Here is a 70,614-nt window from a genome sequence, read left to right as displayed (position 1 = left end):
GCGCATTGACGTGCCACGTGACCTAAACAACGTTGCTGTTTTCGGAAATGAATTCAGGAGGATCGTGAGTGTAAAAGGTGATTTCTGCTTTTTATACACGCTATATTCATTTCTGTTGTTTCATACAGAACTTTAATATTTATTTATGAACATACACGTGTAACCGTGGTCAACGTATTAGGTTAAAGTCTTTAAAGGTCATTTATGGGTCACATTACATTTTGACAGCCCACAGATGATGTGCCTTGTTTGGTGAACTGTGGTTATTGTTATGTATGTTTTATTGCGGAGGTGTTAGTAGTGTCATGTCGGTTTCTCTTAAATCGACAATCAAAACACCCCAAAGTGCCATAATTTTAAATAATCGAAATTTTCACTTCCAGTGTAAACAAAGACTTACATGGCTTTGTCATTTCTTTCTCTGTGCTTTTCATTTGTGCTTCTATCGATCTGTAATCAGCAAGAAAATCTTCTTATCTGTTGGAGATTCTTTCTGACCTGGATAACCTTTAAACTATAACCCTCAACCTTTTTTCAATTATTATTATTTTTTTAACTAGGCTCTCAAGCCAACATCTAAGTTTGTCTATGAAACATCTATTAGTTAATGTCAGCCGAACCCCATATCACATAAATTATTTAAATTTGTCATTTTTTTAAACTCCTAGTAATTAAATTAAAATAAATTAATATGTGTTCATTTAATTAAAAGCATCTGCTAAATGAACAGCAGTAGTAAAAATGAATGAAAATCAAAGCTTGCACCTGTTCATTTTGATTTCATTCTGTTTTTAGTAGTCTAGAGAAGAGGAAGAGGGTGAGGAGGAAGATGGAGGATTTCCCCATCCGGACAGTGGAGATGGTGTGCTTGGGTTCAAGTGTGGCTCTCTCTGGTCTGTTTTATTACATCTACAGGAAGAAATGCAAAACTGTGAACAAGCTTAATGTGAGTACATTTGCAAAAATGACAATTTAGACACTATATATGCATGTATATAAATATAACTTGGATACTAGGAAATTATTAGTGCTTGGAATTTGTTCTTTTGATTTAAAGTGTCTGCTACACTTAAGCAGTGAAATAGGAGAAATTAAAAAATAAAAATAAACAAATTGTGTTTTGTTGTTAGGAAGCTCCAGTTTTGCCGGTGGATGAAAAGTTAGTAGATCTTTTGAATGCCACGCCAGGGAAATGTCTGCAGTATGTGGTCATCGAGGGTAACATTCACTTTCCATTATAGTGTCTCAGCTGATCTGTAGAATATAACTCAATCTCTCCTTCACTTTCCACTGACTTGTTTCCACTTTCTCTCGCTGTAGGTACAGTGCAATCTATCGGGGAACCGTTAAGGAGTCAGTTTCAGGATGGCAGTGTTGGTGTAATCCAGAAACTGGTCCTCCGAGAACACAAACTTGTGTGGAACAGTTTAGCTCGCACTTGGTAAGTCCTGGTCCCTTGCTAATATAAATATACATCACCATTCAAAAGGTTGGAGACTTTAATATTTTATCTTTTTTTAGAAGGAAATTAATACTTTTATACAGCAAGGATGCATTATATTAATCAAAAGTGACAGGAAAGACATTTATAATGTTACAAAAGGTTTCCTTTTTAAATAAATGCTGCTCTCTTGAACTTTCTGTTCATTTAAGAATCCTGAAAAAAAGTGTCACTGTTTGTACAAAAATGTTAACCAGCACAACTGTTTTCAACATTAATAATAATAATTAAAATAATATATTAGAAGGATTTCTGAAGGATCACGTGATACTGAAGACTTGAGTAATGAATGCTAAAAATGTAGAGTTACATCACAGGAATAAATTATGTTTTAAAATACATTAACATAGAATGTAGTAATTTTAGATTGTGATACTATTTAAAAATATTAATATTATACTGTATTTTGGATCAAATAAATGCAACCTTGGCGAGCACAAGATACTTAAAAAAAAAAAACATACCGTTTGGATTTTATATATGTCAGTCTAACATGGCATTTCTAAAACATGATTCTCTTTCACATCTTTCAGGACAGACAGCGAGCGTGTGCTTCACCAGCGTGTGAATGCTGTGCCCTTTAACCTGCTGGGTGTGAACAAGGCGTTTGTGCGTGTGCTCTGTCCCCTGGAGGCCACGGGTCCCAATATGGAAATCATCCATGAAAAGTTCCACCAGGCTAGTTATGGCTTCACGGACATGATTGGTCAGTATTTGAGCGGAGAGAAGCCCAAAGGTCAACTGGAAACAGAGGAGATGCTGAAAGTGGGTGCCTCTTTGACCGCAGTGGGCGAGCTCATCCTGGACACGGACCGCCTCCCAAAAATCCGCCCACCCACTGATGGCTCGGAGTACTTCCTTAGCACAGATGACTTTGAAACCCTGCGGCTAGAGCAGGAAGGGCAGGCAGAGGTGTGGAGGGTGCTGGCGTGCATTTGTGCATTGGCAGGTGTGGCCGTGCTGATGTGGGCGGGACGCAGGTACTACCGCCAGCTGAAGCAGCGATGGGAGCAGGAGAACATGAGGAGGGAGTTTGAACTGATGGGTGCAGAAGAGCGAGGAGAGGAGGAGAACGGGATGGAGGTATCGGAGAACCCGTGCGTGATATGCCTGAGTAACCCACGAGGCTGTGTGCTGCTGGACTGCGGACACGTGTGCTGCTGTTTCCGCTGCTATCAGGCCTTGCCGCAACCCATCTGTCCCATCTGCAGACAGAATATCAGACGAGTCGTGCCTTTGTATCAAGCCTGAGAGACTGAAAAGAATCCATTGGTTTCTCTTGAAAAAGGCTTTCAGCACATTTCAACTACTAAACATGGTTTAATCCTATACAAATGAACAGTTGTGCTGGATTTACATTATATACTTGTCAAAACAGCCTTAAACTTTAAAACAATGTTATACTGTGAACAGGACACCTGCGATAGAAGCAACACAGACATTTGTGATACACACTTTAGTTTCACCATTTTAGTTTTAACAAATTCCTATGGAAGCTTATTTCCACCACAGATAAAAAAAAAAAAACATGTAATTGTGACTTTTTATCTCACAATTCTGACTGAATGTAAACTATTTTTCTTATAACACTTTTTCTTGCGGTTGCAAGTTTATATCTGTTGCAATTCAGACTTTTCTTCTCAGAACTGCACATCTCACAATCAAAACAATAATATTTTTCTACTCCGATTAGGACTTTTTTAGAAAAAAAAATCTGACTGTAAAAGAGGACAGTGTTATTGACATTGCAGCAGTATGAGTATAGGGACTTGTCTCTGCACTGGTCTTACACAGGCTACCAGTCGGTGCAGTTGCATTATTACACCAGGAGGTCGCGGCAAGTGACTGTCTTTTCGAGTGAGTCAACTAATAGCCTACATTTAGAAATGCATTGTTCATGGATTAAATTAATTTAACATTGAGTGCCACTATACAGTGCTCAATGGACGATCAGCGCGCTACCCGAGTAATACTGAAATTGCTGTTTTACTTCATAGAGAACAATGCAATTGAATTAATGCAATGAACAGCTCTGACGCAGTTGTGGGAAATCCCATTAAATGCTGAAAGGATGTTATGACAAAGATATCGCTTTCATCCAGTAACAACTTAAGGTGAACCTTTTTTTTATTTTTTTTACATACATATATATATATATATATATATATATATATATATAACTTGCCCTGAAGAAGGACAGACGCAGGTAATAGTGCATGCAAAGATGATCTCTCTTTCTCTTTCTGTCTGTTTAGTGCAATCTACAGAACCCATGTAACGGTACAAATCACAGTGGTACACATGACGTAAAAAGAGCCAGATGGTGTAAAAATATTACTCACTTCACTCTTGTGATTATTAGCAAATTGAACATTCAATACATTTGCATTAAGCGTAAAACAAGAAGGGCATAGCCTCATGAAAATAAAGTGAGCATCGCGTTTGTTGTGCTTCCCACCAGTCAAAAGTTGGCTAGCACCATATTACAATATTGCGGTTATCATGACAGCAAATATATATCTCATAAATGCAAGTTTAAACTCACAATAAGGCTTTATAGTCTTTTTAGAACTGCTAGTTTATATCTCATAATAGCAAGTTATAAACTTGTGAGAAAAAAAGTCTAAATTGTGAGATATAGGCCTAAACTCAGAATTGTAAGGAAAAAAAAATGTCTGAACTGTGAGATTGAGAGAATCGCATTAACTTATTATCTTTTATTTATTGGCAGAATTAAGTTTCCATATGTTCCTGCTGGTCTGCTAGTTAAAAGTGAAAAGTAAAGTTTTTCTGAGCAATGTGTTTGGATATTTTATTGAATATCCTGGTGAACAGATGTCTTTGTGTTTAACTTTCTGTTTATTATTCAAGTGTATCTCATGTTTGGCACTTATCAAATGGTTCAAATTATTATTATTTAATTTTTTTGTTCTTTTTTCATTAATTAAAAAGTATGGTTAAATACTGTATTGAATGGCTGGTATAAATAAACCTCTAATCTAAAAGTAAAATGTTGTTAAGCTTAGTGCCTTGGTTAGTTTGATTTGGTTGAGTTTTCAGTTTCCTTAAAGTCCAAATGTCAAGTTTGTCATGTAAAGCTCTGAACTATCTTCTCTGGTCAATAAACACTGTTGTGTGCTGATCTTCTGTTCCAGCATTGTTTGGAGTTTACACACACAGTTTCTAAATTGCTACAATATTATACTACTATATTAATGCTTTATTAGTGTTTGTGCAATGGAAAGTCAGAATTCTTTAGAGAAAGATATGTGTGTTTGCCATTAAGTGTTTTTATGCAACAGCTGCTGTCATCCTGTTACAAGTAAATAACCCACAACAACCTTCCCCTTTCCTTCAGACTTTTTCCTTTTGAATATAAGCAAATGAGATGCAGATGCATAACTATTTGAAGAAAAAATAAGACTTTTTCGCCAAGGTCGAGCTGAACTTCTGTTGATGCTGTGTTTAGCAATGCTTGTCATTTTACTTTAAACCACTAGAGAGCAAAGGAGGGCCAGACTCTGGAAAAGTGAAGGAAATATATTAGCATGAATCAATGCATCTCTTGCACTAATGATTTTTTTAATAATTTGCTTTATTTATTTATTTTTTTTAATCCTCTGCTTCTTGCCCTTCAACTTAAAAACTTAAGTTCAGTTGCCTTGTATGACTAATGTCTTGTAAAAATAATAGTAATAATAAAAAAAATAACTTGGAAAAAATGAATTTGTAAATAGATTTTGAAGACCTGATCAATTTCACAAGTAAAACATGCAAAGTTTACTGTGAATAAGTACTTGTGACGTCATCACAGTAAAGAGATCAGATAAGAATATGGTACTTTCATGGTATATTGCAGTGTTGTTATTGTTCACTAAAACTAAAACTCTTAAAATATTCTGGATAAATTCAAATATAGATTAAATAAAGTTAGTTTGAAAACTTAAATTTAAATAAATGCTTCTGTGTCAACTAATTCAAATAAAAACAAATGTACAAAGACACTCATCAGCTGGTGCCAATTACACTGCCATCCTGAACTTCTGCACTGGAGCCAACATCTCACATTTGAAACGGCAGAGCCGAAAGCGGCAAAGAAGAAGGTTCTGTGTTCTCACTTTAAAGTTGTTTCTTCAACTTGGCACTGTTATGTCCAATGGATTTGAAGGTTGTTGTTTGTTTGTTTTTTTTTCATCAAAGAGTGACTTGGAAACATTTTCCATCAAATATGTGATGATTTTCAACATGCCTTTTATGTTTTACACTACCATTAAATTTGTATTAAGATTGCTTTTTTTCTCTCTCTTATGTTCACCAAAAAAATAGTAAAAACACTATTATTATGAAGTACCATTAGAATTTCAAATAACTGTTTTCTTGTTATTCTAAAAGCTGAACCCAGTTTTGCTGCCTAGTTATTTTGGTGAAACTGTGATAACACTGGTTTTCCAGTATTCTATGATGAATAAAAATAACATAATATATTTATTTAGCATTTAGTTTACAACATATACTATCATTTTTTATCACTTTAATGCATCCTTACTAAATTAAAGTATTAATTTATTTAAATTAATTAATATTACTGACCCCAAACTTTTGTTTTACCCTTTTTCCAGACCCAGGCATTCAAATAATCATAAAATATTAATACATTTTCTTTTATTAAAGACTAATTAAAATAAGTAAACAAATTAACCAAATGTAATTTTATACATTTATAGCTATGCTTAATATACCACATAACATTTTCACACTGATCTTGATTTTTTGTTTTTCTTTACCCATCACTCATCTTATTTTAGGCACATTCTTCATTCATAGTGTTGTTGCCTTTGTAATAAAGCACACTAACTTCTGGAAAAAAGTTTTGTTAGGGGCAAAATTAATTTTTCTTGCTGACCTTTCAACTGAAAAGAAGGCTCACGTATAAACTGCATCTGCACATTTTATCGCCCACCCCTGAAAACTATGCAATTTTTGCTCATTTCTGTTCTCAGTATTTCATTTGACTCAGGTTTTTGTGATCTGGTGTGTTTTCTAATGCTGGATAGAGAGTGAGTCAGCAATTACAGCGCATGAGTCAGCAGAGGCCAGTGTGACCACAAACACTCTCCCAGAGGACACTTTCACACAGCAAACTTCTGTGACAGAGCACAAAGACACTAGACTGAAAAAGAAAGAAAGAAAGAAAGAAAGAAAGAAAGAAAGAAAGAAAGAAAGAAATAGAAAAAGTGATAGGTTTTTCTTCTCATTAATTTAGGTCTGATTATTTCACTAAAATACATTGCTGTAGTGACAAGAATAACATTGAACTTGAAATTAACTGTTGGCTCAAGACAATGGCTCTGATCAAAGAAAAGGTTCAATTTCGTTTCAGTCCTTAACATTTGTCCAACATTCTAGATTTTTAGCAAAACCTATTTTTGTGAACTAGTCATAGGTTCTTCGCCTGATCAGAACCAAACCAGTGCAGAAAGATTCTCTGGAAAGTGAATATCAAATTTATTTCCTATTCATGTTCATGAAAGGATGTCAAAACATTTAAAGGGAGTGGGGCCACATTTACTAAAACACTTTTTTTTGAAAGGAATGAGCTATTTTCACCAAACTGGGTACTAAATTGGCTAAATCTGAGGTCACAATAAAAAAATCACGTAGTTTGGCCTTTTGATAGTGTGGTAACAGAGGAAAAAATTTGGCTATAACTGTTTGTCACAAACTCAAGTGAGTGTATGAATCGCTGAAATGCTTGAGTTCAGTGACCTCTGGTGTTTTCTATAAATCCCTAAAAATGGTTTATTTCAGAGCCCAGACCACTGTGGTTTTCTAAAGACCTGTCAGGATGGATCAGCCTACTGTCATTCATTCATTTATTCGAGCAGTGAAGCGGCACAGACTATGAAAATCCTTGTACACATGAGGACATTGAAGATATGAAAATGAGCTTGGAAAACTGCAGTCTTCTGAGGATTGTTGCCATACTAACAATCTAATGCTTGAGTTGATTCACATAAAACTCACTAGTTGTAATGCTGCAGGGAATACAGTAGGTTAGATATTTATTTTATATGCTTTTCACTCATATTTTAACAGTAAAATATGCATACTTAATCCAAAAATCGTTGAAAGATCATTTTAGAGCTCTTTTGTGAGCTCTATCCAAGGTGCTGAAGCAGCTTTGTCTCTTACTATATAGAAAGAGATTGAGATAATATTCAAGCCAGCCAGGTGCATCATTACCGTAAACCTCTACTTAGCTTCATTCAAACATAATTCATTCAAAAGAAGTATCGGAAAGACACAGGTGGTTCCACCGTGACGAACAGCTTCCGGCATCTGGAGACCGAGGACAGACGACGCTGAACGTGACGCACGCCTATGACGTCTGCACAGCTGAACTGGCGTGTTACGGTGACATTTCCCCGGTACACCGGTGAGTGAATCTAATCGGACAAAGCGAATCACAACAACTGATAGTTACAAAGCCTTTTCCCCATTCTTATTAACCTCCACTTATCGGGAACCGGAAGACAATGGTCATTATAATTTCCAACATAAAATTTGGTTTATTCAAGTTAGCCTACACTTTGCAGCCATGGTGCGCAAAATGAAGACAAAACTATGTTAGGTAAAAACTGCTTTGGATGGTTTGTTTATTAATTTTACCAACTAGTAGACAATTAACAAGTTGAAAATCATAGCTACTTTATTAAACATTTATGGAATAAAATGTAGACAGGCTACATTTTCATTAACTTAGGCTATTTGTCTCGCCAAAGCTAAATGTTCAGTTCGAGACGGATAGCGTCCTAACGGACAATAACGCTGTGTTTATTACAAGCTTTTTCATAGCTGTGGTGTGGATTTCCCTGTTCTCTTAGAATTAGAATGATTACTGAAACTTTATAGTTATAGTTATCGTCGTTTAACGGGCCTTAATTTCAAAGTAGTTTATGACACTCAAATAACTATAAACTATAATGATTTTCTTTTGTCATGTTCTTCACTGATACTGTTGTTATACGTTTGCAAAGCCTTTATCTAGGGGCAAAATAATTTATTATGCTGGAAATAAAATTCAAACCATTTTCACTAAATTAGCCTAATATTGAAATTATTAATGTTTGTTTTACTTTTTTAAAATAATAATACAAAAATAAATAGGAAAAAAATCACTAGCTTTAATGTGAGCTTTATTTATTTATTATTATTTTTTTAAACATATTTTAACCTATCCGTTTAAATGCACGTTAAACGCAGGGAGAATTTTTGAAGTTAGGGCAGATAAAAAAAAAATACCCAAAATATTATATATTAATTAAAAACAACTTCCAGGACAACGAAAAAAAAGAGCCCAATGTTGAGCAAATGACAGAATTTTAATTTACGGTAAGTGAATTATCAATTTAAATGCATGCTAAAAGACTGGAGTATTTTTTACGTCATGGCAGATAAAAATGTAATCTACAAAATATTATATTTTAATAAAAATTTACCTCAGGACAAAAAAAGTGCCCAAATCTTAACAAATATCCACATAGCAATGCATGCAGCAAATGTAACGTTAGGCCGGTGACACACTGGCTGCGTGGCGTGAGCGCCGCGTGTCTGAAGCGTCCCAGAAGCGTCCCAGAAGCGTGGCGGATTCTGTGTCTTTACACACCAGAAGCGTGCCTGTATGGGGTGTGGTTTATGCATTTGATTTGCAAACTAAGCAATCATCGTGTCGATCGTCGCGTACCTTGCCGTGACCAAAGACGTGTGATAAGAAGCGCGACACTTTCGTCGCCCCCCTTCTCGCGTGAGAAGCTACGTGACGTCAAGCGCCTTGTCATTTTTAATATCTTTTTTTTTCCATTTGTGTGTGTGATTTTGTCAAATGTCTTAAGTGCTGTAGTTAAGTTTTTTTTTTCGTTTGTTTTTTGTTCGGAGCAAAAAGAAAGAAAAACCTGCATGTTATAACAATTAGCTCCTCCAAATCCCCAAATATTTCATAATCTTCAGAATGCTGACGAAAATATGATGAGTGAAATTAAAATTACACTGCAGTATATCTAATCAATGAACTTACAATGTTATTTAGAAGTGCACATGTAAAACAACAACCAGGAACAACCAATTCACAGCTTTCTTGTAAGCATCATATATAACTAATGGCACCAAGATAAGGACAGTATAAACCAAAAAGACAACATTTGTGTAAGTTTAAGTGTTTTGTCCACCAGAAAATATAAATAGAAAAATGGCTTAATGCATTAATAGTTAAATCCAAAGGCCAAATTCGAAATTAACAATGGACCATGGGCCACGAGTAAACACTTCAATCATGTAATGTTTTAATAATTTAGTAGTTTAGAAATTACAATATTCTATAATATTCATATATAAATCATATATACACACATTACAATTTTTTAATGATTTCTCCAAAATCTCATTCATAAAACACAAACACATCAAATAGTTAACTCTATTGTAACAGTGTGAACTCAAATAACACACAATTATCCATAAGCAAGCATTCAGTAGCATCTCAGGAAATTATGCACAAGAGCACTGGTGACTGCTTTAAAAATGCATCCTAGCACTGGAGAGAGAGCTGAAAGAATCACACAGTGTAGTACAGTATAGTAACAGTACTTTATTACAATTACAGTGTTTTGAATTTATCTCACTAGTGTGCACTGGGCAGGGAGGTTGTCTGCACTGTAAATTATAATGAGTAAACCTTATTTTAAAAAAAGAATGCAAACCTTTAAAAAAAAAAAAGTTACCATTACTCTAGTAACTTAAATACTTCAAAAATCTATTACAAATTCATGACACGGCAATGAGTTGGCCACACAAGTTGCCAATGTTTTTTTTTCTGTCCCAAGTCAAGCATCATATTGTAGGTGCTCTTCACAGTATCAGGGTAACCCACATGTAGTGATGCAAGCGTAGCACATGGTGGTCGGGAAGCAAATGTTGGAGGCAGACCCTGGAGACTATCCTTTGCAGTACTACCCTGAACAATGATGGCAGAAGACACTGGGTCAAGATTTGGAGAAGTACTTCATCGTCAGTGATAGTCAGCAAGCCAACAGATACTAGTGCCCAGATTGCATCAGCATCAGACACCTGTATAAAACCAAATAAAAACAATATTAGCATGGAAATGTGGATGATCAGTTTTCAGTGTTTTCTGTCTTGCCTACACTGCCATAACATTGGGTTAGTTCACCCAAACTTTAAATTCACATCATCATTTACTCACCCATGACTTTAAGTTATTTTCAGAACACAAATAAAGACATTTTCAGTGAAATAAATTTCTGTCCTTTAACTGAATGTCTATTTACCCAAAATATTAGACACTTGATCATATAGCAATTACGTCTCTTTCAAAGATTTGAGCCTCTTTTCCACTGTCAGGCCAAACCATTCTTAATTCTCAATGCTTAACCATTCCATTCTGTGCTAATACGGATATGGTTTAATTTTTCACTGTTGGGCTGTCAACAGAGCTCTTATAAATACATAAATGTGTCAGTCGCTGCCTTAGTAATGCAATAGTTAAGATATCAAACCTGATGTAAATAGCACCCACGTTACGAAAGATTAAATATTACTTTTAATTTTAATATTACCTAATTATCTTAACTCAAATAGCATGTTGCCCAGCTGCAGAGAAACTGGTGGCTAGGCAAAAACAAATGACCAACCCTGAGCAGTGACTACCATCTAGGCTTTCTACAGCACGTTCAGTGTGTTCAGCTAAGAGTTCTGGATCAAGAACAGTTCATCAGACCATGCCTAACAGAGTTCAAGTGGAAATATAACTGAAACTGCTCCTTACAATTCATTGAACAGTTTGGCCCAAAAAGTAGATTAATCGGCTCCATTCATATAGATTGATTTGATGGTTTCTTGGGTGTCAGAGATTTGGGTTAAATGTCTTCATTCGTGTCAGGAAGATGCACAGTTTTTTATGGAATAGATTGACAGGAGGGAGATTAAATGGCACATTTTTCATTTTTGATTGAACTAGGTATGTAATCAACATTAATCTTTATAAAGGTATCTCAGTAATATACCAGCAAATACACAGGCTTTTTTTTCTAAAATGGTGTTACTAACTATGAGAACTTACCAAGCAGGTTAGTTGTAGAAGTATCCGGGGTGATCATGAATTAAAACAGGTAGGCATCAGATGGGTGTGTAGTTCTGTCAAATCTTTTCTAAGTGTCAATAAAGAAGTCATTGAAGTCAATAAGCGCTGTTTATTTTGAATATTATTAATAAATATAATAAAACTATTAAACATTTAAGGTAGCATCAAACATTTTATGGGTTCTAGGATGTGAAGTGTCCTCTTAGATATGTGAAAAGAAACACAGTTACAAATACGGAAATATGGTTACAGGTATTCTGGAACTGCAATAAATTATTTGAAATTGCAAATAAAACATAGCACATGATTGAGTCAAAAACTGCTCTACTGCTGTTGAAATATCTCACCTTTATTATACTGAGACCGGTGATCACAAGACCGCTGCTCAGAGAAGACAGCTGACACAAGCTTTTTTCCTAAATATGAAAAATAATTCTTCATATAAAATCAAGTTCCACTGATGTTGTGAATTGTAGAACAAGGACACATTCATTTCTTGATATTTGCATTTTTAACAATAGAAATAAATTTTCTATACATCTCTATTTGAGGCATCAGTAATAAAACCAATTCAAAGGCAGCATTTCTTCTGTTACAGTACTCGGTGTTTTTAACACAGCAAATAATTAATTACTGCAAAATAACGAGCTCATTCAGTTTAAACCTTTTAGTCTGGTTACGCAATGACTATGATTGTATTAAAATGATGAAAATACATTTGTAAACTGAAAAATGACTTTAACCTAAAAAGTGGCCAAAGCCTCACAGTGTTATAAAATTATAGAGGAAACGATTACTGTTAACAATTAATACTGTAAGTGGCACATAAAGATCATATTGACGACTTCTTGCATGTTCTTGAATTGTTTCTCGGAATTTACATGCTTTCATTTTTAACTAGTAAAACATTTTTCAATTTGAGAAATGAAATAAAAAAAAAGTCTTTAAAAGTTTTTACCTTTACCCAAATGTGCCACAAGTTGTGTATTTCTATAGTTTTTGTTTTAATAGCAGAATAGCAAAGATCGTTGCTCCCTGTTGCTAACAAGGAGCAAATGTTAGTCAGTTCAAATTAGCAGCACACAGAAAGATACATCCACACACTATTTTTTTTTTAACTTACCTTATTATTATTGTGTAGAAGTAATCAATCATTCTTTGTCCAGAGGTGAAATGTAAACAGTCTTTCTACTTTTTAGTTTAAGCAAATTCGACGCAGCTTCAAAACTTTGCTTGCTGCGCATGCTCACCGTCCTTATTTCTTCTTCTGTTGTTTTGTTCCTGTTGCACATTAGCGCACTGCTGCCTCTCACTGGTGAATTAATGTCATCGGTTTTGTTGTAGCTACTTGAATATTTTAAGAAAGAATTACTCATTGCAGCATGTTGTTCTATTCGCCTTAAAATTAGCAAATTGTGTAACTTAATAAAACCTAGTAAGTATAACAACTAAGTAAAGATAACGTATTATATTTAAGGAAGCTAAACTATTGTAGTGTGTGTATTTGTACTGTAGGTTTTGTCATCTGAGGCCAAAGTTTGATATTGATAGATCATGTAAGGGTTTTTGACTGGAGAATTTGATTTTGACATAGAAGTTTGCACAAGTTTGTGGCCTAATGGTTAGAGACTTGGACTACTTACAAGAAGGTATCCGGTTCAAGTCTCGGTGCTGGCAGAAGTTGTAGGTGGGAGTGAGTGAATGAACAGCACTCTCGGCACTGAAACCCCAGTTGCTCCCCAGCGCTGGATCTGTACCAGCTCACTGCTCAGGGTGTGTGTTCACTTCTCACTGCTGTGTGTGTGCACTTGGATAGGTTAAATGCAGAGCACCAGTTCCGAGGATGGGTTACTTGGTAAATGTCAGGACTTTCACTTTCAAAAAGGCCTAATCCATATAATTTGGTGGACAAAATGTATATCACAGCTTTTAGTCTCAGGTTATGTCATCACATAGGGTCTAGGCTTTGATAATAAAATAAACTGCATGACATAGTTTTTTTTTTTTTTTTTTTGCGCTCATTATAAATCACTTTTCAAGCAATATCACCTGAAAATCAATTTTAAATCATGTAAGTCTAATCAGTGACTAACATGGAGTGTCCAAATATATTCACAGTTACATCTTAAATAAAATAATACAATAGTAATTTAGGCTAATTTTAATCTGAGCACATATGAACTGACACATCTCTAAAGAAAAAAAACGATCACTTTACATTAGACCTCATTTCTGAAAACTAGATAATTGTATGATCAGCAGATGTCTATTATTTTACAGTTCAGTTTATGTCATAAAGCGGCTTATTACAAGAGCAGTTTCTTGTAGGCTACTCTACATGTTCAATTAATAGCCTATATATTGATAATTAATTAATACGTTTATATATGCCTATTTGAAATTTTTTTAAACTGTTTTGACACATTTTCATTTTCAAGTATTATGTCTATTAAAATAAGTCAGTACTATATAGTAGCCTACTTTTGTGTTGATGTCTACTGAAGCCTTATGATCACAGGGAGTCTGTCATAGCGAGTCAGTTCCGGACATATATGCAAAAAACTATGTACCAACAATAAACGTCTTTTTTTTACGCTTTTTATGCTTAATTTAGTGAGATAATTCGGTAACTGCATATGAATCAATTATATTTTCCTCTTCAATATTTGCAGCACGAAATAAACATTACTATTTGAATGAATGTTGAAAAAAAACTGGGCTGAGTTTCCCAAAAGCTTCGTAAGCCTAAGAAGTTCGTAAAAACGATCATACAACTGATCTTAATATCACAGTCTGTTTCCCAAAAGCATCGTAACTTAAGTAGCACTTGAAAATCATCGATCTACGGGTGCTCTGGAGTAATGGTTAAGCCCTAAGTGTATTTAAGAAAACAGATTTATGCGGTCACATGCAGGACAATCAGCAGATTACACCTTTAACTTGATTCAAGCGAAATGTGATTATATTTACATTTACATTATTCATTTAGCAGACGCTTTTATCCAAAGCGACTTACAAACGAGGACAGTGGAAGCAATCAAAAACAACAAAAGAGCAATGATAAGTGCTATAACTCATTTAGGTTAACAAAGTATAGCTACGTAGCATAGGTTTTTAAATGATATAATAAATAAAAAGAAGTGTTAGAGGTAGTGTTAGAGGTCTTTATATCTTTATACATACATACATACATATAATTGCATAATACATGAAAAGATAAGATGGAAGAGATGGATTTTAAGACGATTCTTGAAGTTGGCTAAGGACTCAGCTGCTGGGATTGAGTTGAGCAGGTCATTCCACCAGGAGGGGACATTTAATTTAAAAGTCCAATAAAGTGACTTTGTGTTTCTTTGGAATGGCACAATCAAGCGACGTTCACTTGCAGAACGCAAGCTTCTAGAGGCACATAAGTCTGAAGTAATAAATTTAGGTAAATGGGTGCAGAGCCAGTGGTAGTTTTGTAGGCAAACATCAATGCCTTCAATTTTATGTGAGCAGCTATTGGAAGCCAGTGCTAATTGATAAACAGAGGTGTGACGTGTATTCTTTTCGGCTCATTAAAAATTATAATTATAAGGATTTGATTATGCTTTATTGTACACTTTATGACTCGTTTTCTTTCTTTTTTTATACATTTAGAAATTAATTAATTAAAAGGGGGAGGAAAAAATAGAAGCAAGCACATCTAAATTAAATGACTGAAAATAATAATAATAAAAAACGAATAAAATAAATAATGTGGGAAATGCTTCAAAGACTGGGGGGGGGGACTTGCTGAAGTTCATAAAACCAATAACGTCTCTCTCTCTCTCTCTCTATACTGTATATAAAGTACATTATATATGATTATGTAAAGTATAATACACTATAATATAATATAATTGTGTACTGTATTATAATTAATTATAATTATTATATCCAAGTTGTCTGTCTGGAACGCAGCATTAGGTTAACATCAATAAGCAATCGTGTACTACTGTTACGAGCCATTCTAAGGTGAGATTTCAGCACTTGACAAACGGATAGCAACTCCTAAGTAACACTTAAAGCACGGCTACGTGAGATTGCTTTACGTGCATATTTGGGAAATGCACGTGAAACAATAACGAACGATCGTAAAATTACTCGTAGAAAACGCTCTTAAGCGATAAGATCAATCGTTAACGGGAAACCCGGCCCAGAACAGTTTAATGCAAACGAATGTCTCGTGAATCGATCAGAGTTAGTTAAAAAAAAGTTAAAAGAATGATGGAAGCCACAGACTTTTTTTTACTTCACAATATAACATAATTTTATTATCGTAAGCTTGACTTTATTCTTAAATTATGACGTTAATCTTATTTATTCAGTTATTTTTGAACGTGGCACAAAATGCTGCTAGGCTGCTGAATGAAAACACAATTTTGGCACAGCGAAAAAAAAAAACGAAAAATGTAAAACCAGTGGCGATATATTTGTATTATTTATTAATAAAATAATTTCTTCAGAGTCAATGTTGCAAAAATGAATTTGACGAACCTGACTTGCCATCTCCTCATTGTACATGCCTTTATAGAGAAGTGCATCTTTAGAATTACATAATGAAAGAGATTTTGTTTTCGATTTGAATTATTACGTTTTAAAATAGTAATTTAAAACGCAAAAAGCATTATATAGATATATTTATCATGTCGGTGAAGCGCTCCTGCTAAAGACCAAGAAGAAATCGCATTATGTTTGTTTTCCTTATTTTACAAAAGCATAAGGTTTTGTTGATATTGTGAGTGCACACATATACAAGTAGACCCTTTGGAGTTCCAAATGATGTATACTCTTATCTTTATGAGCAAAAATGACGGCGCATTTTTTATTTTTTACTGTCATTAAAACAAAAAAGCAAGCTGGCTCCTCCATGTCCTGCAAAGCGCTCACTCTCCGCACAAACGATTGGATATGCGCCTGTGCTCATTTTCCTAAGTTAAATGTTTAAATTAATAGGCCTACTGTGAAATGCATGAAGTGTAGGCCTATTATGTCTGTTTATTTTAGGCAAGTCTTGTTGGTTTGAGAAGGATAAATTGATCAAACATCTAATGCTCAACTTACTGTCTGAACGAGCTGCAGCTTGCTTGTTCCTTTAAAAATCAAAAACTCGAATTTACCAAACGCAAAATTTTCCAAACATATTTCAAAATTAACTTAATAAAGAAACAAATAGAAATGACAACTTTTCTATTAAAAATCAAAAGTGAACTATTTTAATAGCTGTGTAATAGGGAAGAGAGAGAGAAAAAAGTCACGGTATCCAGTCGACTCGGGCAAAGAATTCACACAAGCTGTTGGATAAAGGCCGGGCCTATTCTCGGCTCTCTATTCGTTCCCTTGTTTTAATTAGAAGTTCTCCCCCAGCTATGTCCCAAAACTGCCAGGGCTCATATGCACCTGCATATCCTGGACCCAGACTATTCCACTGAGGAGACAGATGTGTACTTTAGGTGCTGTTATCATGATTATTACCTTAAAGCCTTACTAAGAGCAAAATAGGACAACGCCAAATTATTATTAATGTACTTATTCACACGTACGTCATCCATGCGTACGTTATCCAGACGCTTATCCAGACGCAAAGTAAAAAAAAATCATTTTTTTGCTACGCCGCCGCCACGCCGCCGCGCAGTTTGAGCGCAGCTCCAACACGTGACCGTGACGTCTGACGTCTCATATCTTACGTCTGACGCCTGAATACTATGGGATTTTGGCCAGACGGCTGGCGAGCGTATACACGTTAGTTCTCCTCTCAGTTTGCTTAGTGAGTAGCAGATTTTGCACAAGATACACCTCATATGCCTGACGCGGCGCTGGCGCGCTGCTGCTGTAGAGGGAGACCGTTGACAGACTCTTGTCTTCATTACAACAATACATACTTTTTTTTACACACCTACACCTACGCCTACTGATAAAGGACACAGTCAAAAGTATTGACGGCGAAATAGATTATGTTTGACAGGTGCAATATTTGAAAATCGATAATTATTATTATTTTCTTTAATTACATTTATATCTGAATTTATGTCAACCTATAGACTTTCAAATATCAAAATATCAGAAATTCATATGTATTTGTGTACAAAATGACATTTAAACACATTTTCCTATTATATTTTGCCTGGAAAAGCTTCCAACACGCGCGCGTGTCGCGGTAAAAATAGGCGTCGATTCTATTTCTAGCAAGCAAGCGTTTGCCGCGCGGCTCGAGCCGCGCCTGAGACGCGCGTCTCACGCAGGCTGTCTGTAAGCTCTAACCTGTTAACATGGGAGCCGAATTAAAAACCGACACGCCACGCGGCTGAGACGCTTGCGCCACGCATCCAGTGTGTCACCGGCCTTACATTACAGGTTGCAGTATTGAGTTGTTTTATTCAAGTGCGCTCCATGAATCAGGTAGGCCTATATTTTCCTTTCTTTTTTTATCTTTCTCTTTTAGCTTCCAAGCCAAGGGCTTCACAAAGACCCCTGCGCACACCGTGCATCACGAAGAAAGAAGCGACTGCAAGGCACTGTTCAGTGTTTCCTCTCGTCGTTTCAGCTTTCGCCTGATGGGGCCACCCTTGCACCTATTGAAGTCCCCATCTTTCTCTTTCTCTTTCTCTTTCTCTCTCGCTCTTTCTCTCTCTCTCTCTCTCTCTCTCTCTCTCTCTCCTAAACACACACGCCCGGATGGATGACTTCACTGTTCCGCCCGGGTTTTCCTTTATGATCGCGGGTTCTCCTGTATCTTACAGCAGACTAACCCGACCGCTGTTGTAGTCGTACACTCAGCCGCGCACTCTCTCTCTTTCTCGCTCGCTCTCTCATACTGCACCGAGCACTCCAGTCCGTGTGGAAGTTGGCGGTGCGAGGGGTCTAACATTTACGCGCTGGGATATCTACGCAAAAACAAAACAAAATAAACAGAAGCGCACTTGTTTTGCGGGGATAATTGCCATATCCACCGTAACTGCCTATCTACATCAGTTCTTTAGCGCCTTCTGAGTCGCGAGCCTGTCCTACACAGTCATGTCCGAGGTTCTGCCATACGGAGAGGGGAAAATGAGCGGATACGGAGCGGACAACGATGTCAGTCAGATGTCCTTCAGCTGCGGGCTGCAGGACACCAACTCGTTCTTCGGAGCGTCGCAGGCGAAAAGACCTCCAAAACTCGGACAGATCGGCAGAGCAAAGAGAGGTGAGGATTTTGTCCTGCTGGAAGATAACTTACTGAAGTTAAAGGAATACTCTTGTTTTCGCTCACTTTTTCTTCTGTGCAACACAATGAGATGTTAGGAAGAATGACAGCCTCTGTCACCATTCACTTTCATTGCACGGTGAAAAAAAATGCAACAAAAAAAAAAAAAAAGTGATGGTGACCGAGCCTGTCAGTTCATAAAATTTCATAAAAGAAACCGATATGGTTTTGGAACAACATAAAGACGAGCAAAAGCCGGAATTTTTATTTTAAAGTGAATTATCGATTTAAATGCATTTTAAACGATTGGATAATATTTTGACATTATGAGTTTAACAACTGTAAAAATGTCAAACTGTCACCGGTCTTCCACAATATGCCGAAAGGCGACCGAGGAATGCCCTTGATTTGGGTGATATTGTTACGCATTTAATGTGCACTTTGATCATTTGAATGCGTTTGTGGTGTATTGGGTCTTGTTGCGCAGTTTCAAAGCGCACAAACCACACATGGTAGATTGCCGAAGTCTTGACATCAGCTGTCTTGTTTTCTTCTTTCCAGTGGTCATCGAGGACGACCGAATAGATGAGGTGCTTAAAGGCATGACCGACAAATCATCACCGGACGTGTAAACCCGTGCGATGCCTTGCAGACATTTCGATTTGTATCACCGATTCGAAGCACTTGTCGGTTGTGCATGTAAAGATGATTGCAAAGAGATGGAGAGACGGTGGCACGACGCTCGAACCACGAGGAGACTAAACTAAAAAGAGAAAAGGAGAATTAAGAAGGGAGAGACGGAATTTCCTTTGGGGTTTGCTGGCAATTCTACAATATAAACGACAACCCGAATGGAAGCTTTGAGGAAGATGTCGGAGATGTTGAGGCTGCGCGCGCTGCGGGTCTGTGAATAAGGGTGGATTGACTTGCCATTATTATTCCACGACCATCATCTTCCAAAAGCGCTGTAAACAACACAAAGTTCAACCGAAGACTGAACCGCATCTTAAGCTCTGTTACTATAGATGTACAGTATCTTAGCTCGAAGACCTTCCCCTTAACACACACACACACATAAATCTGCCTTGAGCGTCAAATTCTATCCGACTGCTGCTTTTAGATGCATTTTAGATTTAACACACACAAAGACTTTAAGCGCTCCCATAATGATAAATGAACTATATATACGGATGGTGCAATGTGAATATTTTCTCTCGCTATTTTGCGTCATATTCTTTTTCAAAAATTGAGAAGTTTATCATACACATGCCCACAGGTGTTAAAGCGTGTAGTCTTTAAAGCGTCGTTTGGTGATCTGTCGTTTTGCTCTTCACTGCAGCTGATTTGCGCATGCACCTGCGCCACGGATTCACATCATCAGTACAAGCACAAAGGAACATTGTGCGTGCCACCTCTTGTAATTAACCCAACACGAATGCATCTCGATTACTTCCAAGCCTACGTTTTTTATTTTTTTTTCCATCAGCTCCTCACATTTCTCTAGTCGTGTCCATCTCTTTGCATGAACTTTCACTCCGGTGCCAACAGAGGTGCCGCCATGAATCTTACCCCGGCACGATTCTTTTAAAAAAAAAGTCATATTTGTATTTTTATATCTAAATATTTGTTATTTAAAATTATGCTAGTATGTAGTCTTAAAGATTTATCAACAATGATGTTTATATTTCAGAGAAAAATCTTTAGACATGGACGAGAGTATAATTCAGTTGGGTTGGAATGTTTTTTTTTTAAAGACTTGATGAATGAATGTTTCTCGGGTTTTTTGCACACACACACATCCGTGTTGAACTACTGTTATATGGAAATCATAGACTGTGACTTGAGCTTTGTTGATGAATTTGTTAGGAAAATGACGATATTAGAAATCTACTGCACTTTTTACGAATATCTTCAAATAACTTGTTATTTGACAGGTTTTTGGACATTACGTTTCTTCTGTTGATTTTGTTTGATCTTTTTTTTTTGCTTTGTTTTGTACCATTATTCTAAAGAAACTGACTATGGTTTGTTGTGCATGAAACCTTAATACTTTTCAATAACGGAACATTGTTTTATTAAGCAAAAAAAGCAACAAAAATGTCATGACATTCTAAGAATGAATCATTGCATATTATAATACCATTTTCACTGTATTTGGTGAACTAATAAATGGTGGAAGAACATATAGATGTGCATTTCTGTTGTCATTTGACTGCATTACAAAGAGGTAAACAAGTCTGATGCAAATATTGATTTTGAGGTCATCACAACACACACACACAGCCTGCTGGTGAATCCATCTAGATTTAGAGACAGGCCTACTCATAAACAAAGCACAAATACTATCCATCAAATGATGAAACAAGTATGGTCACATTTAAAAATATCCCCAGCAGTTTTAAATGCCAGATCAAGCTGTTTTTGTCTAATGAAATATTAATGGTCAGTGTTGTAAATTTCCGCCACCATTTAATCACCCTCATGTTGTGCCAAACCTGTATGACTTTCTTCTGTGAAACACAATAAAAGTGATATTAGTTTGGTCAATGAAAGTTAGTTGGACCCATGCAATCTTCAAAATATCTTGCTTTCCAGAATGAAGCAGGTATTACAGGTTTGGAATGACACGAGGGTGAGTAAATGATAGCAGACTGTTCATTTTAAGGTGAACTTCACCTTTACTATAGGAGATGTGGCACCTTTAAATCATGCTGGCCTGTTAACAGACCAAGTAAAAACACTTTTGATCAAGGTTGTTCATTTAAGCTGAATATTGTTTATACAGAGCTTGGATAAAGCCATATGCTGCTTCCTGTCTACACCGAACATTTGGCAGCAATATTGATGTTTTTCTTCATACACAGTCAGACACACATCGCCGAAACAATGTGTGCATTTCAACCGAAAGAGAATCAGTGGCTTTTATCCGTGATCTGTGCCGTCATTTGCCCATGAGTGGCCTTTGGCTCAGCTGTCTGATGTGTGCAATGAGGCTCAGGATACAACTGGAAACAAGCCGTGCTCACCTAAATCAATTTAAACTCCAATAGTCATCCAATCCTGATAACGTTCCATAACTCCAGTTAACCAAGCTCAAGTTTGGCCACTAAAATTTCCAAATGATTTTCAGATGATCAATCGTAGTTTAACCTCAGTGTTTAACACAGACTCCTGTCATCTGCGCATGTTTATTCTCAAGGCTTGATGAGGTCCTCGCACAGCAGAAAGTCCATCAGACAGTCACTCAAGCGCAGTCAAGGACACTCAGCTTCACCATCTCAGTCTATTAATACACCTTCATGGCTGTTGCAGTGTTCCTGAGCGGCTCCAATGCCCAGGGGAATCCTTACCGCTTCACACAGGCTGCTCAGAGCTGGAGATTACTGATACACTATCTGAACAGACAGGCGGCCCGCGGCAGCTCTGAGCGACACTGTGGCCTGACCCAATATGGAAAGCCCAGCTCTCAGCAGACAATGACAGCGTGATAAAGGAAGAAAGAGGGAGAGCTGACATTCTAAGATTCTCAAAGAATGAACTCTCTGCCGGAAGAAATGAAATGCAAAAAAAGTGACAAAGACATTTTATTTAAATGCATGGTCTTTGATTCATCCCAGATTGTGGCTCTGGGTTGGTGCTACTGACCTCCCTCATTAGAAATAATAAAACATATATAATTTTTTTTTTGTGCAGTAGTCCTCATTTAACACCAATGTGAGTCGAAGTGTAAGTGTCTGAACTGGCTCATACAAAATATGCACAGATTCACATTCAGCCACATAGAAATTGATGTCACTGTCATACAGCAAAACCAAATACTTTGGGCGTTTTTTATTCTTAAAAGGCATTGTAGAGAGACAACTGGAATTGATGAGCAAAATATGATCAAATGGCATCTGGAAATGTTGCAAACCAGATTCATTCTGGATATACATTTTGGTTGGTTGTAGTGCTACAATCTTGTCAACCAATCATGTTTTAGTATTGGGTTTAGAGATTGGCTTGGGACTCAACATTCTTATGATCATCCCATCATTTCGCTTTGTGTTATGGAGTAGCTCATGGAATAGGAATAAGAATGATATTTCAGAATCTGCAGCTCATCATAAAATAACTTTATATGTTGTGCCACTGTGCAATAAAAGAGAAACCTGTGAACATATACCAGGAATTACCTGAAATCCCCACTATCTTGAATATACAGCAATTTAATTTGAATTGAACTGGCCACACCACACAGGAAGCTGAATTGGAAATGACAGAAAGAAAAATGTATTGGATTGAAATTCAAATACAACACAGATAATGCATTGTTGGAGTTCCATGTTGGCATTCACAATACAAGCAAACTACAGATTTATCCATCCAAAACCAATCCCTACATCCAAAATCAATTCATCCATCCACCCAAAACCAGACCCAGAACAACATGTGTAAACCAAAAAACACATTAAAAGCAAACAAGTTGACTTAAACCAAAAACTACCAGTTACAGACTAATATATTTATGATATTAAAATGATGGCACTATTTGAAAATATTTATAATATGTGCCAATTTGTGTCCATATTCTGCATCATCAGAGACTTTTAAACATGCTGTAGTTCACCCTCATATCGGTCCCAAATTTAATTTTGAGAAAATAATGTAAAGTATAATAAAGTTGCAAATATTACATACTGCAAATATGTAAACATTCATGTTGTGTTATCATTAAATCATACATATTAAATTGCATTAAATTGCTTACACAGCTCTCCAGAGATTGGCTTGGGCTACTGAAAAAAACATATCAGTTTTAAACTACATGCCAATTTAATTTAAATTTTTCAACCCATAACATAAAGAATTAAATCAATCAGTAAGGTTTTGAAGTGCTGCCTTCTACATCAAAAATGTCCCTGCTTTAACCGTATGAGCACTAGTCACCAAACACACACACACACACACACACACACACACACAGACCTCTGTCCGTAATGTAGCTTGATGCAATGTTTACCCTAGTGTTGTCAGCGGAGCTGGCTGGCTGTGAGCAGGGGTTTATGTGTCTGCTATCAATACCACAGCCTATGTTGTCGCTGCCGCTGCTGGATGATGATGTAATGGTGTGTCCTGACCCCTCCCCCTGCTGATCAACAGCACGCATTCGTCCCTACAGAAACATGAGCTATGATGAACAGGCAGATCTCAGCCTTCGATAAATGATACTGTAGGATCAAATGATCATTTCTGATTCTTTTCTTGTGTGCACAGTGACTAATGAAAACAGTGTGTCTGTAAGAGGCAGGGATGCACCACAGGGTCAAGATTTGGCAGGTTAACCTGGTCTGGCTAGCCCCTGCTGGTAGATGTCGTAACTATACCATCTGTACCCAAAAAGCTAGTTTTTTCAACCATGACAACCATTCAAAATGAGCTCTGAACAAAATTCTAATCTAATCTATCTATCTACCCATTCATCCATCTGTTCAAGTAAATAAAACTTTAAGGCCTCATTAACATTTTTCAACTTTCAAACAGGGTATAATTGTTGTCAACATAGCAATATAACTGTCCATGACATGCAGAATTAAATTTGCTCTGGACCATACAAGGACTATTCTAGTTCTTCTTCAAGACAAGACACCAGCTCAGAAAATATCTCACAAGTTCACTTCGGAAATTACTCAATTATTCAAAAGTGCATTATTGAATATCATGGTTTTAGAGGTCAATATAAAGTAAAGCTTGCCTGTGTGTTTGCACTGCAAGGGGGTAAATGTCACATAATCGGCCATTAGACTAATCAAGGTCTCCTGTTCTCTGCAGCAGCTTTATGGTGTTTAGGCAGCACTGGGTTCCTGAAGAACCGTTACACAGCATGTCGTGAGGATACGATCACAGAATAAATCTACACCTGATATGTGCGGCTCACCTGACACCAGCATCCATCTGATGCCATCCCTGACCTGACGTCATTGCTTAGTGCTTCAATGAAAGGGAAAGACCTGTGAAACATCATCAGCTTTCACAGATAACATATTCAATCTGGACACGTTCAACTGTGAACTGAACATTTATGAAACTACTGATATATGAATCACTACTAATGTACACTGGTACACTTTTGCATTCAGAATATCTTAGCAACCACCTAGCAACATTCTAAAAAGAACTCATAACACCTTGGCAACCACCCACAATATAGTGTGATTTTAAATGTGTTTTGGTCTCTCCTGGTTCAGGAATAACATTCCTCTATTTACTATTTAAAAAAAATCCCATTTCAATCTATGTTCACACTGGCACACAGGAAGCTATTCTGAAATCCAGGCACCTTCCTCAAGTCTTAAAAATAGACGGTAATTACATTCCAGAGCTAAATTAAAAATAAATGATTTCTGGTTTATTAATGGCCTCCTCCAATTCACTGCAGCCATTCCTCATCCAAAAGAGCGCAGACACGTCTGTCATATTCTGGCACACAGCAGGGCTGTTTGTTTTCTGTCTGTCTGTTTGCTTGTTGTTTGAGAAGCATTTGTGACAGATTTATCTCTGAACAAGTGTGCAGGTGTCAAGCACTCAACCTTGTCCTACCAATCAAGACTATTGAACAGAGAAATAGGCCAGAGAGAGAGAGTGAAAGAGAGAGAGAAAATGCAGAACAGAGTAAATATTCACATCAAGCATCCTAAAAAAATATACTGAAAGACCAAATACTGAAGCAATTCTAAATCAGTATAAAGTAGCATAAAAGTCAAACATGTCATTTCAAAATATTACAGGATCTCAGGAAGTCATAAACTCAGGAAGTCCTCAGAATGCACTTCCTGAAAGTTTACATCGGTGGGTGGAGCCTCCGCTTCCTTGCGCAGTATCCTCTCAAGTGCAGCGTCCTCTGGGCTTAGCTCCTCCCCTTTGGGAAGAACATACATGAAGTAGTGAAAGCTGCTGCAATAGTGATAATACTTGATAGACCAGATGTTCTCTGCTTGAGTGTTGAGTCTCTAACGAACATGAGATGAAATGGCCACCAGGTTTCAAAACATGACAGATAATCTGAATATCATCATTATGAGATCTGATCATATCTAGGATAACTAGTTCCAAATAAATATCACAATTTTCTTTACTTTCTTTTTTGACCAATATAATAGATCCTTGCTGCATAAAATATTAATTTCTTAAAATAAAAAAAATCATGCTGACCCCAAACTTTTGAATAGTGTCTGTACAGTATTCTGTATGTGTCCATGAGCACATTTAAGTGTTTGTGTATGTAAGTGTGTGTGCATGAGTGTGAGTGCATCATGTGCCCCAGCCACCCATTCTTCATCTGCCTGAAGAAATGAATAATTCACTCCTCAAGGTGTCAACATGGAATCCACTGAGAGTGTGAGAGAAGAGAGAATTGAAAGAGAAACTTCCACTGAGAACTCCAACAGGAATGAGAGAGTGGCACTTTCTTTCTATGTTTGATGTTTTCTAGATACCTGATCACAACTTCATCCTAGATTAATGTGCTCAAACTATGAGTTTTAGTTCTTCCAAAAAATTACAAAAAAGTATCATTAAAGCAGTCCATATGTCCAAAACGTGGATAAAGATTCACTTAAAATCTTCCTGCTGTGTCTTACTCAATTCAGATTGAGATGTGTTCAAGATGTGTTGCATGCATCAGGTTTGAAGTCAACTGATCAAATTTGGCTTCACTGACGTCAAACCTCACATAACACGTCACATTTGAATTGAAAGCAAGCAAAGAGGTTTGAAAACTATGGTAAATTATCTTCTAATTAAAGCTTCAGTTTCTGTCTGGCACAAAATGATCCTATGAAAATAGTAGGAAAATGTCACAGGTTTGAAAGGCATTGAGAAAAAACAGAATTTACTTTGACACAAAAAGACATATGAAGGAATGTGCGAAGGACGTGGTTTTCTTCAGTAAAATCTGACCTCACACGCAGCATTACTGTTGTCATTATAATAATTATCTCGCTCCACTGTATAGGATAATGTCAGCATCACACACTTCCCACAATATGGGCCTTACAACAATTACATCTAACCTTCAGATCAAAACACTCTATTTAATGGTGAACTGCTCACTAAATTATGCTCCCATCCAAAGCCATCATCACAGACACTCAAAAGCAGGTCATTTAAACCAATGACTGTTTACGTCTTTGTCTACAGTGATCACTGAATTATTATTTCCACTGCTGTAAAAGACCTGTTTTCTACTTCGTATTAGTTTTATAGCCATCCGTCTGAAACAAGGGCCAAGAATACTGTGGCCTTGATTTAAAACGAATACTGTTATTAATATTAGTTTTATAATCGAAGTTGCTTCTACAAACACCTGATGACAGCCATATAACACCACCTCTAAAACATTTGGGGTCTGTAAGAATTTATTTATTTTATTTATTTTTTGGTATTGAAAATGTATTTTATGCTTACCAAGGCTGCAATTATTTAAAAATAACGTAAACACACTTATACTGTAAAAATTGTATTACAATTTGAACTTTTTATATATTTTAAAATGGAATTCAAGTTGAATTTTCAGCATCATTACTCCAGTCTTCTGATTCAAATAAATATGCTGATTTTGTTTGTAGGGGAAGGTTTGTTGTTTTGAAAGACAAAAATATTTTATATGTGAGAAAGGTTTCTTTAATATCCAAGATACCGTCTATTATAAAGCGTCATATTTAAAAAAAATTCAACCTAACTTTATGTTTCACACACGCACACACAAAAGAAACACAATAAATCAGCGCTACTTAATTTTATCTAACTGTGCACAGAGCCGGGCATGTGAGGTTGCAGAAAAGTGTAATTTTATGACCTAGAATCTTCCTCCTGCTTGTTAGCAGCCAGAAATTACAGTACTTTCACAAACTCCCAGCATCCTCCAGGGACATTAGTAACAGCATGCTCTCGTCTTCATATCGATGTCTGCTCTTTCTCTACTCCGCCGTGAGTGTCTCCTTCAAGGACCCTGAGCTCAAAGCCACCATCTGTCCAGCAGCGAAGGGCATGTATGTGTGTGTGTTTGTGTGTCTATGTGGACAACCGACACAGAATTGTGGACAGACTATAATGATGACACTCAGTAACTGCAGCATTTCTAGTGTGCTAACAGCTGTCATACCAGCACTCAGCCCTCAGGGAATCAAGATCCTTTACGGCCACTGAGAGCTGCCAAATTCTATAGGAGACGCAATTATCAAACTAACAGTCTGTGAAAGCGCACAGGTGATGAGGTCATTTATTCATCCTTCCCCATTAAAGGTGAAGTGTGTTAATTATGCAATGTTAAAATGCTTCCATCTATCCAGTGTGCATCTCGTCAAAGGAATTACTGACGAAAATGCTTCAAAAGGTTTCATCAACAATAACAAAGACGAGCAATGTGCGTCAAGGTGATTATTAAAATGCTTCATTAAAACACTGAAGAAAACAAGAGGAAACAAATAACAGCAATATGCAAGTCTGGGCTCAGTAAAATTTTCTTTTTAAAGAAATGAATATTTTTATTCACCACAAAAGTTTTTCAAGAATCCAGACTAACCCGACACTGCAAAATTAGCTTAACCAATGGTGTGAGTTTGTCCAGCTACTGACAGAAAGATGAAGTGTTTGGGAAACATTCTGATATATAAAATCATTTTGCAACTTACTATGGTGACGTTAGTGGCACAAAAGCTGAATACTTTAGCTTTAAGGACATGATGCAGTCTGTTAAAAATAAGAGACATGCAATCAGCCTTTTCTTGCTTCTCTGCGTATATGATGTGAACTCGTTCACCCTTAAACTCAGAGCTCATAAACAGTTCATCTTAACCAAACGCATAGCTGCAGCAGAAGTCCATGAGTCACTCATTATGGCTAATGCCTCGAGTTAAGACCAGATCACATGTTTGCGCATGTGTGCATATGTTTGTGTTCATTCATGCATTTGTATGTGCTTGCACATCTGTGTGTGTGTGTGTGTGTGTGTGTGTGTGTGTGTATGGTATTTAGTGTAGGCTGGGTCAGAGCTAATGCTTTAGTGCCTTTATGTGTGATTTGTAAATACTGATTGCTAGATTCTGATTAAAGCTGTTCCAGCATATCGATTTCTGCAATTAACTAAATGCACCGGATCGCCTTTGACTACCATGTCAGATCCTGCCAACAAACAAATGAGTGGAGAAGATGATTTATTCTCTCAATCTGTTTCTCAGCACCTGGCCATTACATAACATATCTTTAATTATACAAGCTGAACAGCCTCTCTAATTGGCTGCCAGCAGCCATGGAACCAGACAGACTGGTGCCATTGGCCTTTTGATATGACATACAAGATGCAAAAAGGTTCGAAAATCATTCATCAGTTTCCTGATCATCAGCAATGTCTGGAATCTGTCTGAATCTTATTTGTGTTCTTAAAATCAGAGGCATGGAGGTTTGGGTGGATGTTCTGCTGCCAAGTGGTGGGATGCTTCAAGTTTTTGTCTATTATGAGCTCTTCAAATTACTTGGCTGAAAACATTTTTCCAAATCTCTGGCAATTTCCTACACAAGGTTGCCATGGAAATAAAAGTTTCCACACTGCAAAAAAAAAAAAAAAAAGTAATTCAATTGGGTCAAGATGTAACACTAAAGAAGAGCACACATTGTGTGAAATACTACCTATCTTTTACATGCATATAAGGTGGGCATTTTTGCATGTACATTGTACATAAAATTCAACCTGTATTTTTAGGGTTATTTAAATAAAAGGCATGATAAAAATTTCTATGTGATGTAACTGTCAACAAATCAGCAAAATGTCCACATTCCATCAACACTTCACCCACAATACACAAATTCTCACGAATACATTCTTTAGTGAGAAACTTCTTATCACATGGGCATGTGATTTCCTATTTACTTCTTATGACAGCACCAATTTAACAGTGTTAAAACAGTAAGCAGCCTAGCTAGACAGTAGGCAGCCCTTACTTTTTCTTCTGAACAAATTCAAAGTCAGCATTGTGAATAATTGTGCAGAGAGGCACAAAAAAAAAAACAAGATGATAGATGAGGTCAAGATAAATGTTATAAATACATATACATTTCATTTAATACATAAATATACACTACTGTTAAATAGTTTAGGGACAGTATATGTATATATAAATCACATATTCAAAAACAACACATGACCAAAATTATGTTTTTAAATAATTTCTGGACAATTATCCTTGAATCTCTAGGAAAAATGTGACTATGGAAAACCTGACACTTACAGCTGCTAAAGGCACTAGGTAAATAGGGCAAAAGTAAGTGTGTGAGTGAGAGTGTGTGTGTTTGAGTGGATAGCACTAAATATATGGGGCAGTGTGTCTGGGAGCCCTGAGGACGCCCATGGGATGGCAATCACTAATGTTACCACTGAATCTGCAGCAACAGCACACTTTTGCTTAGAGCAATATGTCGACAACCTATATGATTTTCTTTTGTTTTATGGAACACAAAAAAGAAAAAGGTTTTAGAATGATGGGGTCCAAACAACTTTGGATTCCATTGACTGGATAAATAAAAAATACATTTTTAACATAAATAATGTAAAGAAATGTTTTTTTGAGCACCAAGTCAGCATATTAGTATGATTTCTGAACTATTATGTGACACTAAAGACTAGAGTAATGGCTTCTGACATTTCATATATTTAACAAAATATATTAAAATAGAAAAAAGCTTTTATATATTATTTAAATAATAGCATTTTATACGTTTTTATATTTCACAATCTTCTTTTAAAAACATTCTTACTGATGCCAAGCTTTGGAACTATAAATGATGAGGATATATAGAGACTGTTGGATCCTGGTGAAACAGTCAATCCTCTTTCGAGAGAGAAGGGAAGCTGTGATTGATCTTAAATGTTCTCTGTACAGTCGCATGCACACACACACAAAAAACAAAGACATTCTGTATGGATCTTCCTCAAACACACTACACAGAAACATTTAAGATTATTTATTTTAACACCAAAGCAAAGAAACAGTTGTTTGGTGCACCTCTGACATGGTGGAAAGTTGAAACACGTTTCATTTAGTAACTATTTACACAACTTGTTGACAAACAGCTTTACTATTGATTTACTGGCTAAATAAGTTACAGCAAACGATCCAACACAAATCTGCCAAAACACAAGGTGGTCTCCCTGGAAACTGTTTATCTATAAACCTCAACACAGACGATGCTTGGTTACAACCTGTTTGCTAACACCACTGCAGAGAGAGAGAGAGAGAGAGAGAGAATGTGAACTCCAAGCCATATCTGTATGGAAAACCCTTTCTGGGAACCAAGGTTCCACTTTGAAGCCATGAATAAATATAGCCCGAAACCTCAAGCCAAACACTCTGAATATGGTCTGCCTCTCTCTTCCACACACAATGTTATCAGTAGAGCTTTTCAAAGCTGTGTCATGATAAAAACTAATTAAACAACATGACTATGCGTCTGGAGTCTGGTGACCTGCTTTAATCTGCAAGGGGAACTTCAGACATAACCAAAGGTCTGGGATCAGCATATCTGGCCATGTTATTCAGATGTGAGCATGAGAAACTGTGTAAGGCTGATTGCAGACTGATTTCAGATCAGTCGTGAAACATCAATATCCCTGATTCATGCTAATCAAGGCTGATTTACTATAACCAGACTCATGTTAACAGCTTAGGTATCTATTCTGGGCCGCACAACAGTGTGAATTTACAAACATCAAGCACAATATCCCAATACACACTCTCTCTTTTTGGCTGCACGTCGCAGGAGGGCTTCTGGGTTTCCCCCTGTGTTGTCCTGTGATGGATCGTGGATGGTATTTTCCATTCCAGCAGGTCCCGGTCATGCAAACCCCCTTGCTATCACTTTCTCTCTCTCTCTCTCTCTCTCACACACACACACACACACACACACAAAAAGCTCAGTGACAGAACGTCCTTGGACGCTGACACAGGAGTCAAGTGACCCCGAGATTACCAAGTCAGGCAGACGCACACTGACGTGTGACAGTCACTCAGGAAAATTAATGGTCCTGGAATAAAGCCACAGAAGGGGAGAGAGATAGATTAGGCAAGTGTGGAATAACCCCTGAGCCATAATTTTGACAGCACTGACATCCATACATGGTCTCACAGCTGACTCGTATTATCACATAATATCTCTCTGAACTACCCATGTATGCTGTAACGCTGAGCTGTGATGTAATAATTTTTAGAGAACACTGGCAATATATGTATATATGTATAATTTTTTAATATGTTTTAAATAAACAGTTTTAATAAATCAATAATTATCAAATCAGTTAAACAAATATAGCAGTTGTCACCCATGCTGGATATTTTTTTTTTTAATATAATAGACCGTTCATACCAGTTAAAGATGATCACAGAGGTTTTGTATATGTGGAAGCTGGTTTGTAGCTATATTTCTCTTAACTAACAGTGTTAGATAAAAAATTATTTTGCTTTTCCGGAACAGGGATAAAAAAAGATCATCTGAGGGGTCAAAGGTCATATGCTACTATGACCTAGACCTGAACACCTGCTTGGTTTGATCTTTGCCAACCGATTATCATGATGTCAGCTATGGCACACTGCAGGATTTACAGACGATGAAAACATCTGGACTGCAATCCAAATCCTCTGCTAAATTGCCATTGAATTTACCGAAAAGTGTAATCATAAATTAAGAATCTGACACTTTGATCCTATTACAATGTTGACATTTGTTTTTAGCATTATATTCTAAAAATAAGATTTGCACAGAGGCTTCTCTTGACCTTTGACCTCAGTTAAGACTATACTGACACTTCCCTTGAGCTTTGCCTAATAAGGGGGACAAACAAGTGTTGTATATATATATATATATATATATATATATATATATATATATATAATGTTTCATACGCAACATTACTCATAGAAACCTTAGACCCAGTTAGCATTTGCATACTGCAAATAAAATACAAAGTAGTGCAACTAAAACTGACTATAGGGTTGACAACAGTTATACAGTACATAAAAAATTACATTAACAGGCCTTATTATATCTTACACATTTTATTTGCCTCAAAAATCGCTTATTATTTGCCTTAAAATAATGTTACAGCCTCAGTTTGATTCCACAGCCTCTGCAGACACACAGGAATGAGGATTTGAATGAACATGTACGAACACAGACTTTAAATACCCACAAATAACCAGTTCAGCATAAGGTTGTTGACTCTCTGATCTCCTGATAGTGTGTCCTCTTGAGAAGTGGGAAATCAAACGAGATGAGCTTGTTTTTGCTTATAATTAAGACTTCAGCGCTCACAATCTGGGCACTAATACGAATCAAAGCAGACTGGGAAATCTCAGTGATGGCAGCTGCCAAACACAAAACTAAAATCTGTTTGCCGTGTACACACACACACACACACACAAAATACTCAGCTGTTCCAAAACCAGGATGCTCACAGTTCATTATAATGTGTTTCTGTGTACGAAGCCGAAAGGAACATAAATAAACCATTTGGCTGTGTTTGGATCTTGAACAGCAAAATTGAAAGCAAGTCAGTCATTTCTTCTCTTTCTTTTGCTTTTTCCAAACAAAACCTGACTGAAGCTTAGCACATGCAGTGAGAAAACACAAGTCTAATTTAGGAAACCTTCACTGTTCTCAGATTTAATTAGTCGAAAATCATTTCATATAACAATCTTCAACACAGAGAAACTCTAAAACAAACCACAAATGTCTGCCATAAATAAAAACAAACTGTAAAACCTTATAGAAAAGTACCATGGTACCAAAATAAATGGCATGTCCAAAAACCCATTGTTCATGAATTTCAGTAGCTGATACCATCACTGTATCATCTCAGAGTATGTTTACCATGCTGTATTTTAATGGTAATACCATGGTATTTTTGTCTAAAGTGACTGAAACACAGTCACAGCTGTTAGAACTATATCAGAGTAAACTTTGGTAGCTTTTGGCACGAAGGCTCTTCTAAACCCCCCTCAGCAGGATGAGTCATGCTCGCCCTCCAGCAACCACTGTGATCCAGTTGCTATAGAAACATGTTGCTATGGAAACATCTCTGGCTCAAAAGCCATGCGGGGATGCACAAACACTAGCACAGGTGACTGGGGCAAATCAGACGGGATTTTAATGAGATAATCAAGTCGGGCCCGTTTCTAAAGGTCCCATCACATGAAATGTCAGAACAAACAATTATCTGCATAACGCTGCTTCTTCTGTGAACACTTTCTGGATGTCGCAACATGTTTGCAAAGGGGTTCCAGGTAATTTCAAGGTGCTTGCTTACTATTAATACATAAAGTCGCTATGGTATTCTGGTCTCTGTATGGTATTCTTTCAATTAACTTAAAAAAAAAAATAACTACCATGATACTGGTAAGAGATGTTAAGTTTCTCTGAAGTACACTAACGTTTAAAAGTTTGGGGTCAGAAACTAACATTTTTATTCAGCAGGAATGCATTAAATTCCTCAAAAGTGACAGAAAAAACATTTATGATGTTATTTTTATTTCAAATAAATGCTGCTCTTTTGAATTTACTTCTGCATTCATCAAAAAATACTGGAAAAAAAAATTTCAACACCGATAATAATAATAATAATAATTAATAAATGTTTTTTGTGCAACAAATCAGAATAATGATTTATGAAACATCATGTAACACTGAAAACTGCTGCAATGATTCTGAAAATTCACAGGGAAAAAAAAAATAAATAAATAAATAAATAAATGAATATATATATATATATATATATATATATATATATATATATATATATATATATATATATATATATATATATATATATATATATATATATATATATATATATATATATATATATATATATATATATATATATATATATATATATAAAGCACACAGTAAAATAAAGTGTAACCAAAACTTTTTTCTATGTGCAAGACTAAACTGTCCATAAAGTAATATGGTATAACCACGTTTTACACCATTAATTATAGTGATGCTGTTCTTTTATATTTTGCAAGTACCTTATTTAAATTCCATGGTATATATATCAAAGTGCTTCTTTCTAATACCAGCATTGTGTCATGGTACCACCACAATACTTTTTGTAATGATATATCATTATATATTTTACATGGGATTCAAAAAATACCATGGTATTAACATAGTACATGTCTAAATAAACACTGTTATACACAACACTTTTAGAAAGTGATTTACAGATTTATAAAGAGCTTTTCATGAAAAATCAAGAAGGAGCGCACAGAAGTACAGCTCTAATGTAAAAAGTACACTTATATCAGCTGCCTGTAGAGAGGCAGAGATCAAATCACTGTCCTTCCGTCTTCACCTTGTGCAATGAAAGTGAGGCTCAGTCAACCTTACTTGACATGAAGTCCTCTGGAGAAAGCAGAGAGGCTTTGAGAGGATTCAGACAGCATAGTGTGTACATGTGTTCTTGTCTGAGTGTGTGCGTGGTGTCCTTAAAAATGAAGAGCAAAGAGCCAAAAAAATAAAATAAATCTCATTGAAATTCTGGTCACTGCTGCCAGCTCTTCATACACTAAATATTATGTAACTAGAAAATAATACGGTTGCATCTGCGCCCCCCTCCCCCCATCTCTGCGCTGAGACGGACCGGCTGAGGCAGTTACATAAACTCAGATACCCATACTCACCAACTGTGACTCTGTCTGTCTGTGGAGGCACTAGAGAGTGCAGGTGCAGGTGGTAATGTGAGGCATGAGGCGATTATCAAGAAGTATGCATCATCAGATAATTTTTACCACCTTTTCTTTATATTTTCTTATTATGTGCTTGTGCTTTTTCACCTGGCAGAAAATGAAATCCCATATTCTAAATGAAGAAATTTCTCACGTTGAATTGAAAACAATTTAAAATAGCATTTTTCTAATTATTTTACAATGTTATGTTTAGCTTTTATGACCCCAAATTCATTGAAAGACTTGATTAGAAATATTAATACCACATTTAAAAAATGATAATAATAATAAATATTTTTTTTATTCATGGCAATGGCCCAGGGATTATTCCACACCTCCCTATAAATATTATTATTTTTAAATACAGTAAATACATTTTATAATACATGTGCTTAAAAAAAAAGCTGATTGTTTTTAACCATGTATTTTTTTAAAGAGTCCTGAAAAATCTGTTTCCACAACAATATTAAGCTGCATAACTATTTTTAAAACAGAGTAATAAGAACGGTTTCTTGATCATTAAATCAGCATATTTTAATGATTTCTGAAGGATCATGTGACACTGATGAATGGAATTAAAATACATTAAAACATAGAGCAGTTATTTTAAATTATAATATTACTTTTCATATTTTTCATAAATAAATGCAGCCTTGACAAGCATAACTGACTTCTTCATTTAAAAAATCGTACTGACCCCAAAACTTCAAAAGGCAATGTATATATTAACTTATGTGTCAACTACCCATGAATACTTGTGTTTTTTCCTTGTTTTTCTCCACGAGAGTGTGTAGGCTCAAAATCCCACAGGAGCATCTTTTAAAGAACAATCCTAGGCTTACTCCTGTTCTCTCTCATCGATCAGAGCACTAGAGATGCTCGTCAGGCTTCCTCCCATTCACCTGCATCCCGCAGGCTATCCATCGCCATGGGAACAGCCAAGGTGAATGAGCAGAGGTCATGAACGACTGGTTCAGCCCCATGTGCAGTCAGCTGGGTCTCAGAACAACCCCGCCTGAACGTGGAAAGTTAAAGCTCCCATCTTAGACACAGCATGGAAGGTTATTTTCCACTGCATCATTTGCAAGTCTACAGAGAAAACGTACACACTCTTATTAGCAAGCAAATACACACAACTCACTCAGCATGCAGCTCACCTTTCCCCTGAGAGAAAGAACAAGCGAGTGAGAGAGAGCGAGAGACAGAGCAGGAGAGGATGGTGACCTTGGCCAGGCCTTTAATGAGATGGAAAACTCCAGAAAATCTGTTTCTACTCCACACTCAGCAGTCTCTAAACTACATTACACTCTGTCAGCATGATTCTGATGAGGAGATAGTCTAATGTGTGTGTGTGTGTTATGTGAGAGATTGATAAGCTATCTTTCCACAATAATACAGGTGACTGTCGCTGGCTAAGGGTGTTAAGCATGTGGAACATAGATTAGTGAGCTATCTCTGTATTTGTGTGTGTGTGTGTGTGTGTGAGAGAGAGAGAGAGCGAGAGAGAGAGAGAGAGAGGGAGGACAGTGCTGTATTCCACTCAACAACTTGGAGTAATGGCCCCAGCAGTGGACTGGTGTGGTTTGGTAGGGAGATTGTAAAATCAATTTAATGTCAGACACATTTCTCAAGTGTGAGGTTGTGCACCTTGACACACACTCACACACAAACACAGAGTGCCATCTGGGAAAGCTGCAGGAACACTGTGAAAAATCTACAGAAATAATTAAAGGAACAGTGTGCAATATCTGCACCACTAGTGGCAACAAACATAACTGCAAAAATAACTAGTTGTGTTTGCCTGTTGGCAAAACAAAATAAAAAACAATGTAACAAAATAAAATAAAAACAAACACAAACAACACAAAATCATAAAAACTGAAGAAAAAAAAATATATATATATATACATTTACGTTTACATTTATTCATTTAGCAGATGCTTTTATCCAAAGCAACTTACAAAAAGGACAATAAAAGGAGTCAAACAAAAGAGCAACAATATATAAGTGCAAATGACAAGTCTTGGTTAGCCTGACATTCAGTTTTAGTCATTTTTAAATAATCTAAACCAGGAAGTGTGCATGAGCCAATCAGAAAAAGGCACTGCAGCTATAGGAACAACTTCAATCATTTTAAATTCATATATTTACTAGTGTAACAGATACATGAACATGAACATTTTCCCTTTCTGGTGCAAATAATGTCACAGCTCAGGATAGTTGCTGATGAAAGTTTTGGGACTGTGCATGTTCTTATGATATAATTTCCCAACAGCTCCAGAATGAGTAGTCACATGACCTTTACGGCTCAGCGATTGACTCAAAAGCAACCATGTCAACTGTGTGCAGAGTGCTGGGCAACTTCCATTGAAATGAACAGGAATGCTAATGGACTTTCTCCATGTAGATCTCCTAAAGGATAAACATGACGCTTCATAACACTCTGTTTATATAGGATTAAGTAATATGATATTTTCTGCTTAGCATTCAAATCTAATCTGCTCTGCATACTCAGCAACTCCCTATGCAGAGAGAAAAGAGAGACCAATGCAACTATTTTGATGACACTTGTCTACAAAATTTGATGAGCACTTGGAAAAATACACCCACATCCTTCATAACTAAGTTTACTGTTGATGCCTTCATTCTCAGCTTCAGTGGGCAGAGTCTGTAGTCCTAAAACCCTATTAGACATCATGACTGAACAGAGAAAAACTGTTCAAGTAAAGCATATCAACTATGATAGAGGGAGAGACTCACTGTATGAAACTCACTGCCATCTCTACTGCAGTGCTGTGCTGACGCAATATCAGGAAAGTTCATCTGTGTGCTAATATTCGGCTTTGACTCATAATGTTTACAAAAACAGCCCATAAAAACTAATGACAGCATCAGAAAACCTCAATGAACTACCAAATGACTGCACTAAATACACACACTCATGTCTTTAACCCTCACTGTAATCCTAACCGCTGTCATAAATTAGTATTTGTCTAATAATTTGACGCAAACCTGCTTTGTTTTCTCCACATGGACTTAAGCTGGCATGTTCTGATTGGCTGGAGAGGCTTGACATCACAAAAGGGACAACTGTAATCACAACAACAATGACATCATACTTAAAACCAAGTCCATTTGGCAGATTAGACACGCAGACCTGGTATTGCCCTACAAGATTATAGATGCCACACATACACATACACACACATATGCACTGCTGTATTCTAATATTTTCTTCTCTGGACATGGTATATCTTTGATATATCTCATCAAACTGAAATTATAATACCATGGTAATGTACATTTTAATGTACCACAGTTTTTACTCCATCATACTTCCTAGTCTACCATAGTGATACCATGATAAACTTAAAACATAACTCTGTTTAAATCATTCATTTTTCTTTTTGGCACCTGTTTGTAAGTGAAGTGCAAAAAAGTACCTTGGCTTGGTTATGCACCACGGCTTTTTTGGGAGTATCATGTAAATATTGTATCAGATTTAATTTACTGTATTAAAATATTATCTGCAAGCTATTTTGGTATGTGTATGTTTGCCATATTTATATACAATGGTCTTTCCAAGTGATATACTAACATGATATTAGTTGATATTAGTTTCTAAAAACCATGATATTCCCATGAAATTGTGTCAAAAAACATGGTAATATATTCATATAGGAAATATTTTGAAAGAAGTCTCTTTCCAAGGCTGCAAGGCTGTATTTATTTTGGTTAAAGATGTGAAAAAAATACAGTAAAAATAGTAATCATTTGAAATATTATCACTATTTAAATTAATTAAATTATTCCTGCTGTTCCATTTCTCCAGTCTTCAGTGTCATGAAATCCTTCAGAAATCCTTCAAATATGGTCAAGAAACATTTCTGTTTTTTATCAATGCTAATAACAGTTGTGCTGATTAATATTTTTGTGAGAAAAGTAATAAAGTTTTTTTTTTTTTTTGATAAAAAGAAAGTTCAAAACAGCCTTCATTTGAAATAAAAAATCATAACATCATTAATGATCAATGTAATATGGCCACACACACACTCTCTCTCACACACACACACACACACATGACCCACATTTTTTTAACAGTAAATTAAATATGTCAATGTTTATGGGGGACCATACAAAAGCATTCCAGTAGCAATAAATAAAGAAAAATAAAGAGTATACACTAAAAAATAATGGCTCTACAGTTGGAATAGCATTGAAAGAGCTGTAAGATAGCAAGAGAGATGCTGCTATAATCCATTCGTGCAGAACGCGAGGCAGCACCTCCCTGAAAACTGGACAGAACCTGCTCTGACTGTATACACTGTGCCCAGCTCCAACCTCAAGAGAAACTGTCGTCTTCTCTCTGTCTCTCGTCCTGTCTATCTGTCTCTCGTTGGCTCTAATTAATGGTGGCCCCCTCCCAGTAGGCATCCAGTGTTTCCATAGCAACTTGCTCTGCAGTCAATACTGGCCTCTCGTCTCCATAGTAACAGTGAGTTGGGATGCGAGTGGTTCTGTCTCTGTGATTTGGGCTGCAGTGTGTGGGAGAGGGCTGCATACACACACACGCATGAAAACAAACATCCACAAACACTCCATATCAGCTAAAACAATCCACATGACCTCTACTAACAAATTTGAGAATATAAGTGGCCACAGACAAAAAAACTCACATGCTGAGACATGTAGAGATGCTAATAGACTTTAATTATTTAAAACTATTTCCATTAGAAAAACAAATCATACATTAATCAGTAACTCCAACAGACACCCTGTCTTAAACATTTTAAACTTATCACATTCCATGGCATAACTCTGTAAAAAAAAAAAAAAAAAAAAAAATATATATATATATATATATATATATATATATATATATATATATATATATATATATATATATATATATATATATATATATATATATATATATATATATATCAGAGGTGTCAAGTAACGAAGTACAAATACTTCGTTACTGTACTTAAGTAGAAATTTGGGGTATCCATACTTTACTTGAGTGATTATTTTTCAGCCGACTTTTTACTTCTACTCCTTACATTTTCAGGCAAGTATCTGTACTTTCTACTCCTTACATTTTAAAAATAGCTTTGTTACTGCTATTTAATTTTCGGCTTGTTTTCATTCCGGCTTGTCATCATAAAAAAAAAAAAAAAAAAACCTATCCAGATAAATCGCGCCATCCGGATGTAGTGAATTTGATTGCGCTTAAATTTCACATGAAACCAGGGTCAGACCGTTCTCCTTCCGTCTTTCAGCGCGCTCTTCAATCCACAGAGGCGAAGACCGCGAACGGAGCAGCGCATGCGCACTTAAACAAACAGAGGACACAAGGTATGTGTTTATCGATACACAGTAAATTTGACCGAGTAAAATTTACTCAAATTGAAGAAAATTTTACTCTATGCCAGATAACATTTGGTCCCTCTCTAAAAAGAGTAAAAGTTACTCTTTTGATAGAGTTGTTTTTCCAGAGTTCATTTTGCTCAATTTAGTGTTCATATTTTACTCTTTCATGTTATATTTGACTCTATTTAGTGTTATTTCAAATTAACTCTTGTACTATTTTACTCAGTTCAGTGCTACATGAAATTGACTCTTGCTACTTTTTAACTCTGTTCAGAGGAACTACAAATTTACTCTACCACAATTTACTTCCCCTCCGGAGTTGTTTATCATCAGTTATGTGTGAACTACAAAGAATAAGTAACTCTATCCAGAGTTATTCCTCTGAATTACACCATTCATATTTTACCCTCAAAAAGCCTTAAAATTAATTACTTGCTTTTCAGTATTAAAATAAAACAAAAAACAACAAACAATATACTCATGTCTCAATTTTATTTTTTCAAGCTCCTCCTCTTCAAACAACATTACACTTAAACATAATTCACTTGTCATTGTGAATGTGTCATCATGTTGTAATTGTGAAAAAAAAAAAAAATGATAACAATGGATGAGATGAAAAAGAATTACATGAAACTATATGGTACAATAAACAAATCAGAATCACAACCATAAGACATCAGAATGTCAAACAACTTGTGGTGCAAAATATCCTTAATCTCCAAAACATAAGGTGCTTCTGTGGTATGTGCAACTTTGTAAGCATGGATATGTTCATCTAAACACATTGTTTTCAGTGCAGTTGTTATTAAAAGGATGTGCTCATCTTTAATAACAATATTCTGGATTACATAAAACACAGGCATGTCATTTTGAACTTGAACACAAACTGCCAACCCTGACCGATAAGTGTTTCCACAGCGCTTGACCCACTTCACATTTAGGACCTTAGTCCACACAGGCACATTAAGTTTTCCAGCCATCTCAGCACCAACTTCCATTTCATTCAATGGGACCATTTTCCCGGGACCAAATTTCATGGCATTAGGATCAAATGTTTGCCAAATGTAAGCCATTTGGCACTGGTGTTTCTTTGCTAAAGTTTTCGTTATGTTTTTAAAGCTTTTCAGCTGCTTTTTAAAAACATTATGTTTCGCTTCATAACGCATACACCAACTATGTATCAGTGGTCCAATTTTCTGCATACAACTGGGGTAATGCACCATAAAATGATGCTTTGGCAATAAGTTCTTATCAGGAAACAACTGCTTAAACAAACTGTGGTGTTCTGTAATCAGATGTTTCAAATAAATGGTGATACCAGTGGATATAACTGAAGAAAACACAATACTGACTATCTGAAGCAATAAAATGAACAAATACCAGTGTTGATCATTAGGATGCACAAGATCTCCAAACATGATGGGCAGATAACGCAATAAACACCAGCTCTGAGTGGCATTTAAGCCCAAGTCATTGGAACCCTCTCTTAATTGTATACCAGGAGGTTTGTTGTTTTGTTCCATGAAGCCATAGTTGAAACTCTGAATTCTTCTGTCTACTTCTGCTGATGTGGTGTAATTTTCTATCAGGTGCTGAATTAGTAATTTCATCTCAAATTGAGCAACCCCCTTTAATATGTCGTGCATAATATCGACTGAAAAATTTGAAGTTGTGTGGAAATATTGCAACGAATTTAAAAGGCAAGACTTTTTTACTCCCATTACATAAGGCAGACTGGGATTGCTCTGCATCGTCTGGCAGTGTTCAGCATGAAGTTCTTTAGTTCGCACTGTCATCTTTGGACTATCTTCACTGAACACTGTCTGAAAGTCCTCTTTCTCTAGTAGGCAAAAGCGGCAACAGTACCTGGCACTAAATGATTCCACAAAACCAAACAAGGAATGGACACCAAGGTTGTCACCAGTAACCTGGACAATGGTTCCATAAACTGTCTGATCAAATAAAGGAATCTGAATTCCAATGGTTTCCAGTGTTGAGATATCCTGGACAAGTGGCTCTAGTATTTTATCAAACCCATAGGTTTTGATATCTTGTGCATGAAATAAAGTGACTAAATGTATATTTAGTAAACTCGAATTGTATTTAGGGGAAATATTTCTAAGGGTAAAATAGATAGCTCCTAACTTATGTATTCCTCGTTTTGATCCAAGGGGGTTTGAGCATTCAAATTCATCAAAAAAAAGCTGGATCTGAACTGCATGTCTTTGTTTTGAGAAGAGTGCATGCCTCTTAAAGAATTCTCCATCGTGTATGTCATAAAGACAATTTGGTCTTTGTTGTGAATCTCTCGCCATCATATCTGTAATGCTAGGGTGTCTATAAATGGACTGTAAAGTCTCAAGAATTGGTATATATACAAATTTATCCTTAACAATGGTTTGGGCAAAAGTTCCAGTTGTTCTGTTACGCCGCGTTGCAAATCTTGTTCCAAGAACATATTCAACAGGATCTATTTTCCCCCATTTGTCTGAAAAGTACCGCATTCTCTTGCTTTCAGTGTTTAATGTCGCAAAAGGATTTTGTATTTTTTCAAAAAACTGATCTATTTGAGACTCGACAACACTTTTTATGGGCTCCTCTAAGGATAGGCTGTTTTTCACTGATTCTTGAGTTTCACTATGAATATCTCCAATCACTTCTTCTAGAGCACCAACAACATAGTTAATAGTTGTCTCTGCGACACCAGCAACTTTAAGTTCAGCCACCACTGTTGCACAACTGTTTACTATATTTGTTTTTAAGAGTGCAGACTCACAAGGCGGATTTTGGTTTGATAAAACACCTACATCATCTAATGAAATGGAGTTGGCGGTGGATGAGCTTTCACCAGAATCAATGCGTGAACGGTCAATTGCACAACACTTGCTGAGATGCTTTCGTAATCCAGAAAAACTATGGTAAACATGTGAACAACCTCTTTGAGCACATTTTAACTTGAGACTTTTTCCTGGACAAAGGCCATGAACTAACTTGAAGTGCCTTATAAGGGCATTGGCATTAGCATGCCCCTTTTTACAAATGAAACAAATCATCTGCTCACTGGAGGATTCTAGCTCTCAACTCGGATACTCTGGGATTTACCTTGGTGGTTTCAACATCTATATCATAGACTGCGGTTTGCAGAAAGCTAAACACATTGGTCAATTCCTGACAGTATGAAGTCCCAAAGACAAAGTGAGCTTTGAAAAGCTCATCAACACAGGCCAATGAATTAGAAGCCTTACAGGGTAGAGCATGTTGGTCAATCACAATAAACCAAGAATGGATCCTACTTTTGTTCGGCCCAACAGCGAGTAGATACGGCTGGAGTCTCTCTCCAATACTGTCCAAGTGCCCTTGGATACTGTTACCGGTCTGTGAAAGAATGAAAACACATTAGTGCCAGTGTGACTTAACAGTAAGGGCCCCCCTTTACACTTTACGTTTAGATTGTTAAAATAGGGCCCTTGAAGTAAATATACAGCATTCATAAAGACACAGTGACGCCTTCCACCAAAGTTTCTGTATTACACACTTTCGGGAGATCATTACTAAATATGTGCTAAGTAGAAAAGAATACCACAAGAACAATAATTTGGAGGACAAGTGATCTTTTAGAGAAGTAAGCAAGTCTGAGAAATAAGCAAGTTCAAGTTCACACAGTGACAAAACATTGTAAAACAGTGTAATTTGATCTGTTAAATCAGTAGCTTCACCTTGATGAATTTCACAAGATGATCACATGCTTGTTTGGCTGAGATCTTTCCCGGTCTCTTGCGGCCTTGACTTGAGGGTGGCAAAAGGTGAACCAGCATCAGAATGGAAGACATGTCGCTGTCCCACCCTAGAAACACAGAAGACAAATTAAACATTTTTTAGTATTTAGGCAGAAGGGGTTGAGCATAACCTCCAAATCACTTGAGGTGCTGGTATAAATAAATTAACCACTCCAGTATTTTAGTTAATACTGCACACAGATTCAGTATTAAGAGCACATTCATGGCCTAGTCTCGATGAATACAGATGTGTGGATGAATTTAGGTTAAACCTCCAAATATATTGAACATACAGCTAAACTTTACCTACAAAATATCAAAGATGCTTTTGTTATTCAGACTCCCATATTAAAACCATTTCAAACTATAAATATGCATCTACAAATCCTATGTAATGGATATAGAGTGTAAATTTAAAGCAATTTAAAGTGTAGATCTGAGTAAAGCTATGCTTGTCATGAATGTGTAACTTCCCTTTTAAATAATTTAAAGTGTGCCACAATGTAGATACGGTACCTTCTTCAACTTCAGTGGCTTCAGCATTTTGGATGAGGTCTTGGAGCTCACTAGTCTGTGTGAGGCCACGGCTCTGTGCAATAACCTTTGGTTTTATGTTGGTAGACCACTTCTCCAACAACTTTGCAGAGGTCGCATCACCAAACAAAAGTCCAAAATCTTGATTAATCTGCCAAAGATAATTAAAGTAGGTACCATAGAAGGAACTGACTTTGTTTACCTAACAAATCTCTGTTACTGCAGAACAACAATAGCACTTGATTTCATATTTGTCTGTTTTCATATTTTAAGAATTTAAGTCTCACATACCAAGCCTGGTATATCCAGGAATCGTGAGAAAACTGATAGAATATCAGCAGACTTTTTAGGGTCATGCAGCAGCTTCTGGCGATAGGCCAGCGTTAACTTCATCTTTTCCTTTACCACTGCCTCATCAGCTGTATGCTTCATCAGGGCTATTGCTTCCTGACAATGACGGTCTTCAGTCAAATAGCAGTCTTCTTTGTAGGATTGTCTGTCAGCAGTTGGCCCACCTGAAAGTGTTTAAAACAATATGAAAACCAAATTTGTTTAGTTCCTTATCTTTCCAAAGCACAACACATTAATGCCAAAACTAGATAAATGACACAAAATAACATGTGAAACATGCATATATCCCAGAATGCCATCTGAATTTGCCCAATGTTGATGATTATGCAAAAAATGTTTGCATTAAAAAAAGAACAGAGATGCTATGTAACATGAGACCTCATTCACAATGTGGCTTAATTACAGATGCATAAAAGCATTGACTTAACATAAAATCTCACACCTGTTTGTGGTTGCCGTGGACGCTTCATCCGTCCCTCTGATGCTTCTTTCTGCAGAGTTTTAATTCTCCACGCCAAATATCCACTTCCATCTTCTGCATTGTAATAATGCTCCTATTACCAGAACAATAAACAGACCAAGTAGTTATACATTACCAGATTAAGGCAATAAATGCCATATCAATTATAATGCAGATATTCTTTATTCTGCAATATACATAATGTCTCCTCCTCCGGTACAACAAAAATATTGAGAGACTACTACTACTTACATATCCAAGCTTGCTCCTGGGGTCAGCCAAGCATGGGAAGAGGGAAATGATTCCTTTCGCATATTCTTCCTTCAAACGTCGGGAAGGGCTTGTTCTACACACACACACACACACACACACACACACACACAAACCAAAGCAATTATAATTATAACACATAACATCATAAACAACAATTTACAAACTACTGTATGAACAACTTACCCATGTTCATTTGTTAAATGTGCTACCAAAATTTTCACCATGTCACGTCTTCGGGTATCGGACAGACCTTTGGTGCGGGTATATTCGTTTATAATCTTTTCACCTCCAGGGCTGGTCTTTAGAATCTCTTCAATCATCTGGAGGGGGAATGATGCGATATTGTTCAGGGATTATAAATTAACAACTGACAAGTGTACATAGCTCCAAATATTTTTATTTTTTAAGTCATTCTATATAGATGTAATTCAGAGGCAAGATTGGAGATCCTTACCTTGGCAAGACGATGTTCCTCAGCTAGATTTTTTTCAGGAGGGCTTGTAATCAACATTGCAGTGTCATCAGACTCTGATGTACCTTCATCTCCTAATGAGCTTGAGCTTAAAGAATCTTCAATATAAACCATATCAATGGTCTGATTATCTGTTCATGCTACTGTGGCAGCATACTACACAGCTATTAAGAATTAATCCAATAGCCATATTAGCTTATGCAAATCAGTGAATTGGTGAATATTACTGAATGTCAAACAATTTACCATCAATGTTTGCTGTGCCTGGGATGACAATTTCTAATACACCAAGATCTGGTCGTGTCAGCAGATATACGAATGCTTCCTCATCAACTTCTGTCTTCGAGTCATCAAAGACTTTCACATCCATTGTAGGAAGATCAAATTTATTGGCAACTAAAGGAAGACACACCAATGGAAAATTGACACAGAAGCCAGCAATGCCAAAGGAACTACAACAGTTATTTTTTAATCCCATAATATACATTCATACACTTAATATATTACCTAAAAAATAATAATAAATTTAGACTGAAAGGTATTTATGATGTTAACAATGTTAAAGTTTATCTCTTACCACATTCCAAAAATGATTGAAATGTAAAAGGTTTTGAAGAAAAAATATATCTCTTGCTGTCTTTGAACTTCACTCTGATAACATTGTTGGTCTGCATCCTGAAAGAACCAAAAAGACAAAGTTAAACAAGGCGATAACACTCACAGTCAGAGGAAGAAAAGAACATTCATTAGTGCACTACACAACAGGTATTTTTTATATGTAATAACTGTCCAATAGTTCTGTTAAGGCAAGGTGCTCAATATATCTTTATTCGGATGGTAATTGTTTCTCATGAGAAATAAATCTGCATGCACTTCAGTGATGAATCTCATGCATTCGTGGTGATTTATTCACAGAGGAGGAGTGAGTTTTATGATCCTACAAACCAGGGAACGCGCTGCTCAAGTGTAATAATGTAATAGGCCATTCTTGGAATTTTTAATAAGTACGATTTGATTTAATAAGAAATTAATATCCTATTTGTTGCGTAATTATTTACATCTGTTAAAAACAAAGAAGATACATATAATTGAACTTTCTTTTTAACTCAAAATGATGTATGTCATTTAAAAAAAATGAATTTGTGAACTTATTTACATACGAAAAACAAAGTTGCTTGGTTTACATTTTTAATGTGTAAGGCTATATTATGTTAAAATTTAAAGCCCATTTCTAATGTTTACCCGTTTATTTCCCTCTTTCTCCTTTCAACTGATTAATATTCTGCTTGTAAATACTTCCCAGGATTTCTGTAATAAAAGTGTACATATTACAAATGCATGCAAATACAGTGAAGCAACAGTGCAGTGGTCAAAAGGGATTCAAACAGTGAATTATGAAATGAAACACCAAGATTCTAGATTTAGACGGTAATAAAATCACCAAATATCCCATGTAAATAATGAAAACATCTTACATTCCTATCAGAAACAATTATCGTACAAAGAGGGGTAAGTTAATGCACATAAAAATGGCCTCAGGCAATAACGGTTAACATTAACTCTATACCGAGTCAAGTACATGTGGTGCACGACTCCAGATGCTTGTCACAAAAGATTAGCGGACGAACATTTGATCAACAGATATCGTAAGCTTTTTTTACCTGTGTCAATTAACGTTAACGTTTGTAATCTAACAACATTATATGCTAGCTATTTGCTTTCAATATAACTTAGTTCTCAGTCAACAGGAGAAAGCGATCTTTAATCACTCTCTATAAAAAAACTGCCAAAATGATCTAACGTTAAGCTAAAAACAGAGGCGAATATTATAAAAATGAATACGACTTTACTTACTTTACAATCCAGCAGAAACACACGTTATCTTCTCAAATCGAAGCAGCAGTGGTCAATGGCAATGACTGTAATGGCGGAACGAAACGAAACTTTGGGAAGAGAACAGTTAACGTTAGAGCAGAAACAAATTATTATACTGTGTTCGGCAGTGGACAAAAAGGAGTCAACGGCGAATTCTGAATTGTCACACCCCAAAATTCTAGATTCATACGGTCAAAGATGACAAAATATATTAAAAAAATCTGTAAATGCTGAAAATACCTTACATCCCCACAGTAACCCTCCGAATCGGGATAATAATGCATATCAAAATAGCCTCCCAGCAATGCAAGTTAATTACGGCTAACGTTGACTTTTACTCTATACCGAGTCAAGTACATGTGGTGGCATGTGGCGCACATTTCGATCACTTGTCACAATACTTATGTGGACAAACATTTAACGTTAATAGGCTATAGCGTACTTACTGATGTCAATTAATGTTAGTTATTTTTATATTAACTTAGCTGTTTGCATTAAAGATTACTTAGTCTAATTTATTTCTGACATGGCACAACTTAGTGCTCAAGCTAACATGAGAAAGCGATGTAATATGCAAAAAAAAAAAAAAAAAAATGACGAAATGTCCTGAGCTAATAACGGGTGAATATTATGAAAAATATATGAATAACGTTACCAAGACTTTGAAACTATATTTACTTTACCATCCAGCAGAAAGCAAAGCAGCAGCGGTCGACGGCCGTGACTAATAAGATGGCGGATAAACGAAACTTTGGGAAGAGAACAGTTATGGGAGGAGTCACTGCAGTTACTCTGTGATTTTGCTCCCACTCTACTGATAAATTTGACTCTGTACACTCAAAATAGAGCAAAAACAACTATTTTTGAGGAAAAAAAATGTAACTCTGGAAAAACTACTCAGCCATTTTTCCTGTGTAGATTGTTAGAATATCTGTGCAGTTCTTTGTCATAAATACAGTTTACAAAAGGTCACGAGGTAGCAGTCGGTTTCTCATCTGTAAAGTTTTCGCTCATCACACCACAGCCGTTTTCTCCAGCGAAAATCTAACCCTTAACACATATGAAGGAACACATCCTTTAATTACACTTACTTAAATATACTTAATTTAATCATACGTACTTTATACATACACTACTGTGCAAAAGTCTTAGACACGTTAGTATTTTCACTTAAAAGAATGGTGTTTGGACAGTTATTTATATATTTTGTTGTAGTTTGTCAGTATAAAATATCAGTTTACATTTCCAAACATTCATTTTGCCATTGTCAGACTGCTTGTGCATTCAAAATCGCACTAGATTATTATTAAAATTAATGGCAAATTGATATTTCCTACTGACACACTACAGCAAAAGATATAAATAACTGGCTTAAAACCCTTTTTGGGGAGAAAATACAAATTTTTCCATAAGACTTTTGCACAGTACTGTATTTTAAAAACGACATTGTTGCTACTTTATAAGGAATGACCATACAGTAATTCACAGAACTGATTTAAGACAGTGACAGACAGCACTCATCTTAACTAAATCAGAGTGAGTGGCAGAGATACAGTAGAAACATTATGTGTGGTTTTGTATTAAATAATGACCCAGATTGTGAAATACATTTATTAGCCTTAGATTAAGGGAAGCACAACTTGCACAACAAGCTATGGATTTATTTTAAATATTTGTAATGTTCTTTAAAGTTATCCATAGTTTTTTTGTGGTTCTTTTTTTTAAAGTATCAGTTCAGGCACCGTTTAGGAGCCGGTACCGTTTTAAAAGTATTGAAAAGGCACTGGACCCTACTTAAAACTTATTATTTCTCACTGGCTCATTTACCAAATGAGTGCTTTTTCTTCGTCCTCCACAAATTAAGCTACTGTAGGTAGTTCGGTAGCGAGACGTTTTAATAAATTAGCGTTTTCGATTGACGATGTGATTGACAATGTTGTGATAAGTAAGCTATACCAACTTTGTAACTCGTTCCCCCCCGGACACTGGACATAGCAGACGTATGTACCAAATACAAGAAGCTATCAATCAAGAAAGCATCAGGATTATGATTTCTTTTTCAGTTTTAGTTTTTGATTAATCACAAGTTATTGATGACAAGCCTCTGAAGTTTGACTTTTTGCACCATAACAATACTTATTGGCAACTAGTCATCATATCTCTAGTCCTTTAATGTATTTGCATTGTACTAAAGTGCGTTCATTTTAAATGGGCATATATGCGGCTGATGAAGTCCTGAAGGTCGAAACGTTGCTTGATTAAATTCCTCTGGAGCAGTAGTTTTCAGTGTTCAGACTTCACTTCTTTATTTGTCTATATCATTTAGTTGTCTTGCACCTGCGTCCTAATTGGATGTTTGGGATGTGCACACCATTTTTGTATTTTCATATATGCGGCTGAAACAGGAAGCCTAGTGCATCCCAAATTTTTCAGCATGAACATTTTAATATAACATTATAGTCATTATGGCCTATGGCCTTTAGAAAAATGTTTTTTTTGAGACGGTGGGGTAGTGCACAATAGGCCCCTGTGGTGCGGCCTAAGTTTTGTTCTTAATGGCATTTTTTTCCCCTTACATTACTTTTACTTTTATACTTTAAGTAGTTTTTTAAACCAGTACTTTTACACTTTTACTTGAGTAAAAAGCTTGAGTTGATACTTCAACTTCTACAAAAGTCTTTTTAAACCCTAGTATCTATACTTCTACTTGAGTAATGAATGCCAGTACTTTTGACACCACTGATATATATATATATATATATAGAGAGAGAGAGAGAGAGAGAGAGAGAGAGAGAGAGAGAGAGAGAGAGAGAGAGAGAGAGAGATAGATAGATAGATAGATAGATAGATAGATAGATAGATAGATAAATATATATATAGTATCTGTAAAAAAGATTCAATAAGATACAAGTTTTCAGCTTTTCTACTTCAAAATTTCATGTATAATTCAATTTGTTAAATTATTAGCAGTTTTTGAGTTAAAATTACTTCTACGCCATTTTTTTTCAGCGTGCCAGAAAAACAATACTTCAAAACAGTGGTGATGCCTTTATATTCTTCAAATAAACCTAACTGTCATGTTTTAATATTTTACCTTATGAATATGTTGTTCATACAGTACTGTATATATAAAACCCATACTGTCCATAATATGTCGAAATTGAAAAAATACTAAGGTTCAAAGCTATAATCTCTAATCTAACATAAAAATAATTAAATATTAATTCATAATAAGAATTATTAAAGATAATTCTTGTAATTTTACACTCATATTCACAATAGGAAACATTTGATTATTGGAAAGCAAATCCAGTCTATGTGTGCTAGTTATTTCTTATCACACACAAAGGAAAAGTACAATGAACAGGAAAAAATGAGCTGACATGCCAAGTAATTCTTCCTAATCAGGTGCTGAACGGATGACAGGAGGAAAAATAAGAGAAAAGAAAGGAGGGATTTTGTCATTTCATGAGTGGAGATAAATCCTGAAAGAAGGATTAAAGCAGTAGTGCCACCCAAAAAAGAAAACCAAGAAGAAAGAGGAGAGACAGAGAAGATGGGACAAAAGAGGAAATCAGAGTGATGAGATAAATGAGAATGTGTGTGTATCTAGAAATATAATGAGCACTCGAGCCATTTTACGGGCTAATCACCAATCAAAACACAAGGATCTGCAATGACCATCAAACTAGCCGGGAAATAGAGAAAAAGTGTGTGCAGATGAGCGTGTATGAATAAAACGGTTGTTAATGCACATCCTGATTTGCACATACTTGACTTTTAGGAAGGTGAAGTGTTTGTACAGAGTACATGTGCTAATCAAAACCCAGAGGGAAATTAATTTGCTTTGTGGCACAAAAGTTGCTCTTTCATAGCTCATGAACCTAATGGATTTCTCAGTTATATTTTAAATATAATCTTTTACATGAGAAACAAATTAGAAAATAGCATTGACTTTCAGTAATAAGAAGTTAATGTGACTAGCATAGCCCAGATAATTGGACTTAAAAAAAAAAAAAATGTGATATGTGACATAATTTACAAGCCACTGATTTCTTTCAGTGGTTAAAACACTGATTGATCGATTATATATGATGCTGAATTTTCAGTAGATCACTATATGAGACACAAACACATAAGCATTTGTGAGTAAACTATATATTAATTTCACATTATGTATATTGTTGGTCCTACTTAGTTTAACTACTGGGTGAACTATCCCTTTAAAGCTGCAGTAGGTAACTTTTGTAAAAATATACTTTTTACATATTTGTTAAACCTGTCATTATGTCCTGACAGTAGAATATGAGACAGATAATCTGTGAAAAAAATCAAGCTCCTCTGGCTCCTCCCAGTGGTCCTATTGCCATTTGCAGTCATGGACCACTCCCGGTAAGAAACAACCAATCAGAGCTGCGGTCCGTAACTTTGTTTGTGTTCAAAATGTAGAAAAATGTATATAATAAGCGAGTACACCATGAATCCATTTTCCAAACCGTGTTTTTAGCTTGTCCTGAATCACTAGGGTGCACCTATAATAAGTGTTTATATTCAGACTATTTTAGATTGCTTCGGGGGTACCGCGAAGACATAAGCAGAGAGAAGTAGTTCTTCCGCAAGACGCAAGCAGTTCTGTTTATTAACCGCTAGAGCGTCAAAAGTTACCGCAGCTTTAAAACATTTAAATGCTTTATGAACATGATCATTTTGGTCACCCAACATACTAGGTCGCCATTCAGAAGACCAGAAAATAATCTGGTTCCTGAAGCAAATCCTATTACGTACAGCTAATTAATAATATTAAATGTCAACTGTCCTGACTGCCTTAAATTGAGTTCAGATTTGCTCATTTACTTCAATCAAAAGGAGATTTCATGATGAATTAAATTCATCAAAATCTTCCAAATTTAAAAAGGCCAAATTATCTGCATGAATTTTACAGCTCTATACTCCAAGGGGCCATTCACACATAATGCATTTTTTATAAATAAATAAAAATCACAAGACGCTTTGTCTAGAAATGAGTTTATTAAAATATTAAATGCTTTAATTTGAGCACGGTGTCTTCAGAATACCATATGACAGTTAAACATGTCCATCTAGAATGTTTACATAGAAAAACAATGGAAAAGCAGAGCAGTGGAATGGAAAACTGGCTTTTTGTGGAAAATTATCTGAGCTCATATCTAAAGTAACAACTAAAAACTTTCCTGAACTATTAGCTATGAACGAGCAATCTCTGAGCAATAAACATTTTCCTCAGGGAGTAGATCTGGACACACGCACACACACACACACACACCATGTGTGGTGCATTGCATCTCACATCTCTGATCAACCACTGGAAGCAATAACATCACACTTCAACTGCAGATATTTGTTTACATGGTATATATATGTGCGCGTGTGTGATGGAAGTGGACATACTGTCATCCATCTGCGTTTGGAATGAGAGGTGAATGTATGAGGAGAGAAACACAGCTTGTCTAATCTGCCTCAGGCACACACATACACACACACACAAACAGAAATAGTGTTTCTCTGTCCTACTCTCCATATGTCTCTCTTTTCCACTACATGAAATAGCTTTCATTTTCTTTACTTGGCCTCTAATAATGCCTCCATTTTGCATTTTCTCTATCTGCTCTCTTCATTTCTTTTTTCATTCTGTCTATAAAATATCCTTCTTGATTTCTACCTCTACAGTGAAATACAATGCAACTAATCATATAATTGTGCATAATTGGAGGGGGGGGGGGTGTTAAGATAATTATTAACAATCGCAAAAGAAAGTGGTTTGAGTTTAGCACAAAGTGTTTTTTTCCCTATTTATTTATCATTCTATTGTTCTGTCTGTCTATCAATTTATCCGTCCATCATTCTATCATATCCATTCATTCATCCAGCAATACTTATATCATTATGTCTGTTTATCCATCATCCATTGTTTTATCATTCTTTTATTGATTAATCATCCATCCATTCATGTCTTGTTCTGTAATTTTGTCTATCTGTCTATCCATACATTCATCTTTTGTTCTGTCAGTCCTTCCATTGTTCTATCATTCTCCCTTTCTACCCATCCAGCCCTCCATCCATCTATCTGTCTTTCTATTGTTCTGTCTGTCTATCTAGCCATCCTTCTGTCATTCAGTCTTTCCATCCATCCATATCCATCCGTCAATTTATCATTCTGCCTTTCTGTCCATTCATATATCTATTGTTCTGTCTATTGTTCTATCAGTCTATCTTAAAGGCACAGTATTAAAATGGTGGAAAATGGATATGTGAAAAATTAAAGGAAACAAAATAGTAAAATATGACCCCTTTAACATTACTTTACAAGGATACAGGATCTTCATGATGTCTTGAACATCATTCTGCCTTCCAGGCAGGAAGAGTTTGATGTGGGTTGGTTGCTGTGGGGTAGTTTCTGGAATTTTCTCAGGACTTACTGGGTGACAGGAACAGATGCTTTCACATGAACACATTTATTTCAAAGCAGTATGTATACAGCATCCCACAAAACTATTTACGTTTTCTGCCAGGGTGTTGGTGTCAGATGATGTAATTTTAATCTGTATGTGACAGCAGTTCGGGTCAGTGTTTATGTAAAGCCTGCAGTCAGTCAGCGGAGCGCCTAAATCTTTAATAAGACAAAATACACAGGTCCCAAAATCATCTCTCCAAATCCCCATCTGCAACTCTCTCTCTCTCACACACAGACACACAAGCATTCACACATGAAAACACACACAGAACAAACCAGAAACAAGAGCGGTCTGGGACACATGGGCAGTAACATTACTGCTTTGTCCCCGAACAATGTCTGTGTATACGTAAGAGAGAAAGTGCTGGAAATACATTTGAAATGCACTAATTCAGTGTTTACTGTGAATAACTTATTGTTGTTTAATTAATGCCTTTAGTTGTCAGTTTTGCCAAAGAAGGAGAACTTACTAGGATATAATAAGATCAATAATATGGTGGTGTGCAACCACACATCACAGATTTTATTTCTGGATTATGCTGGTCTAAATTTATTAACCCGTGCTTGTGAATTTGAATTAAATTTGCAACAGGAAGTTCAACTGGAATATGAATTCAAATAACAGGAAGCATTTTACTGAATTGCATTTTAAAGAATTTCAACACAGGTAATGCATTATGTGGAAAGTCTTCTTCAATCCTGGTCCTAATAACTTACTGATCAATCAACCAACCAACCAACCAATCAATCAATCAATCAATCAATCAATCAATCAATCAATCAAATCAATTTCTTCTTTCATGCATCCATCAATCCATCCATTTACCTATTCATCATATTTATAAATCCATCTGTTCATACAGTCTACATATTAATAGTCTACATATTAATATATTCATTCATCCATCCTCCAACCATCCATCAGTTTGTCTGTAAAGCCTATGAACTTTCAAACTTCTGTCAAACTTTGTCAAGTCATCATTCAAAATGTCTTATCGCAAACAGTTATGTGACCTCTCAAATTTTAATGCATTTTAACAAATCTGCATCCCAATTGCAACCTGAAATCAAATTCCATTAAAAATTCCATAATCGAATATGAATTCTCAATTAAATTCTGATGCAGAACTCCGTTCCAATACATGCAGACACTTAGATGATAACTTTGAAATGACATGCACTGTCTACAAACATTGAGAGTGAGGTAAGTTAACGTGTCTCATACTTCAGAATATCCCACACACTGAGACCATCACATCCCAAATTTCATTTTGCAGTGATTGATATGATTGATATGAGCAGAATTCTGACTGTCTGAGACCAAGAAATCATGACTGCAGTATTACATAACTCCAGCTCTTGTTAGAACGCTGCTGTGTATGTTTGATACTAACAAGGGAGCTATCAACACTTTGATGAACTGACAGCTCAATGAGCTCACCCACATGGACAGCAACATAAGAATCTTTTTTTTTTAAGCATTCTGTTAGATTTTGTATAATAGTGTGTATTAACTCACATGGTCAGGAAAGAGACCATGAAAATAGAAGATACAGACTTAGTGGATTGATATTGATACCATAATTATATTTGTCAATTTAAATCTGTTCTTTTAATTTAATATGGGACTTTTTCTCTGAAAAAAAAAATCCACGGGATGCAAATACTGGCATCGGCATATCATGTAATATATATAATTAAAATATATAATCAATTTACAACCCTGTTATTTCATCCACGGTCCTCATTAAAAAGCAAAGAAATCTGATAGGAGGCTCATTCTCTCTATCCTCGCTCTCTACTCTTTTTCTCATTTACTTTTCAGAGTGAGTGTAAGAGCCAGAGGGCAAAGGAAGGAGAGGGAAAATGAAGAAAACGACCAGACAGAAAATTAAAGTTGATATGCAATTTTACCATCCAATCCTCAGCTGCTTCCCTCTTTCTGTTGAAGTATTATATAACCGGGTCCTAGGCATGGTAATTAGGAAGCTTTAGGTATTAGCTAAAACCAAAGACAAGAACAAAGGAACAGTAAGAGAGTGTGTGTGTGGGCATCCTTCACCACTTTAATAAGGTTGAGACATAAGCAAGCTTTGTTTTTGATCAGTCAGACAGCACTGAACTTCAATACTCCTGACCTGTGAGTGTGTGTATGCAAATTACAAGTAAAACCAATAGTGTGTGCCTGATACATTCAATTGGACTGATTGTTGATCATTTAATAGAAAGTTGCTATGCAGCATCTTTACTTAAGAAGATTCTTTTCTATTCTGGTGCAGAGCACAGATTAATTTTCTAAAGTGATTAATAGAGAATTTCCTGTGTGTGTGGATACTTAGGGATACCTTGAGAACAAACCTGAAATACAGAAATACTTAAAATAATAAATATAGATATAATTTTCATTTAAAAAAAAAATGCAAAAGTCAGATTTGAAATAGTATTTACAAATCTATTCTTTTCATCAGGGCAGAGAATTTTTTTCTGTACACACCGAAAGTGCAACAGGTACTGTTTGAAAAACTAAATCTATACAGAAATCAATCAATAAAATGCAGTGTTGATAATTAACAAATTATTGTTTAAATTAAATAGTAATGTAAAGATGGCAAACACAAATTATAATATAAAATTAGAATTTCCACTTTTTTTTCAAAACATTGCCATTTTATATGTTGCATTTCAAAATTAATGTTGTCAAAGCTTCAATATTGTATGTGGGTAAATGTATTTCATACACTCCTTTAATTCACACAAACACACATAACAAACTATTGTGTACTATAGGGGCCTTTGCTTAAAAGCCTGGAAGAACTGATGGTTGGTAAAATTGATTAATATTATGATATGGGTTAGCCCGTAGAAAATACAATTAACCTTATAAAAAGACATGTCTATGGTAAAACTTCATTCAGACAGCTAGGTAAACATGAGAAGATAGACTGAAGACTTGTTTGTATCCTGGGTCAGCAGAGTGAATCCACACAATATCAGACAAAGCTCCCACTTCTTCACCACAGACAAGTGTGACACTCACTGAAGCAATCTGTGTGTGTGTGTGTGTGTGTGTATGAGGAGGGAGCCCTGTGTATGCAGACAGCGTTTCTATGGAAACGGATGTGGGTGATTGATGGAACGTGTCAGGCTGAAACCTAAATCATACACAACTACATATGTGTGTGTGAGAGAGAGACAGACAGAGAGTGGGCACAGTGATGGTTTAATGTTTTTGAGTGTTTAAGAGTGTTTTAATATGCCAGAATGTTATGAATGTGAGTGTTTGTATGTCATGAGGGGAGGATTGAGATACTGTAGTATATTCATTAAATGCTCTTTAAATATATCAACGTTTAATTATCATTGTATATATATATACACACACAAAACCTCAATTTACTATTGTATATATGTACATTGACGCACCATTGGAGCACTGCTTTGTACACTATTGTGTGTGTGTGTGTCTATATATATACATACACACACACACACACACAAACATGCTAGCATTTAACTAGTTTTCATTACCATTACCAGATATATTATACTTTTTGTTTTAAGCATAAACTCAAGACTTTTCCAGACTTAATCTTTAATTTGCATAAAATATGCTAGCAAGCAAGCAAGCGCAAGGTTGGGGGTTCGATTCCCCGATGTATATATAAATTCTATTTAATATTTACCTTAACCCTAAAGAATGTAAAGTAATTGAATTAAAAAATAGACATGAAAAAGCAAAACACATGTGAAAAAGCCCTAGGCACAAACAAAAACTGAACATTATATTCTACTCACTATCATGTGTCAAGACGCAGAGTCTCACAGGAATAACTAAAGGCACGGTGTCGTGCTCAAGGACACATGCTGATGGAAGACCTCCAGTTTACAGATCAACCTGCTGCAAGGCTCTTTTTACTTTTACATTCTCATTTTAACTTTTAGAAAGTTCTATTATGAGCACATATCATAAAGTGGTGATATCAAACTTGATATTCTTCACCCATCAGTGGACTGAATACACTTGAAGCTTTGATCAATGACTAATAGTTGCGAGACAATAACACGACTGCAAAACTCCGCTCAGAGTTTAGGTGTTTTAATCTTGTGCATCAACCTGAAGTGGAGTTATCAGAGTCATAAATGACCTCGAAAAAGTCCATACATTTTTGTGATAGTTCACCTAAAAATGAAAAGTCTGTCATAATTTACTCTCCCGTACATTATTCCAAAACTGTGTCTTTCTTCTGTAGAACACAAAAGAAAATTTTCTGAAGAATGTTTGTAGTCAAAAGGTTAATAGCAACCATTGACATCCATAGCATGGAGGGGAAAAAATACAATGGATGTCAATGGCTGCCATCAACTGTTTATTTGCCAGTATATCAAAATATCATATTTAGTGTCTTTCTGTCTTTTTTGAGTTAATGATGACCCTTTTCATATTTGGGTGAACTATCCCTTTAATAATGACACCGTTAAGGATAAAGTGTGTAATATTTTTCTTTCCCAGCTTAATGTGCAGAGGCATAAAAACACAAATCAGTTGTTGAAGGGTGTTTGAAAAAACAGATTAACAAGATGTTTGAAAACATGAATCAGAATCTGTAACTTATTTACCATATATACCTTAACATCCGGACTCCTCTATCCTCTCAGTACTGAGTTAATAGCTAAAGCTGCAAATTACACCAGAACAGAAGGAGAGATGACCTTGTTTCTCCATAACCGAAAGCATAAAACAACTTAACAGGCTTTGCTAAGGAGAAAGCTGTGCTCAGTGTGATTGTTTTCTCTAGCTCATAACCTCCCTCTTTCCTTCTTGAGGCTAGATAGTTGTAAAAACAACACAAGATGCATGTATTTTTGGATGTATATTTTTAAATGTTGCGGTCATCATGTAAATCAAGCCTCTGGAATGTGAATGACACTAATGTGGTCCTGAAAATGTCGAGAACACACTCTCTCACATACACACACACACACACACACACACACTGCAGACCTAATCTGTGCTGCCCTGACATACTGATGAATAAACTATGAGGGGAGGAAACTGAACTGACTGTTACACTATTAACATGAGAGAAAGAGATTAAATATAAATGGCTCTGTGATTTCTGCTGTGATGAAAGGTTAGATTGTACGGACATATTTCCTAGGAGTTTTAATAGTCAAAACATCTATTAGCAGGCTTTTAACATGCAAAAAAAATAAAAATACACACACACTGTTGTTTCTGTGCTGTGACATATGATGAATAATTCTTGCAGTAGTGCATTGTGAGATTGAGTGAAAGCAACTCAAGGTTCAAATGACTCATTTAAGGATAAACGGAAAAAACACTTTACATCTGTGGCCCCTTATATGAGTAAACATGAGTCAGATGCTCGTAGCACGTCATCTGTGCTGTCATTTTCTTCCAGTCTTCATTAAGGGATGAGACAGATGTTGAAGTTATTCAAATTTAGAATTAATCTCTACCCAAGAGGTAAAGATTGACTCATATGGGTGGCTGTTTCCAAGTACACGTCTACTTAAATACAGATCCACAAAAAATACAGGCATTTTTTTAAGGGAGCTAAAAGTCGAACATTTGGGCGGCATTGTGTAAATATTTCCACATAGTGGCGAAGAGATGTGGAGAAGTGTTTAAACTAACCATTTTAGGAGGGCATGATGGAGTCCTGACTTTCATAAAGAATATCTCTTTGGATTTGAGACATTAGTCTTTGCAACTTTACAGATCTTCTTTAAGCACCAAGAGCTTGTAAAACTCCAAAAAGAAAGAAAAAACTGAAATCGCATCATATGACCCCTTTAAAGTAAAAATATTAGACTCAGTGTTGTTCCTCACCTCCAAGAGAACCTGGGGCAGCAGTTTGGCAGTATTCTTAGAGACCTTCCACAGGTCGCTCTCCTCCACCAGCATGGCATCCAGGGTTCCCTTCTCCAAAACCACATCAAACACACCATCAGGGAAGGCCAGTCACCAGGCGTCCATGCACAGCCAGCTGAGCTGAGTGTAGTCCTTGTGTCTCTCCACCAAACTCTCCACACAAATGCTGGAGTAATCCACATCAGTGATGGAGGTGTAGCCAGCCTAGTACATACAGTAGCTCAGAGCACTATTACCACAACCTGAGAAAGAAACAGAGAGTCTGGCGAGTGAAAAACAGTTTGAGAGTTATATTACTGGTCATTTCAGAATTACTCTTGCAAATAAATGTGGTTGTCAACTCTCTACTTCATTCAAAAACTGTAAGACCAAGCACAACAGAATAGAACTGAAAGACATGTTTAAAAGTGAAACAGCATGATGTCACAGACATCTGTCTGACACATAAGAGCACAGAAAAATAACGGGAAAAACTTTCTGGACTGAAAGTAAGAAAACATCCTCTGTGTGAATGATAATGCTAAGCTAGTGTTGGCCAAAAAATGATGAAAGTGAGAGTCTTGAACACTCTTATATTAAAATGTGCTAACCAGGTGACATTTTGAATAAAACGCTGTCAGATGATTAAAAATCATCAATCTAACCAGAGGTGTGAATGACAGGAAGTCATATGTTGTGACTTCCTGTAGTGGCACGGGGTCGGGAGTCTCAGCTCTTGAGGCGAGAGCAACTTTAATTATCGCCTCCTTCATTAGTCTAATTAAAGAGTTCTTAACAAGCAATTTCACAGAGGGCGTTTAATCAAACGTATTTTCTTTCTTTCCAATTTTTTTTTTTTTTACACTTCTTCACCTCTGTCTGTAGTCAACACATCGCTCTTCTCACTTAACACTGCATGTAAAGATATAGTTATGAAGTAATTTTTCACAGGAACGTTGCTGCACTCTCAGTGTTATCTGGAAGCTCGCATGCTGCAGTCTCAGCAGGACGACAGGCGCTTCCCTGGAGGCACCTAACAGTACGTTTAAACCAGAGTGTCTCAAACTCTATTTATAGCTCTTTATAGAGCATTTATCTCGCTCATGCTGCCACTCTTCTCCCAGATCTCATTACAAAACCATTCTGTGCAAGTGTGCCAGTCTGTGACAACATACAAAAAAAGTGTTGTTGTTGTTGTTTTTTGAGCATATCAAAACCCAAGTCCACTTCAGTAAAACAACCCTTAATTTCTGTGCAAATAGTTTGTTATTGTCACTAAAATAAAACTGTGACTTGCCATTAAAAATAATAATATCACGTGGAATTGCAGTCTGTTTGCTTGGACAATAACTTTTGGATTTTGGGGCAAGACTGTTTAGATTAATGGCAGAGAAGGTTTTCTATTTAGGATTTCTATTTTCTATTTAAGTCTAATATCTTTTTAAATGTTTATGGTGTGCACAGAAACCTTGAACATGAGACTCAGCTGTTTGTGTGTTCAGAGGGAAAGAAAAGAGAGAAACAAATAGACAGAGGGAGTGAGTGTTCCCGAGATGCCAACCGCTGCCCTATCTCCACTCATAAACACTCCTTGTTTCCGCTCTCTCCATGACATCACCAGCTACACATGGCCTCTGACCTTTATTATCCCTGCCTCGGTCTGGATCTCCCTCTTCAGTGCTTTCATTCTGGCAACAAGGACCAGGGAATTTCCAGAGCGGAGGAGACACTTACTAACGGGACAGAATGCTAAAGTTAGTCTGACATATCACACATAGCATTCCATCATTCCTTGCTCTCTCACTCTCTCCTTCTCCACATAGGGAGACGGAAAAAATGATTCCAGCGTTTCAGATGGTCACGAGACACTTCGGACAAACATCACAAGACCCAGAGACTCGAGCAGAACGTGTCATACACAGATCTCTAGGTAATATGTCTCTGGAACAGAAAGCAGTCTCTTGGATTCACTGTATAAACTCTTTCACCAGTCAGGGTCCAGTTTCACGAAATCATCTCTCTTTCTTTTTTTTCTGAAAGTAAATGTTAAAATTAGAAAATGTTGCAAATCTCAGGCAGCTAAACAGTTTCACCCATACTGTGAGTGAGGATCAGTGGAAGTTTTTATCCTTGAGGAGCCGAATGTGGCTCATCCATGCTTCCTATAATGCCCCAGTGCTGCAGAGACAGTGTAAATGATTTAGCACAATGATGTCATACCAAGTGGAGCATGAAACTTTAAAGTATTACACAACACCAGCAGAATTAAGATATGACTACAACAAGCCTTTCAAAATAAACTAGTAACACAATGATGTCAGCCAGATTGTGTGTGTGTGTGTGTGTGTGTGTGTGTGTGTGTGTGTGTGTGTGTGTGTGTATATATATATATATATATATATATATATATATATATATATATATATATATATATATATATATATATATATATATATATGTATATATAACATGTTTTTTTTGCCCATTATTTTGAGATTACTTGAAAATAACTGTCTGATTATTAAAGTGGAATCTACTTGCAATATAATTCTTCAAGTGTGTAGAATCAATTACAATTATTTTTTAAAATGCATCCAAATATATTTTTTTAAATGTATGCCGTAACTTTCATTACAACAACTTAATACCAAAAAAAAAAAAAGTATATCCCTCATATCACCCACAATTAGGTAGAACCTAACCAAATTAGACCAGTACCAACAGGAACAGGTTACACAACATGCCTTCATCCTCAAAATCTACACAAAGTACATACTACATTACATTTGGATTTACACGTAAATTGCAATCACAAAGTTAATTTTACCTAATTAATTTCAATTGAAATGAATTTAAACCGGTGTCATTTTCATAAAGCTGAGCCTAGTATGCAGTATATGGTAATATACATTTTAATGTTTTTTTTTTTTGTGTGCGTTTGTGTGTTCTACGATAAACAATAATAGTGCCATTATGTATTTCCATTGGATCACGAAGCAAAACCAGCCAAGAACCACAAATACAAATGTCATGCTTGGCCAATGAAAAACCTATTGTGATTGTTCACACAACAGATAGAAACAAAGCAGTTCTTCTGCAGGTCTGTAATGAAAGTACTAGACAGAAACGCAAGAAGCAATACAGATCAGCATCTAAATGAGAGAAAACCCACTGTGTACCATTCAATGTTTTTATCCATAAAGACCCTCACACACACACTCTCTCGTATAGTTCCCGGAAATGTCAGCTTCACAGAGGGAGCGGCTCTGTTGCCTAGGTGATGCGAGATAGAGCGCAGCAGACCGACTCCCACAGGGCTTTGTTTACCAGCCTCCCAAAGCATGCTGGGAATAGCAGATACACAAAAACACATGAACACACAAGAACAGAGAGAGAGAGAGAGAGAAAATAACCATCATCAGCAGTGCTGTAATTAGGTCACGAGAGTGCAAACATGTAGGATGAGAGGAGTGGCAAGCACATGTGCGTAAAGCTCTAAACATGTTCTTTCCACTATGAGCATGATGTGTCACTCACACATACAGAGACACTGACATCATCTGTCACACACTCACTGAAATATTCTCAGATGAACCATTTACCCAAACTAACTCTTTGCTAATGAACTTAGAGGTAACTTTTGTCACGAGGACACCAATGCATGACATAATCGGCAACAAGACATAATTGATGGAATGGTGTGTGTGAAATTGACTGTCAGGTTCATACTCTCAGTGTGAAATGTTTCAAATCATTGAGACAGAGTTCAGAGGTCAAAGCCACAGTTTGCAGACTAAGTACAAACTGGCGTCTCTCTGCATTTATATAGAATCACGAATATGAAAAAACTTCCACTTTTGATACATATACAATGTATATGAAAGCATATAGGCCTGTATAACAGAAAATGTGTCTTTATACATAAAGTAAGAAACAAATAAATGGGGTCAGTCAGTAAGAGGACATTTTAACACTTTTATTAATACAATATGCATAAAATCTTTCCAAAGTTACAGTAAAGGCATTTTATAAAAGATTTCAATTTCAAATAAGTGCTATATAAATTTCAATAAATCAATGAATTACGGAAACAAATGAATAAAAAAAATTGTATTAACTGAGCAATAACAATAATATTATGAATATTTCTTGAGCTGCATATCAGCATATTAAAATGATTTCTGAAGGATCATGTGACACTGAAAACTGGAATAATCCGGCTGTTGAAAATTCAGCTTTGCATCCCAGGAATTAATTACTTTTCAAATATATTAAAATAGAAAACTTTTTTTTTATTGTAAAAGTATTTAATAATATTAGCTAAAAAAATGCAGACTTGGTAAATATGAAAGACCTATTTCAAAAATATTAAAACTCAAACTTTTCAACAAGATTGTCACGATCATTAGATGGAGTGCCCATAAACTTCAGTAGAGGGCACTCCACTCAGGACCATTCCATCCATCAACCACCAGATGTCAATTGGACACTAGCACCTCTCATGCTGTTGCACCACACCCTAACAACATTCCCAATGAGTCACTGCATCACAATCACCTTGCCAAACCTGCACCTCATTCATCAGCCAATTTCCTTGCCACACCTGCACCTCATTTACACACACATAAAAGCAGTCACTCTCACTCAGTGTGAAGTCTTGTTTAGCCTGTCTGACATTTCCGAGTGTTTTTCCCGGTGTTAGTTATTCCTGTATTTGACCTTTGGACTGTGTATTCTCTGCTGCTTGTCCCGATCTCTGCTTGTTTCTGGTTACGATTCTGGTTATCCCTGACACACCTGACGCCATTCCTGATCTCTGCCTGTCTGACCATTCTGTTTAATAAATGCTGCACATGGATCTGAACGCCTCTGACTCAATGTTACAGATATGTGAAGATATCAAGATATATATATCAAAATAAATAACTTGGCTGTTATGATCATCCGATCATGGGCGGCACATCTGAAATCACACAATTCCAAAAACAACAGCAAATTGTCCTTACATATTTACATGTTTGCTTGTTTTCAACATATTATACAGAAGTTGAAATAAATATGAATTAAAGACATAAAGAAGCTATTTTATTGAAAAAGTTTCATTTGCTGAAATAAGCTTAATAACTATACACATAATTTTCAGTGGTATGTTATCAAGGTAAGCCAAAATAAATTGAGTAAGCATAGCGATGCTCGAACTCACCCAAAGATAAAGGGAATAAAGAGGTATAGCAGCCAAGACAGTATTTCCAATCACCCTCCTGCCAGGCTGCAGTCTGTGCTCACACACACACACACACACACACACATACACGTCTATGTTACTAAGAGGGGACTATCACTCTACACTGACCAAGAGGGGACCAGTGTTTCTGGTCATTTTTAAGAAACAAAAATTACATACAAAATTTTCATTTGAGGTCTTTTTTCATAATATAACTGAAAAAATGCATTTTTAATTTTTTTTTAAAAACATGCCAAGTGGGGACCTGAGTGACGTCTACCTATCCAACAGAGGACCTCCATAGATTGCAATGCAACTGTGTGTGCAAACATTAGGGCAATTGTACCAAGTGTTTCTTTACAATCTAACTGTATTTAAATGCAACTCTAAACTTTGAAACATTCACACTATATCACCATTGAAGAGATATTCTGATAGAAATCCAAAATGTTTAATAAATTAGTATGACATGCAGATATTTTCGGGGCTTGAGACTAATACAAATACACTTCTCAATATATGAATGCAATCACACAGATAATAAGACAAAACAAGCAAGACACTATAGTTAATTTGAGGATAGCAAAAATAAAGTAAAATAAAGAGCTCTTTAAGATAACAATTGCATGTCAATACTTTTGTCAGTAAAGAGTGCATGTGTTAGATAAAATGAGTTTGGTCCCCAGTTAGATGGTGACGTGTGACGCCTGTTAGACTGAATCACCTCTTCTTACATCACAGACACATTAACATTATATGTTAAGTTAAAAAAAACAACATTATATGTTAACTTAAGAAACAACATTATATGTTAGCTTGCTGCATTGAAAAATTTTAGTTGAGTTCAGTAAAACACCTTTTAACTATGCCACTTTAACTGTTTAACACTGACATTTTCCAGAGGCTCAATTGTTTTATGGTATTATCAACATTGCCATTATATTAAAAAATAAATAAATAAATAAATAAATGTATTTGTTAAATGTAAAGGCAACCAAACAGATCACGTCATACTTCACCATCTAACTGGGGACCGGTTTGATTTTGGAGGCCATTTTTTTTTTTTTTTTTTGATAGATAGATAGATAGATGGATGGATGGATGGATGGATGGATGGATGGATAGATGGAATAGTGCTAGTGTTGATCTGAACACTTAGGTCCCCTGTTAAATGGTAAACTGCGACATCTCTTTGGTTGCTTTGACATTTCTTGAAGATTTCATGTTAACTTTGAAAATATTCAATTGGCTAAATTTCTAAATCAATGTTACAATCAACATATATTGTAACATTATATTATCATCCTTGCCATAGCATTCAGAGATGGTGAGCATGTGAATTATTGTTAAATGTAGCGTCAGCTGATCAGGCGTCACACTTCACCATCTAACAGGGGACCAGTGTGCTTTACTCTAGAGAAATCACCACTACATGCACAGATCTGTTGCCGTGTATGTTTAGTATGTACAGTTTAGCCTGTGTGGAATTGTTTTTATTATTTGACTTTTTTCTGTTCAACACAAACAAAAATGACCCTCATTGGCCGATAAGAAACATCAAAGGAGGATTCGTTGTAGAGTGTCTGACAAAATTAATGTCTTGTAATGTATAATGTACGCTCAGCACCGCTGAGTGTTCCCGCGATCATTAAATCGAAACATGTACGCGTATTTAAAAGCAATTTTTAATACCCCGCATTTTGAGAGTGACTCCCTGATGCTCGCAAGTTAGGCTTCATAACATATCTAGACTGTTATTAGTATGTAGGCTATGACAGGTTTTGTAGTTATCTATAGATCTGTTATCTTTCTCTATTTGAACTTTGAATATATAGAGAGCACTTATTGTTTATACTTAATACGACTATTATGTTATTTGTTATGTGTTTATTTGTATGTTCAGTTTGTGAAAAGAAGTTCACTTTCAGTCGGTCACTCTCAACGTCTCATCGGTGATGACCGACACATTGTGATCCCAATTCTAGAAGCTCATAATTCATGTACGGTTCCAATGTCTGAAGAGACTCACATAAAATCATGCAGGAGAGAATCCAGTCAGTTGAACAAAACCTTTTACAGAGCTTGAGTGTTGTTGTTTTACTGCATATGATAATTCATACTCAGAAAGTAGAACTGAAATTATATTTATTACAAGATGATTTTTCCAGTCAAACATTTTTAGACCAGAAGTTGGTCATTAAGATTCCTTTTTTTTTTATCTGTAAAAATCTTGTTTTGTGGATTGAGTTAAGTGTTGGCATTAATGCTAATCAAACAATAAAAGGCGAGAAGAAAAATAATTACATTAATTTCTCAAGTAAAGCATTATTAGTTTGTTTAATTTACATCAACAAAACAAATTTATGGGTTAAAAAGAGCAGAAAGAGCTCTTTAAGATAACAATTGCATGTCAATACTTTTGTCAGTAAAGAGTGCATGTGTTAGATAAAATGAGTTTGGTCCCCAGTTAGATGGTGATGTGTGACGCCTGTTAGACTGAATCATCTCTTCTTACATCACAGACACATTAACATTATATGTTAAGTTAAAAAAACAACGTTATATGTTAACTTAAGAAACAAAATTATATGTTAACTTAAGAAACAACATTATATGTTAGCTTGCTGCATTGAAAAATTTCAATTGAGTTCAGTAAAACACCTTTTAACTATGCCACTTTAACTGTTTAACACTGACATTTTTCAGAGGCTCCATTTTTTTGTAGGGTATTATCAACATTGCCATTATATTCAGGAATAAATAAATAAATAAATAAATGTAATTTGTTAAATGTAAAGGCAACCAAACAGATCACGTCATACTTCACCATCTAACTGGGGACCGGTTTGATTTTGGAGGCCAATTTGTGCATTTTTTTAATAGATAGATAGATAGATAGATAGATAGATAGATAGATAGATAGATAGATAGATAGATAGATAGATAGATAGATAGATAGATGGATGGATGGATGGATGGATGGATGGATGGATGGATGGATGGATGGAATAGTGCTAATGTTGATCTGAACACTTAGGTCCCCTGTTAAATGGTAAACTGCGACATCTCTTTGGTTGCTTTGACATTTCTTCAGAATTTCATGTTGACTTTGAAAATATTCACTTGGCTAAATTTCTAAATCAATGTTACAATCAACATATATTGTAACATTATATTATCATCCTTGCCATAGGCATTCAGAGATGGTGAGAATGTGAAATATTGTTAAATGTAAGGTCAGCCGATCAGGCGTCACACTTCACCATCTAACAGGGGACCAGTGTGCTTTTATTTTTTTATTTACTGCATTAAAATCTTCAGTTGGCTCCAGTAAATTAAATGAACTGAATGTCTTTTAACATTTGCACATTTGTAGATCCAACTGAAAATTCTCAATGCAACAATCAATAAATAATTTTGAGTTCTGACCTCTGACCATGTGTGTTTTAGTGTCAGGTGTTGTATGGACAGCTACAATAAAATACTTTAAGCATTGGCACTTTAGTCGTTTAACACACTGACATTTTTCAGAGCAGCACTTGATTTAGGGGCTCCATTTTTATTATCAACATTGCCATTACATTCAGAAATAGGCAGAATATTCTAAACATTCATGTGAAATGTAAATTGTTAAATGTAAAGGCAAGAAAACAGATAACCATTTGGATCTTTGGAGGTAATACATACATACATATACATACATACATTACATACATACATACATACATACATACATATATATATATATATATATATATATATATATATATATATATATATATATATATAATATATATATATATATATATATATATGCAGACTTCCTGCATTGAAAAGTATATTGTGAAAAAACAAAACAGCATTTTGAATGAAATCAAGTCAAACTTTATTCTCATAATCTCTCTAAAAATAGCTCTCAGGGTTCATGGGCTCAGTACTGTTGACCCAAACTATCTCTTAACTGAATTATTCTGTTGAGCACAAAGTATTAACTGTTTTCTGGTCTCTTCCATTATCCTTTAGAATCCTGTTTGCATTTATGCATCTTTCACAGTCCACTTTTCCAGAGCCTTCATTTCCTCAAAGTAGATCTTGAAACAGTGTTCGATGACTTTCCTCTCTGTTTCTGACCAGGGCTTTCTGGCTCTTGCTATTTAACAAAATTAAAAGATAAAAAATAATATATAGTGAATAAATATATGAATGAATGAAAAAAATGTAATGTCAGTAATACATACTTTACAAAGTTGAAAACATGAAAAGACAATGATCTTCAGCTCTTCAGTATTG

At 35.9% G+C, this 70,614-nt stretch overlaps 3 protein-coding genes, 2 long non-coding RNA genes and 1 pseudogene across 10 annotated transcripts; 2 read left to right on the top strand and 4 right to left on the bottom strand.

Moving 5' to 3' along the window:
• LOC113037896 (mitochondrial ubiquitin ligase activator of nfkb 1-A) lies at positions 1 to 4,842 on the top strand. 2 transcript variants are annotated; one of them, XM_026195228.1, is made up of 5 exons: positions 1 to 77; positions 799 to 946; positions 1,131 to 1,218; positions 1,321 to 1,441; positions 2,035 to 4,842. In XM_026195228.1, exons 2-5 carry the CDS (start codon positions 830 to 832, stop codon positions 2,750 to 2,752), a joined length of 1,044 nt encoding a protein of 347 aa, XP_026051013.1. In that variant the 5' UTR covers positions 1 to 77; positions 799 to 829; the 3' UTR covers positions 2,753 to 4,842. The 2 variants fall into 2 exon arrangements, with proteins under 2 accessions (XP_026051013.1, XP_026051009.1); XM_026195224.1 differs by having other exon boundaries at positions 4 to 77; positions 796 to 946.
• A 5,283-nt stretch (positions 4,843 to 10,125) lies between these two features.
• Positions 10,126 to 13,322, bottom strand: LOC113037878 (uncharacterized). 4 transcript variants are annotated; one of them, XR_003274709.1, is made up of 6 exons: positions 13,301 to 13,322; positions 12,781 to 13,004; positions 12,005 to 12,073; positions 11,828 to 11,858; positions 11,637 to 11,724; positions 10,126 to 10,624 (listed from the first exon to the last, which is right to left on the bottom strand). It is a non-coding gene; the product is annotated as an uncharacterized LOC113037878 (long non-coding RNA). The 4 variants fall into 4 exon arrangements; XR_003274707.1 differs by lacking the exon at positions 13,301 to 13,322 and having other exon boundaries at positions 12,781 to 13,111; XR_003274708.1 differs by lacking the exons at positions 11,828 to 11,858; positions 13,301 to 13,322 and having other exon boundaries at positions 12,781 to 13,111.
• A 5,031-nt stretch (positions 13,323 to 18,353) lies between these two features.
• On the top strand, positions 18,354 to 21,050 carry LOC113037868 (calcium/calmodulin-dependent protein kinase II inhibitor 2-like). Its single transcript, XM_026195207.1, has 2 exons — positions 18,354 to 18,864; positions 19,426 to 21,050. The coding sequence occupies exons 1-2, from the start codon at positions 18,696 to 18,698 to the stop codon at positions 19,494 to 19,496; spliced, it is 240 nt and encodes a 79-aa protein (XP_026050992.1). The 5' UTR covers positions 18,354 to 18,695; the 3' UTR covers positions 19,497 to 21,050.
• A 1,762-nt stretch (positions 21,051 to 22,812) lies between these two features.
• LOC113111072 (uncharacterized) lies at positions 22,813 to 24,920 on the bottom strand. Its single transcript, XR_003293255.1, has 3 exons — positions 24,782 to 24,920; positions 23,867 to 24,019; positions 22,813 to 23,108 (listed from the first exon to the last, which is right to left on the bottom strand). It is a non-coding gene; the product is annotated as an uncharacterized LOC113111072 (long non-coding RNA).
• Positions 24,921 to 25,643: 723 nt separating this feature from the next.
• LOC113041156 (EEF1A lysine methyltransferase 4-like) lies at positions 25,644 to 64,443 on the bottom strand (annotated as a pseudogene).
• On the bottom strand, positions 41,473 to 49,645 carry LOC113037857 (uncharacterized). Of its 2 annotated transcripts, XM_026195204.1 has the most exons (12): positions 49,419 to 49,645; positions 48,715 to 48,803; positions 47,438 to 47,535; positions 47,107 to 47,256; positions 46,843 to 46,958; positions 46,572 to 46,708; positions 46,368 to 46,461; positions 46,098 to 46,209; positions 45,596 to 45,819; positions 45,287 to 45,455; positions 44,711 to 44,838; positions 41,473 to 44,369 (listed from the first exon to the last, which is right to left on the bottom strand). In XM_026195204.1, the coding sequence occupies exons 3-12, from the start codon at positions 47,532 to 47,534 to the stop codon at positions 44,052 to 44,054; spliced, it is 1,545 nt and encodes a 514-aa protein (XP_026050989.1). In that variant the 5' UTR covers position 47,535; positions 48,715 to 48,803; positions 49,419 to 49,645; the 3' UTR covers positions 41,473 to 44,051. The 2 variants fall into 2 exon arrangements, with proteins under 2 accessions (XP_026050989.1, XP_026050987.1); XM_026195202.1 differs by lacking the exon at positions 49,419 to 49,645 and having other exon boundaries at positions 48,715 to 48,963.
• Positions 64,444 to 70,614: the final 6,171 nt, after the last annotated feature.

Source organism: Carassius auratus, chromosome 2 (genome assembly GCF_003368295.1).
Source record: "Carassius auratus strain Wakin chromosome 2, ASM336829v1, whole genome shotgun sequence".
Classification (NCBI taxonomy): domain Eukaryota; kingdom Metazoa; phylum Chordata; class Actinopteri; order Cypriniformes; family Cyprinidae; genus Carassius; species Carassius auratus.
This window is presented reverse-complemented; position numbering and strand designations above follow the sequence as displayed.

Coding starts and splice junctions, on each gene's coding strand:
- LOC113037857 (XM_026195204.1), bottom strand. CDS start 47,534: ATGCAGACCAACAATGTTATCAGAGTGAAGTTCAAAGACAGCAAGAGA. Junction 47,257..47,437: donor TCAATCATTTTTGGAATGTG/GTAAGAGATAAA, acceptor GTCTTCCTTTAG/TTGCCAATAAATTTGATCTT. Junction 46,462..46,571: donor CATTTAACAAATGAACATGG/GTAAGTTGTTCA, acceptor GTGTGTGTGTAG/AACAAGCCCTTCCCGACGTT.
- LOC113037896 (XM_026195228.1), top strand. CDS start 830: ATGGAGGATTTCCCCATCCGGACAGTGGAGATGGTGTGCTTGGGTTCA. Junction 947..1,130: donor AAACTGTGAACAAGCTTAAT/GTGAGTACATTT, acceptor TTTTGTTGTTAG/GAAGCTCCAGTTTTGCCGGT. Junction 1,219..1,320: donor GCAGTATGTGGTCATCGAGG/GTAACATTCACT, acceptor CTCTCGCTGTAG/GTACAGTGCAATCTATCGGG.
- LOC113037868 (XM_026195207.1), top strand. CDS start 18,696: ATGTCCGAGGTTCTGCCATACGGAGAGGGGAAAATGAGCGGATACGGA. Junction 18,865..19,425: donor GATCGGCAGAGCAAAGAGAG/GTGAGGATTTTG, acceptor TCTTCTTTCCAG/TGGTCATCGAGGACGACCGA.